This window comes from Haliotis cracherodii, unplaced genomic scaffold, assembly GCF_022045235.1.
Source record: "Haliotis cracherodii isolate W230 unplaced genomic scaffold, xgHalCrac1.p SCAF_3, whole genome shotgun sequence".
Classification (NCBI taxonomy): domain Eukaryota; kingdom Metazoa; phylum Mollusca; class Gastropoda; order Lepetellida; family Haliotidae; genus Haliotis; species Haliotis cracherodii.
Genome location: NW_027266286.1, coordinates 16,144,052 through 16,204,999, shown reverse-complemented (window position 1 = coordinate 16,204,999; position 60,948 = coordinate 16,144,052). Strand labels below are relative to the sequence as shown.

General features: G+C 40.9%; 5 protein-coding genes across 5 annotated transcripts; 1 reads left to right on the top strand and 4 right to left on the bottom strand.

The window, feature by feature from the left end:
* Window positions 1–2,078: 2,078 nt before the first annotated feature.
* On the bottom strand, window positions 2,079–4,449 carry LOC139474878 (uncharacterized). The gene is made up of 2 exons (XM_071258069.1): window positions 4,378–4,449; window positions 2,079–3,064 (listed from the first exon to the last, which is right to left on the bottom strand). Exon 2 carries the CDS (start codon window positions 3,006–3,008, stop codon window positions 2,079–2,081), a length of 930 nt encoding a protein of 309 aa, XP_071114170.1. The 5' UTR covers window positions 3,009–3,064; window positions 4,378–4,449.
* Window positions 4,337–7,514, top strand: LOC139474877 (uncharacterized). The gene is made up of 2 exons (XM_071258068.1): window positions 4,337–4,389; window positions 6,041–7,514. Exons 1-2 carry the CDS (start codon window positions 4,361–4,363, stop codon window positions 7,005–7,007), a joined length of 996 nt encoding a protein of 331 aa, XP_071114169.1. The 5' UTR covers window positions 4,337–4,360; the 3' UTR covers window positions 7,008–7,514.
* Window positions 7,515–8,174: 660 nt separating this feature from the next.
* On the bottom strand, window positions 8,175–11,381 carry LOC139473723 (uncharacterized). Its single transcript, XM_071256442.1, has 2 exons — window positions 9,946–11,381; window positions 8,175–9,334 (listed from the first exon to the last, which is right to left on the bottom strand). Exons 1-2 carry the CDS (start codon window positions 11,379–11,381, stop codon window positions 8,191–8,193), a joined length of 2,580 nt encoding a protein of 859 aa, XP_071112543.1. The 3' UTR covers window positions 8,175–8,190.
* A 6,447-nt stretch (window positions 11,382–17,828) lies between these two features.
* LOC139476108 (low density lipoprotein receptor adapter protein 1-like) lies at window positions 17,829–39,552 on the bottom strand. The gene is made up of 9 exons (XM_071259366.1): window positions 39,269–39,552; window positions 37,580–37,743; window positions 32,511–32,623; window positions 30,820–30,934; window positions 27,895–28,002; window positions 26,034–26,130; window positions 25,484–25,539; window positions 24,744–24,790; window positions 17,829–23,890 (listed from the first exon to the last, which is right to left on the bottom strand). The coding sequence occupies exons 1-9, from the start codon at window positions 39,330–39,332 to the stop codon at window positions 23,737–23,739; spliced, it is 918 nt and encodes a 305-aa protein (XP_071115467.1). The 5' UTR covers window positions 39,333–39,552; the 3' UTR covers window positions 17,829–23,736.
* Window positions 39,553–43,497: 3,945 nt separating this feature from the next.
* Window positions 43,498–46,867, bottom strand: LOC139473864 (dynein light chain 2, cytoplasmic-like). Its single transcript, XM_071256646.1, has 2 exons — window positions 46,757–46,867; window positions 43,498–44,819 (listed from the first exon to the last, which is right to left on the bottom strand). The coding sequence occupies exon 2, from the start codon at window positions 44,816–44,818 to the stop codon at window positions 44,549–44,551; it is 270 nt and encodes an 89-aa protein (XP_071112747.1). The 5' UTR covers window position 44,819; window positions 46,757–46,867; the 3' UTR covers window positions 43,498–44,548.
* Window positions 46,868–60,948: the final 14,081 nt, after the last annotated feature.

Sequence of the window (60,948 nt, the reverse complement as noted above, 5' to 3'; positions counted from 1 at the left end):
GATCGATGTTCATGATTTCAATCACTGGTCCAGACTCGATAATTTACAGACCGCTGTCATATAGCTGAGTGCGACCTTAAACAACAGAGAATCTTTATCTCAAACAGGGACATGGATGGCCCAGTCATCTTAGGCGCCGCAATTAGCTGTGTAGAGTTCCTTAGACATGCCAGATACCTATGATTGTTGGTTCGAATGTTTCTCAGCGTCCTGCTCGTGGGTTTTACCGATGTGGTATATGTATTAGACGTGCATCACTTTGGGTTTTCACCCTCCACTTAGCTGACACGACGTGATATAACCGTAATACTGTTCAAGCGGCGTTAAAACCAACTCCCTCACTTAACTGACATATACATTGTTGTAAATTAGTCGACCTGAATATTTCTGAGTACAGCGTTAAACAACAAACAAACAAACCCACATGGGTATAATGTGTGAAGCCCATTTCTGCTGTCGGGCGCCGTGATATTGCTGGAATATTGCTAAAAACGACGTAAAACCGAACTCACTCAGAAGGTATGGCGAATGATATGGGGAAACAAAGTGGAGTTACGGAAAGGAGCTAGGATTAATAACCAGTTTTATAATGATATATGCAAATATACTGCGACATGCACAAAGTTCTGTAGCTCACCTGTATTTTTTCTGGAGTAATTTCAAAATAATAATACTAATTAAAAACAATATTACCACGAAATGCCAAACCTGTTAACAGAAGTTTCAACACAACAAAACAATATGCATGTTCCAGAGAGACCCATACTGGTATAATAAGCAAAAACTCTGAGGTCATGATGATGCATTAAAAAATAAGAAATAAAAAATCTTAATTAAGTAACAGTTAAAAATGTCATGTTCTGTATGGTTTACATGGCAACGATGTTTAGAATCGGATCAGAATTCTGGTATCCATATTTGTAGAGACACCAGGGTTTTACCAGGGGAAAATATTGCGCCCTGTACGCATAACAATTATGACAGGATGCAAATAATATCCATTGGACACACAGGGATATGGATGCTGGGATGATTAAACTGAAACTATAAGTTTGATGTGTATGATATTTCTGTATCAATGTTCGGACATTCCATGTCAGATTTCTTTACTCAGTCATTAAATTCCGTTTCCCAGGACTGGCAATTACACAGGCTTCATAAACCCCTGCGACACCATTGCTAGGATGATCGATCATAGTCACTGTCTTCATGCAGTAAACGGTCATCACGTAAGAGTATTGCTTCATATGGATGTCCGTTCCCGTGTTTTTCCAGGTGAACAATTAACTTGCCTTTGCGTGTGTTTGTTACGGCTGCTACCGGTAGGGCAGGATGATTCTATCACCTTTTCACGAACACCTGTCATCATTACTATTTGATAGTGATTCATGAACACAATCATGATCACGATATAGTCGGAATCGTACATCTGCTTTTAGCAGAGAATTCGTATGAATATGGAGAGGGTTTTGTCGCTTTTATCCATTATAGATACGTAAAGGCTAAAAGACGTTTACAGGTAGATTGTTAGGTGATGTTGGACTTCCGTTGAGACTTTATTGATTGCTGACTGATTGTTGTTTAACGCCACACTCAGCAACATTCAAGCTGTATGACGGCGGCCTGGGCATAATCGAGTCTGAAGTAGACAATCCAGTGATCGATATTGTGATCACCCCGTCGGAGTACGGTGACACAAAATGATTTGTTTGTTTGTTGTGTAACGCCGCACTCAGCAATATTCCAGCTATATGACGGCGGTCTGTAAATTATCGAGTCTGGACCAGACAATCCGGTGATTGACATCATGAGCATCGATCCACGCAATTGGGATATGATGACATGTATCAACCAAGTCAGCGAGCCTGACCACCCGATCCCGTTAGTCGCCTTTTACGACAAGCATAGTCGCCTTTTCCGGCAAGCATTGGTTTCTGAAGACCTATTCTACCCCGGATCTTCACCAGGCCCGAGTATTGCTGGTGCGTATTGACAATTCATGACGCAAAGCTACGAGGGCACTGCCGATCCTCTGTCACGATGGGCGAGTAAGCAAATCAACTACGACGAATTATGAATCAAACTTTATCATCAATATTAATTACAGACAGTGTATGTGGATCTCTAAGTAACAAAAAGTCTGCGACACGTTTTGGAAGCTCCAGGCTCGAGGTGGCTAGCTCAATGTTCACCAGGACAGACCGCCTCACGACCAATCGAGCACAGTGTTTCAGAGACGGAACACGCCGCTTGTAGTCCATATACCATTTCCTGTACTCTTCATAATACTCTGGAACCGATTTCTTCTCCCTTCCTTCCATTTCAGCCACAAAACCCTCACTTGGGTCAAAGCCCCCGACTACAAGCGCACGAAACACCTTCCCATACGTGTAGGAATCTCCAGGGTGAATTGGGTACTTGTCAATCACATATGCCAACGCTGATATAGACTCAGGTCGAGAGCAACAAGCCTGGATCATCGCAACGATCACAACGTAAGCAAAGCGTTCGCTTGGGTCAGGTCGACTTTCGTACCTGTAGCCCAACTTTCCACAAAGCAAGGAGTGAAATATCAAACAGTTCCATAGAAACACAGTCGGATCCTCCTTTAAGTCCGAAACAAAGTGTTGACATGGCAGAAAGCTTGTGAAATCTAGATCCGCTTTTAGAAGTATCTGCAGAAGGTCGACAGCCACGTGAACGATGAGCTCCGACAATATCTCGTCTCTGACGAAGCGTTCTACGGGGCGGCCTGATCCAAGCAGAACTTTACAAATGTTGACAACACTGGTGCGTTGTTCCCGTGACAAAAGCCACCTCAGATAGAGAATTATTTCATTTCTGACCGTAATTTTGGAAACTAGTTCCTTGATTCTAAGCAAATCTTCTTGATTTTCACCCAAGCAGTATTGTCTGGTGATGGTCATAGCTTGTGTCCTTGAGTCACTCGGTACGATCACGTGATCTGAAAGAGTGTCACTCGGGTTTTTCTCTGAGAATTTGCTCATGGCGAGAACAAGGCTTTTATTTTTCGGTGGCTGACTTATGACATTTTTCAGACCGTCTGAAACAATTTAAAACATTATTACATTAAGATGACGACCTTCATACCACTGTATCATAGGAACTCGATGATAGCGTGTGTGACATACTTTATTCGCAAAGAGAAAACAATAACACCCCTCTATATACATATGACCGCCTCCGTGGTCCTGTGGTAGAGCGTCCGCCCGGAGAGCGGAAGGTCCAGGGTTCGATCCCGGGCCGCGTCATACAAAAAGACGTTAAAAGATTGTACTTGTTGTTACCCTGTCTGGCGCTCGGCATTAAAGGGCTAAAACAAGGACTGGTCGGCTCGGAGTCAGTATACTGTGTCTGAGTGGGGTATTCGTGTTAAACTGCGGCATGGTATCTCAGTGAGCTAGCACTATAAATCGGCATCAGTCCGGACTAGTACAAGCAGCCACACACACACATACACGTGCATGCACGTCGCTATATAAGTGCAATAATCTTGGACGCGACGTTAAACCCAATTTCACCTCACATCTATATACATATAAACTCTATGTATATAGAGAGGTGTGATTTGTTTTTCACTATACGAATATATTATGTTATACACGCTATCATCAAGTTCCTGTGTGACAACCATATGCAGGCTGCAAGATCGTATCATTTAAATATAAATCTGATAAATGAAGTATATCATAGTTACCTTGACTGACTGTGAAGAAATAAAAATTTTTACTATGTCTATATATAAACATTTTCATTAATAACTGATGGTCCGTGGATGGTGAACAGGTTTATTTCAGAGGATCACGACCACGAATGGCAAAAAAACAGAGATGCTGTTAGGAGCTTGCACTAACACTCTAAACAGGGCTTTCCGTTAAGCGCGGCCTAGAACAACCGAAATGATATCTTTCTGTGAATAATGTTCTTCAGCTGCAATAAAACGTCGTGTTCTGTGAAGAATAGTAGTTCTAGAAAAAGGATAACGACAAGGACATAAACACTCAGCGTCATCTTACATCATATGCGAACACAAACATTCACAATAACCCTCCCACTTCAACTTACCGTACTATGGGTAAACGAGGTGGTTGTATGAAAAAGTGTACCTGGAATAATAACGAAAATTCAAACATGCGAGATGTTTCCGTTCGAAAATTATGTCTGCTTACAGAATATAGATATTGTTTCGGGGATGTTGGTCATATATATATATATATATACACAATTTACTTTCAATCTATAGAAATAGGGGATTTCTGAGTTACCTCCCCTTGACCAAAGAGTCCTTGGCAATATTCAGGTTACAGAAGGAAGTAAATACCCTACGTGTTCCTTGACAATGGCTCGTATACCTACAGGCCAATACAGGTAGGCTTAGTCACAGAGCTGACGCCAACATCATCACAAACCTACTACGCAGACATTTGTGTCATTTTGATCGAATCACAGTCATCCGTGTTCTATATTAATCTATTCCTCGACTGTCACCGTCACATGAATGAGTCGCGATGTCTATTTATGTATACTGACTGATATGCAAGATATGGTCTGGTATATCAACGGCTTTGTATGCGGACAGTGTACATGTATGCGTATTCTGTTAACGCTGACAATTTGAGGTTATTCACGTATACCAAGAGAGTTTTGTTGAACTCACTCACCATTACTGCAGTGTTAAGTCCCTTGAAGGCCAACACGTACGCTGTCTAAGGCTGTATATAGCCAATACTATAGCTATATAGCTATATTGTTAGCTACAGGAACTATATATTTATAGTGTTGTAGCTATGGCAACTCTATAAACCTCGCAGAGGATGCACTTACTGAGGTAAATATGAATTCGATATTATCTACAGGATTACTCAGATGCACTGAATTGTGTGAATAATTGACACCAATAACGTTTCGCCGATGACATATTTATTTATTTATTTTGTATAGTTTGTTTATAGTATTGATTGTTTTCATCAATGTGTACACCAAGAGGATGTCTTTCAAATGTAAGCAAAATTCTTCAATCTTAAATGAAAACTAAATTCCACTCTTTTCTGGAAAAGCGATGGCTGTTTAGAAAAATCAAATTGCTAGAGACGACCTTTGACACTAGGGCCCACTTGCACAAAACGATCTTAGCGCTAAGACTATTGTAAGCCTATGTTAAAGTATGGGAGTTATGATCATCTTAGCGCTAAGTTCGCTTTGTGCAAGTGGGCCCAGAAGGGTGAGGTGAGTAAATGAATGTTATTTGATGCCACTGTGTGCAATTTTCCACCTGTTTCACGGATGTCTTCAATTATTAATGGACCATTCTAGACCTGGACCCAGCAAACCAGTGAGTGAAAGCATAAGATCGAGTACAGTAAACTACGGTTATAACGAACCCAAAGGGACCACAAATTTTAATTCGTTATAACCGTAGTTCGTTATAAGCAAATCTACGGGATATATACAGCAAATGGACAGGACCAAAAAATAGTTCGTTATATCCGCCAGTTCGTTATAAGCGTGTTCGTTATAAACGTAGTTTATGTATTAATATGTATTTTGTCTTCGTTGTGCCCCTTGCTGGAACACTGCTGTATTGGAATCATTTAATTTAAAAAAGGAAGTGAAAACACAATACCGTGCACGTTCATTGCCCAAACATTTCCCAAAAATCTAAAAATGACGGTTTCATGTTACTTTTAAGGATAAAACAGTATTGGCATCTGTACATATTTTTATGAATAGTGTACATTTCGTACATTAAACCTTGTTTGCTAAACATCATGTTGTCTTAGGGGTCGGTGAGGTAGCCTAGTGGTTAAAGTGTTCTCTCGTCACGCCGAAGATGCGGCTTCAATTCCCCACATGAGTAAATTGTCACTCACTCACTCCTGACCGCCCACCCACCCAACCACCAAATCACTCACTCACTCACGCCCGCCCAACTACCCACCCACCCAACAACCAACTCACTCACTCACTCACTCACTCACTCACTCACTCACTCACTCACTCACTCATGTTCTTCCTATAGTTTCAGCCATAACCCCAAAGGGTTCGTCCTTGGGTTCGAGAGCCCTAACCTCTCTGACGATGCTCTCGAGGCTTTCAGGAGATACATATGCGCCCCAAAACAACACTCGTCGATGTGTTTCGAAGAACTTAGAACAGTGTTACTGGCGAACGACAACTTCGCCACACGACGTCTTCTCCTCCGAAGCGGATTCAGGTGTCTCCATAGCAACAAACCTGAGACTTTGGCCGACCTTATAAGCCTAATCTCAGATACAGAAATTGGTGGTATAAAGAAGGATGTTGTGAACACTCTTCTTGAATATGATGCAAGGGAGTGCTACTCTCTGCTGCTGTCAAAGGACATAGAAATATTGGACCTGTGGCCAGACCTCGCCTTGGAGTCGAACCCGTACGTAAAAGCAGTTGGCATAAACACAGACACGGTATTCATAGACCTACTGCCAGATTTCCTAGTATGGCAAATTGTTTCCCCTTGCCATCGCCAGGGACTTCGTTCGACCAGACGTATTTCAAGAAGAGTGATCAAACACACCGCCGTGTTCCTCAATGACTTTGATATGAACTTTGATTCTAGAAACAAGACAAAGTCCTTGATGGCGCTTGAGACCTTACGCGCTTGCAACTCAGTTGTAGGATTACATCGCTGTCTTGCTAGAATTCTGGAACGTCCGATAATTATTTGGGACGAATGGCAGCAGTTTCTCCTGAAGGTGTTAGTACTGATGGGACACCGACCAAGTGAAAGCCTGCTCAACAAATTAAAAGAATCCGATGACTTGAGGCCATTTGTGTTTTGGTATGAGTCCCATATGAGGAGAGTGCCATCATTGCAAGACTGTGCCAGGGTGCGCGTGCGGAAGTCGGTTACCAAGAGCAACCTTCGATATGCAGTGTCCACTCTGTGTGTTCCACGAATGTTAAAAGACTACATTCTGTACAGAGACTCAAACGAATTTTTCAAGTGACCAATATTTTCAGTTGTTTCATTGGACCCGCGAAGATCCGGGGTAGAATAGGTCTTCAGCAACCCATGCTTGCAGTAAGAGACTATGCTTGTCATATAAGAGGCGAATGACGGGATCGCGTGGTCAGGCTCGCTGACTTGGTTGATGCATGTCATCGTATCAAAGATAAAAAAAAAACATCGACGTATTGAGCTTAATGATGTTTCTGCTGGAGATAGCACTAACTTAGTGCCCAGTTGGTGTGTCAAGTCGTTTCTTGTTCATTACAAGTTGTTCTGGCAAATAGGGACACAATAATGTACATCGGTCAATTACTGGAGTCACACATCAATTGCGTTTCAAAAACTATTTTCCTTTCAATAAATAATGAAATTAACGATTTAGAATAAAACATACGTTTATTAACTATTGTGCACACATATTCATTACCAATGAATTCAGATCAAAATCTGGGAAATACATGTATATGTAAAGACGGATACATGTTGAAGAAATATTCATGTAGAAAAAAAGGGTTAAAAATAAAGGATAGTTTCTTACAAACACATTGAATATGACTTTGTATAATTGTATATTGAACGTGAAAAGATGTCTAATGTACAGTGAAATTCTGGTATATTTCCTGGTTCTGATACTCAAAAGATGATGTAATAATATCAGGTTGTAAGCTAGTATTTACGTTTCTACATATTAATATTAATTACGTGGGACACTCCACGAGGTCTCTACAAAGACTCCGTCGTCAGCATTATTAATGCCAGATCAGGGCGGCCTGTAAAGTATGTTCGTTCCCGGAACAAGCACACCAGTGGTTGGCTGTGAGTCCCGACATCGGCGTACACACACACAACAGAGACACCTGACCGAATCCTAGCGCATAAACAGATAAGCAGGATCGATGGCAGCATCTGTTTCGTCATTCAATATATCTCAACTTTCTAACCAGGTTCAAACTAACGATTGACTAGCACTTGTAACAGATGGTTCGTCCTTATTGATGGAATGAAGTCGATGAATTGAGTAACATTGAATTCAAAGAGAGTTAATGAGTGAGTTGGGTTCAAAGCTGTAAAATCACAGGATCTACGCGGAAACCCAATAGTGCTTACACCCCAAGGATCCTTGCACAGGTAAGGGACGCAACTCCGCTCACCTGTTTCCCCGGAAAGGCATCAGAATAGATTCAACACTTAGAGTAACAGCAGGGACCGATAACCCATGGATGCAATGCCATGGTTATTAAGAGGATTAGTAAGATAAGGACATTTGCTCCTGAAACATTAACCCCAAGCCATGTATAATTTGAATTCCACCAGTCACCACTTGTCGAGTACACTGACAGAGAAGCGTAGGAGGAGGATGGCGATGACCCGTATCCGCTGGAGATGTGTGGGTCTGAGTATGATGCTATCGTGTCTGCCACTTGTTCTGTGTGAACTGATTTCAGCCAAGCGCTTGCCTCTGCAGCTGAGATCCGGCGATCCGGGTTTTCCTTCTTACATCTCTGACATAGGGGTACTATGGCCGAAATCCCAGACACGTCTACAATACGTCCCAGTAGTCTGCCTAAACCATACACATCATTAGCCCTTGATGTCTGGCCACCTCCACGAACTTCGGGAGCCAAGTGGACAAACTGTTCCATGTTCTGGTCCGTGAATACAATACCATACTTATAGGACCCATGGCCGAAGTCACAGTACTTCAGAACTGGGGCTGGTTTTGTCAGATCCACTAACACGTTGTCCGGTTTGACATCGTTGATCAGAATGTCCATCTCATGGATCTTGGTGAGGCCTTCAGCCAGCTGCCGTGCAATGCTCAACCAGTGTAGTAACGGTAGAGTCACTTTCCCCACAACATCACCGAGGGTGGTTCCCGATCCGATGAGTTCCAGGACAACACTGTGACCACCAATTCCATCTTTAACTAAGCCATAACATACAGGAACATAGCCAGTTGGCTCCAAGTACATGGTCAGTTTGGCTTCACGAAACACATCGTCTTTTGAGACCATGTCGATGTAGTGTTCCTTCAGCACAACGTGTCTGCTTTGTCCGTCCACGTGCAGTGTTGCTACTGTAATCTCTGCAAATGTTCCCCGACCTAAGATGTTGCTTGAAAGTGCGCCACTTTTGCTCTTGTATTTAACACATGGCGGTGGTAAGACAGGAGGCTGGACATGCCAGTAGTGCTTAGCAACACGGAAGTCTGGACCAAACACCTTCTTGAACACAAACTCAGAAGTAAAAGGTTCCTTTTTGTTGAAACTGTGTCTTGATGTGTTGGTATGACAGGAACTAGCTGAGTTAGGAAGGGACGTTCTGCTGGAAGTAGAAACAATATAGGGATATTAGTACAAAAGGAGGCATATAGTGAGTGAGAGAGAGTTAAGTTTACATCGCACCGGTAATATTGCAGCCATATAGCGATGAGATCATATTTCTAATAAATACATTGAGAATATATAACATCACAGTGTTGTATATATTGGCAGATTGTGCTTCTTCAAGCGATTATGTATGTTCCAAGTGTAAACGAGAGAAAAGGGAGAAAACGTTTGTCATTAAATCGTCTTAATTAATTGAAACAAATATACCATGAATATGAAATGATATGTGAATCTGGTGGTGGTCCGTTGCAATGTCAAATAAGGCGATTTTCTCGAAAATTATTTACTGTCCCGAAAATTCTTTAAAAAAATAATCATACCTCAGACTGTTGACAAATGAAAGACAAGAAAATGTCTGCCACCAAAATTACATTGTTGCAAGGCGTTTTTATACCAAAAAAGATTTAGGCTTATAGTTTTAAATAAGAAATATTTGGTTTTTCACCTGTAGCTGAAAACAATATGTAGTCTCCATATAGTACACGCACACTTAATAACAAATGGTCGGTCCTTAAGTGACAAATGCATGAACAAAAACAGACGTACCTGCTATTGTTGTGTTTCAAAGAATTAATAAGAGATCTATCCAATATATTTCCACTGGACTTCTTTCCATGAATCAATAAGACACATATTCTTTGAACCAAATGATCCTTCAGAGTTTGTGGAACGTCTGACACCTGTTTATTGGAGATAGCATCAAGTAGCTGTTGCAGATCAGACTGGAAGCTATGTGGGATATTTTCAGAGCTATCTGTGACGTCCAGGCCAGACCGGAAGCTGTGGTTGGCTTGTACAGAACTATCTGTGACGTCCAGACCAGACTGGAAGCTTGGGATGGTCTGTGCAGAACTTTCGGTGACGTCTAGACCAGACCGAAAGCTGTGGATGGTCTGTACAGAACTATCTGTGACGTCCAGACCAGACCGGAAACTGTGGTTGGCTTGTACAGAACTATCTGTGACGTCCAGACCAGACTGGAAGCTTGGGATGGTCTGTGCAGAACTTTCGGTGACGTCTAGACCAAACCGAAAGCTGTGGATGGTCTGTACAGAACTATCTGTGACGTCCAGACCAGACCGGAAGCTGTGGTTGGTCTGTACAGAACTATCTGTGACGTCTAGACCAGATCGGAAGCTGTGGATGGTCTGTACAGAACTATCTGTGACGTCTAGACCAGACCGGAAGCTGTGGTTGGTCTGCACAGAACTATCAGTGACGTTTAGACCAGACCGGAAGCTTTCGATGGTCTGTACAGCAGCACCAGAAATCTCTAGATCAGAATGAGAACCTGTATTTTTAACTTCCAAACTCTCCGTCTGAATGGAAGGGGATGTCTTACGTTTCATTAAAGACACAGCTTTGTTTTGGGCAGTTCCCTCAGTCGACTGTCCCTCCATACCCAGGGTTCCCAACTGATGCTGCTTCATCAGTAAGTAGATTTCTGTCAGCCTCTCCGCTCTAGACAAAATAGAAAACTCTGGAGTACGTGCATTGCATAAAAATGTCTTGGAATAATGTCTATCCCGTCGTGTGTTGCGGGATCTGTAGAAAAGACCATGGATGTCACAGCTGTTCCTTGACGTCACTCCCAGCAGCCGAGAACTCAATAGGTACCCCTTGTACGTTTTGGGAGGAATGGAAGTCATGGATCGGGAAGACTGTACCTGCCCGTCACAGTTACTTGAATCACTGCCATTACTGTTATTGTTCATGTTGAGGCTAGCACCGTCTCCTATCATCTGTTCGTGGAAATCGTAAACACAAAACACATCAAAATATAGACGGATTCTTGATACGTTGTTGCCATTATTTGTCCTCAAATTGACCTTGGATGATTGGTTCCCGGTGAAGGGTATATACTGGGTCTGACATTTACTATATCCGTTCAGTATGGCTTGTTGGTGAGTGGAACAAGAACTCCAATAGTCATCAGCAATATCCATGTCCCCAAGTTGCTCCATCTGAGGGTCGCTCAACATGTGGATTCGGGCCGAGATTCCCTGCTTCTAACCAGTATAAACCGTTCTGTGTTATTTATATCAGCCACCTCCGGCAGCTCTATGGAAAGATATTTGGAATCAGGTCCGACATGGTTATCAAAGACATCAGCAATCGTGTATGGAATAAACTGTGTCTACAACAAAACAAATTTTATCAGATAAAATATGCTTTGTTTTTACAGCTGTTTGGTAAATATAAGTTTGCAAAAGGAGACGTTAAAATATATTTATATTATATGTTTTTAGTTCAATGTACAAAGTTATATATTGATTAGTATAGCGCTGATTTCTTAAATATGATATATGCATTTTGAACATATGAACAAAGGTTACCCATTTACTTCTATCGATACAGTATCCTCGAAGATCCAGTGTATGATATCGATAAATACCCTGGACCCACTCGTTTTGGGTTCGATTCGTATTTTCGTATTGTTCCGATGTTGGATTGAAAAGGGTGCTAAATTGAAAATTCTTACCTTGTCAACCGTAATAACACTTAGGTTGGGAGAATTACACTTCCATATCATCTTCAGGCTTGATCTTGAGGACTTTCAGTATAGTTTCAGCTTGATCTCGAATCTACGCCAAGCACAGCCAGCGGGGAATCATCGTTATACACACGCACAAGGAGGAACGACCCTCCATTCAAGTTTCATCCTTGGTGCAGATATGGAATAAGGCGACGTTTGATATGGAGAAATGTACCATTCCCTTCTCAGATGAGGCGGATATTTGATTAGCTCTTGGCTATCGAAACGTGTGTGACGTAATAGATGTATCCAAGGGCAACCAAGATACAACAAATTTATCAAGGGATGAGAAAATATCATTTGGGGGATGACTCCTTAATATTATACATATGGGAAAAAAAATAACAATAAATTAACCGCCAACATCAATGTTCTGACATTTCACAGTCTGTTTGCAACATATTTTATTGTGACGTCACAAGAACTGGTATTCAGAACAAATGACGTCATGATTCTTGGATGTTTATTACAGTATGACGTCACAGTCCGCTAATGGAGCGTGACTCATTCTCCTACCCAGGTGGCCAATCTGTCTAAGCTCACACAAATCTCCCCGACTTCCGCGTTCTTTCCGGTCATCAGTGCGCCAGAGTGTGACAGACCAAGTTGGAGACGGATTCGCGTACCCTTCGTTTGGTACCGCTGCTCTCCCTTTTTTTCTTTCGCTGGTCTTTTGTTTGATGCCGCACTCAGTAACATATAATGTGTATAACGAAGTGATTTCTCCGTTCCCTTGTAGTTCGTTATATCCATGTTCTACTGTTTATAGCGGCGGTCTCAAAATAATCGGGTTTGGACCAGACAATTCAGTGATTGACTTCATGAGCATCGATCTACGATATTGTTGCTTGTTTAACGCCGCACCTAGTACTATTCAACCTATATAACGGCGGTCCCTAAATAATCGAGTCTGGACCAGACTATCCAGTGATTGACATCATCAGAATCTGGGAACGAAATTACTTTCAATTAAAACCCAATTACTTTCAATAAGCTTGCGTACAGAAACGCATGCATAAAATGAAAAACTCAGATGTTAAAAAAAACCCACAAAAAACAGCTCGCCTAAATCCCCAGTGAAGTTTTTTCAGCATGCGTACAAAGGAGCTTATTTCCGAAACACAATTACGAGCTAATTTACTTTCCGAGTCAAGCCTTTATATTAAGAACAGTTATATACATCTAAAACATTATATAATTTTTCTAAATGCCCATAGGCACGCCAGAAACCTATGATGAATCCCGGTTCGCCCCAATTATGTTTCTAGGTTTGTCAGCACCATACCCGTGCTCGGGGGTTTCACCAAAGTGGTAAATGATACCTGCATTGCTTCGGGCTATCCTCCCACAGTAAGCTGACACGCCGTGATATAACTTAAATACTGTTAAAATCGGCGTTAAACATCACTTGCGATTCACTGGTGCCAAATTACGGCCATGGGTAAATGCGAATGTGAATGCTTCGTTCTTCATGCCATCCTGTAAGGCACTGGCCATGATTGTGACTGTTGAATTGTGCTTGAAATGCACCTAAATAGAACTAGGCGTAAAACGAGCACCAGGACACCGACCGTGGCCTCCCTATTAACCTTTTTACACCCGCCACTTCCTGTTTGAAGCAAGACTTGAGGCTGGCCATGTATAGAGCACATCGGATATGCCGCCATGTCAACACGAGCGGTTTATAGATGAGTGAGTGAGTATGGCTTTACGCTGCTTTTAGCAATATTCCAGCAATTACACGGCGGGGCACACCAGAAATGGGCTTCACACATCGTATCCATGCCGGGAATCGAACCCGGGTCTTCGGCGTGACGAGCGAAAGCTTTAACCACCAGGCTACCCGACTGCCCCTTATAGATGAGTGAGTTTAGTTAAAGGCAACATTGAAAAGTTGCCCAATGTCATCTTGTAGCCGATGTTTACTGCATTGACTATTAAACCCTAGTAGAGCCGCGTCATCAAATTATGGCTTGTGAACGGGACATCAAATTTTCAGCTAGAGGACAAAGCATTGATCTCTCCGCAACAGCAAATACTTGTGGATAATAAATATATGAAACGTGTTGCCATGGAAACTTGAAAGTCATTTGTTCAGAAAATACCAAACTATCCAATTGGTCCTGTTCACCACAAGACCTATTTATGTGCCAAGTTTGGTAAAGAAATATTGTACGTTTTTCAAACTGTGGAAAGGAGCACTACTGCTTATTCAGTCAGAGTCAAAGTTGTTGCCATTTAAACTCGAAAGATTTTTTTGTTTATAAATCCCAAACTATCAAAAGGCACCATTTGGCCACTCAACCAATCTATGTGCCAATTAGATATTGTATAGTTTTCAAGATTTCTCTTTTTCTCCTCCATGTCTGCAACACTGGTTACAGACGTGAAGATTTGAGTTATCTCCCCTGGGGCCCATTCCCCAAAGCAATTTTAGTGCTATGATTGTCATAAGCCTGTGTTAAAGTATGGGAGTTACGATCATCTTAGCGCTTTGTGGAACGGGGCACTGTTAAGGTAGTTGAATCCTTGACGTTAAGACTCCAAACCCGCTCCATGCTCCAGTACTCCCCAGGGTACACTTTTACCACTGACTAGCAATTCATGGTATGGGAGACTACAATCTAAAACCCACTCGATGGATCTTCTGCACTAGCTGCCCCATCAAGATCTAAACTAACCTGATAAACAACAGACACTCTGAGTAAACTCATGCATTTATTGTTATGAAAGCCACACACCATCATGCATGCAAATGGCGCATAGTGCATGACTTGCAGTAAAACAACACTTTTTGCAGTGACTTGACAGGATCCATGTTCTCATACAAATCAAAACTGAATTTTAAATTCACATCGTATCAAGCATGGAGGCAATAGTCGCTTAGATGAGCTAATTCTGGCAGATTTAGCACCAGGAATTGTTCCTATTTGAAGAAAATCTATTGCCTGAATGGATTAATCAGAAAAATGTGGTAACATAAGTGCAACTCTTCCGTTGATGTCCTCAAGACACAAATACTTTGGTTATCTGATAATCTGACTATGATCACTCAATTGATTAAAAACTCTCAAGCAATGTTTCAGGTAAATTCTTTATCTGTAAATTATTAAATGTACAAAGAGAGAGAGAGAGTATGCCACTTTTAGCAATATTCCAGCAATATCACAGCGGATATTGGCTTCACACTTTGTACCCATGAGGGGAATTGACCCCGGGCCTTTGGCGTGACGAGCAAATGCTTTAACCACTAGGCTACCCCGCCGCCTTCAATGTACAAAGAGGAAGTCCCTATGATAAAAGTAAAGTAAGACGAGGCTGATACACTGAAAGCCCAGGTTTGTGTGACTTCCAACAGTCGCATGGCCAACTACTGGTCAATGTTGACTACACACTACAGCATTCAGCTATGTTGAGATCTGATCAGTGTGGATGACAGGTAACCAAATACATCTCATTAATCCAGAAACCTGACCCTATGAATGATAGCAGTTGAAGCTAGAACTATTACTGTATTCGACGTAATAAGCGCCCCGCTCTAATAAGCACACACGGCGATATTTGCTAATATACTGGCTAGTGAACAATCCCAATTAGCACCCCTTCTGATTGATAAATGTACACAAGGCTATTTATTCGTGCATAATACGTTTGTTATATGCACCCTTAATTATGATCAATTAAATTCTGGAAAAATATATCTGTCGTTTATAAACATTTCAGCATAAACAACAAAATTTACGCTCTTTGAACTCTGTTGTTTTTCATTAAAATAATATTCTAATAAGAGCCCCCTATTTCTAATTTTGAGAGCACCCTGGGCGCTTATTATGTCAAATACGGTATACTTCAGAGTGTGTGAAAATCTTAATATTACCCATAAAGTTTGACAGATTGAGCATAATAACTTTCCAATTTTTGCCGTGAACTTATTCTCAAATTTGACGTTAAGTCCCATCAAAATGTTGCTGCCACAGAACCTGATTTTCAGTATGATACTTATGATGCCATCCATTTTTTTCATCAAAATATCCAAGTAGTAAATATAATAATCCCACTTGAAACTCAGAATTACAGATTTATGGTCTCTAGAGAATGAATGCTCCATGACCCTTGCCACAATATCGACTTAACCCGCTCATCCACTGAAAAGATAACCTGCAATTCCTTGTAACTTAGCATCACACCAAAGAGGGCTATATGTACAGCGTATTTAACTTTGAAGTCCTTTCTTGAAACTTCTTAATTCAGTCTGTTCGCTTAGATCAAACCAGAATGAGGTTCCACATTATTATTATCATTATCATTATTATTCCTATCTGGTACAATCTGGTAGAGGCAAGCCAGACATACTGGTATATGTATTGGCAGAGTACCACAGAAGCAATCAGAAGCAAGCCCTGGATCTGTACTGCATCAACTCTTCCTCATAGGAAATTGACCATAGCACCACAATACTCTCAATATACGTACAACATGAAACGTGCCTGGCACTCACAATGACGGTTTATGTAGGTGATGATATAGTCTCACACCTTTCATAAACAGCAGTAAAACAAATAGCTATTGTATATACAGTCGAGTCTCGTTGATCCACACATTCCTGATTTGGGGAAAATAAATAAAAATGTTTTAAAGGCAACGTGTACCAAATCACATCCTTGTAATCATATTCACAATGACATTGTTAATAGTATTGTTTGCACAGTGATATTAACTAGTTTGAGGATAAGCAAACCTTGTGATTTTAAGTAATGTTTAAAAAAATGACATGCATCACGGTTTATTGGTACAAAATAAAAATTGATGTTACATGTTTATGAAAAGAAAAAAAAAACTCCTTTTCTCCATGTTCTCAATTCTTAGCCCATAACAAATAAAATTTACAAATCATATTTTTAATGGATATACCTTTGAATTTTCTTTACCAAGTGATTGAGTATGGTTCTACACCGCTTTTACCAATATTCCAGCAATATCACGGCAGGGGACACCAGAAATGGGCTTCACACATTGTACCCATTTTGGGAATCGAACCCGGGTCTTTGGCATGATGATCAAATGCTTTAACCACTAGGCTACCCGACCGACCCTTTCTTTCCCAAGAAACTCCTGTAAACATTATCTGACCTCTTAAACATAATCACACGTTTTGATTGTCAGATGAAATATACCAGTTTAACATAAGTTTTTTGTTATATAACATCAACTTGGTAGACCTGATTTTGAGATAAATTAGCAATATCTTGTAAATTACCCTGGTAATCATTGTCAGTATAAATAAGTTCTCACTGTATCACATTTGTAGTGACCTATTGCAAAAATAAAACTAGAATAAAGAGTTAGAATTAAAAGGACCGACCGTTTGTATGTAATATATTTGAAAAATGATTAACTTCTTTAAAAAAACACTGGAAATAGTGATTTTACCTGAGGTTTTGCACACAATATCTAAAAAAAAATGTTCACTGCATGTTCTGAAGAATGAAACGTTTGTCAGAAAAACAATATGTTTGGGTCCTCAATAAACTATTGTCTTGAAGCTGTCTCTTACAAAATCTCAGGACCCTCCTAGAATAGTATAAATGACTGATCTCTAACAATACAGGCTTTGTGTACAAGCAATCACCTGGGTCAGCGTGACAACCCTCTTCCCGAGGCAAGAGAGCCACTTGCCTTTTTATGAAAGTCTTGCTTCCACCCTTGTCACATCAAGCCGCCTTTCCTATGCTAAATATGATTGGACTATCCCACATATCAATAGTACAATCAGAGAACGTTTCACAAAATCAACATCCACGACAGGTAATTTACCGCTGCCTGTCTTTGTTGAGAAGAATATGTACGTATATGTCTTTCATATCATTTAGATCCCCCCCCCCCCAAAAAAAAAGATTCAAAGATTGCCTATGTTTTTGTGTCATGGATTGGATAAAAAAAACCACAAATGTTTTCATTATCTGATTGATAACGTTGTCACCTATGGTAGTCATCATCTTTGTGAAGCCATACGGGATAAGACCAGCAATCTGATTGGATATCGCGTTTTCATTACAAGGGGCACAAGTCGTGATGAACGTGAGGTGGCGCTAGGGTTGAGCCAAGAAATGTGGCCTTGTTGTGGCAAGGGTAGAAACTAGGGTATGATTATAGGCTTGTGGACACGCTTGCCTTTGGAAGATGTTTGACAACAAGCTTCATGATTTTATCAAAAGCTACTGTAAATGAGTGCAGAAAACATCTGATTTCCATTCCAAAACATATGAAAGCACCAATGAAATTCCTTGTACTATATCCAAAGTGACACAAATAACCAATCAGTAATTATTTAACAGAACTAGAAAGAAAACCTTCCTGGATTCCGAAAACAAAATAATTTCTCATTTCAATGTGAGTGAGTGAGTGAGTGAGTGAGTTTGGTTAACAGTATATATTCCAGTTATATCGCGGCATGTCAGCTTAATGTGAGAGGAAAGCCTGAAGTGATGCAGGTCTCAGACGTTTACCACTTCTGTGAAACCCACGAGCACGGGTATGGTGCTGACACACCTAGAAACACAACAGGGGCGAACCGGGATTCGAACCCACAATCAGGTTTCTGGCATGTCCAAGGGACGCAACTGTGCACAGCAAATCGTGGCGCCTTAGACGACTGGGCCACCCGTGCCCCCTCATAACAATGTAAGAGACATAACTATGAAATAAACATACCAATGACTACAGTTGTTTCAGGTTTTAGATTTCTGGGTGTTATTGAGTAGTATGCCCAAAAGTTTCATTTGGATGACATTGGTTCAAATGTTAAATTTTTTCATCAACTAATACTCGGTAGATTTGAAACTACACAAAGTTCATCTACAACTTCACATCCGAATGTTCTCAAGAACTCTCTGCATCCCTGTCCTCTGAGAACTCAGTTGACACAGTTGAAGTTACTCAGGAATGTTAGGATGTTGTGACAAAATGGATCATATATTTCCATGACAACTGATCTCAGACAGAGAAAAAACAAATTAACAAATTCAAAGATCTTCTGATAAATATTCATCAAATCTAATACATAATTGACGTGTTGTCCATTTTGTCCAGTAGAACGACCAGAATTTCAAATTTGGAAATATGAATATTTATGATACCATTTGAGCATACAAAGATTTCCGGGTTTCCATTCGGGCTTAACAATGCGTTTAAAAAAATCAGATTTCAGCACACACTCCACCATATGTTTTGCAATATTCAGTAGCCAGATGGAAGGGAAACACTACAAAATTCCACTAACATTGTCCAGCGAGCCATCAGTTTTTCCAAACCGGAAAAAGACGTAATTAAAAAACAGCCTTAATTACTGGGAGATTGTTACTTGTGATACTGTGTACAGAAAGTATGCAGAATATCTCGGAAAATATTAAAGCCATTTAACATAATTTTATATATGGCAAAAACAATATAAGTCACACAACCTATATAATATACTGAATCTGAGTCGTGTTGACAATGTGAGTGAGTGAGTGAGTGAGTTTGGTTTAACGCCGCTTTTAACAGTATTCCAGTTATATCACGGCATGTCAGCTTAATGTGGGAGGAAAGCCCGAAGTGATGCAGGTCTCAGACGTTTACCACTTTGGTGAAACCCACGAGCACGGGTATGGTGCTGACAAACCTAGAAACATAATCGGGGCGAACCGGGATTCGACCCCACAATCATAGGTTTCTGGCGTGCCTAAGGGACGCAACTCTGCACAGCGAATCGCGGCGCCTTAGACGACTGGGTCACCCGTGCTACCCGTTGACAATGTGAAACATGAATCGTCCGTCATACATAAATATAAATAAGAGAATGCTCATTTAATACAGGAGGGGCTTGGTTCAGTGGTTGTTGATACAATAATGTCCTCAAAACAATGACCCTCCCCTAATGCTTGTCATATTTTTGGATGACCCTCCCCATGTCCTTGAACATATTTTTCATGACCCTCCCTGAAAAGGCTATTGCAAAAGCACTTTATATTTTAACATAAAATGTCCATTTCCTCATGAATATGTGTGGTATGTTTCATGACCCAGCCCTTGAGACTGTCCTATATTTTGGTGACCCTCGCCTGATTCTCTCTGACACCCAAGCCTCTATATCACATGACTGGTCGATATTATTTCAATTAATTAATGCCAAATTCTGTTTGATAAGTGAACTGAAAATCAATGTCCAAGTGCAGACAGATGAAAATGCCCAACAGTGCATGGGTCAGTGATGCTGCTGCGTATTATGACGCATAACAAACAATAGTGGCGGTGATGTGTTCATGGAACAGATAGAGATAACAAATGTGATGAGGATGGTGTTTCATGTTCTGCAGACATTTACAGCTGTGTCGACATTTACAGCTGTGTCAGACAGTTACAGCTTATCAGACATTTACAGCTGTGTCAGACAGTTACAGCTGATCAGACATTTAAAGCTGTGTCCATCATTTACAGCTGTATCAGACATTTACAGCTGTATCAGACATTTACAGCTGTATCAGACATTTACAGCTGTGTCAGGCATTTACAGTTGTATCAGATATTTACAGCAATATCAGACATTTACAGCTGTGTCAGACATTTACAGCTGTGTCAGACATTTACAGCTGTATCAGACAGTTACAGCTGTGTCAGACATTTACAGCTGTATCAGACATTTACAGCTGTATCAGACAGTTACAGCTGTGTCAGACATTTACAGCTGTATCAGACATTTACAGCTGTATCAGACATTTACAGCTGTATCAGACATAACCAATATTAATCTTTTAAATATATCACGGAATTTAATTCAACTTTAAATAATAAAAAATCCATACACAAAAAAAATATTCCCTAGTTCATCCTTTGTATATAGATGCCATGGTGCTCAGAAACAACAGGTGTATAAAATATCCAGATACATGCTGATTAGAATGTTTCCCTCACTGACAGCAAGGAAATTAAAAGCCTCAATGCTGACAGGCAGATTAGAAAGTTCACCTGATGCGACTTCCTTGGCAGAGTGTTGTCAGATCTTCGTGCAGCAAGGTATCATATGAGAGTAAAAAACCTGACATAAACGAGACTGAATGGTAACAATTCTACAAACCAAAAAAAGAATAGAGACATTACTGTTCCTAGTGGACTCTGACAAGGACAGCATGATCAGTTCTCGAGGAAGAACAGTGTAAAAGTATAAAGTCAAACGGCAATCCAATAAATTGCCTGCAAATTCTAATTAAATAACAAAGCTGCTCTGCTCTATAACTACATGCAGAATCACTATGTAGACAGTGATGAAATAAATAACATAATCAAGACTACACTGTATATTGTCAGTTAACAAAATATGCACTAAAACATGCAACAGGTCAGAAAGTCAAAACTCAAAATATACACTCGAGTAATATATGATTGTACAGACACAGGCGTCTTTACTAAAAAATGCAAAGGTGTGAATTGTGGAAACTGTAATCTTCTACTTAAAATTGTCCCCATAATAAACTAGTGACACAAGAAAGACTTAACCTTAAATGAGTGCCTGTGAGAATCTATGGAAATAGTGAGGTTCTTCTCCTGAGCATAAGCCCTTTCTTCAGTCCTTCCCGGTAGAAGGGGTGTGGGTGGCAGGCAGCAAAGTGATTACAGTTCTGGCTCAATGAGACATAGGCAGAATATGTGAAGCCTATTTTTAGTGTCCTCTGCCATATTTGAAGCTGTGTAAAATTGACTCACTCACTCGCCACACAGTTACATTAGTTGAGGCCCGTGAAGACGCCGGGGTAGAATAGGTCTTCAGCAACCCATGCTTGCCGTAAGAGGCAACTATGCTAGTCGTAAAAGGCGACTAACGGGATTGGGTGGTCAGGCTCGCTGACTTGGTTGATACATGTCATCGATCCCAATTGCGTGGATCGATGCTCATGGTATTAATCACTGGATTGTCTGGTCCAGACTCGATTAATTCCAGACCGCCGTCATATAGCTGGAATACTGCTGAGTGCGGCGTTAAACAACAAACCAATCAACCAACCAACCAACATTAGTTGATGTGTAGTTTCCTTTTGTTTGAAAGTGAGTGAGCGAGTTGAATTTTGAACAATAGTTCATGGCGTGTCAGCTATATGTGGGGGGAAATCTCAAAGTAACCTAGTGCATGACTGTTCACCACTTTGCTGGAACCATCCAACACAGGTATAGTGCTGACCAAGAATCTTAATCTTGGTGATATGGGATTTGAACCGCAAACACTACACCGTAACCATAGTGATGACCTAATGATAGCAGCAGTAGGCCGTCAGATAACAGTCACAATTATTAGACACCATTTCAGCAGGATGTCCTTGCAGATCGGACATCAATCTGTGGCAAGGTATGGGTGACCATGACAGAAACACGATATCTTGCCAAAGGGACATCTACACATAGTATTTTTGTATTAGGCATAAAATATGTTTCTCATCAGGAGCTTATTTTCAACATGGCTTTTTTCTTCCCAGAAGGCAGTTGTTCTAAAAACCAGTTAGCAGCCATTGCAACATGTTTCAGACAAGGAAAGATAACTCATACATTAAAATCCGGACAATTCAAACATTGACAGAACTAATACTGAAACTGGAGTTTTTACCAGACAAATCCAAAACATATTTACCACCATGAAAAAGGAATTTTAACATGGTATGTTTAAAATAACCAGCACAATGAGAAATATCTAAAATTCTTCACGATTTTCTGAGATAATTTGCTGATACAGAGAAGCAAGTGTACCATGATACTTCAAGGTACAAGAGTACCTTCCAACACGCACATCAACCTCACCAAAACCTGAAGAAAATTCTATTTCCTCTTACCTTTTCCCCAGGAGAATAATTTGTTATTTTTTCATAGAAAAATATATTGAAAACAAAATGATAGTCCTACAACATTTGATCTTGGATCCAATGATCTTTGAGTGAGTGAGTGAGTTGGGTTTAACACCACTTTTAACAGTATTCCAGTTATATCACGGTGTGTCAGCTTTATGTGGGAGGAAAGCCCGAAGTGATGTAGGTCTCAGACGTTTACCACTTCGGTGAAACCCATGAGCACGGGTATGGTGCTGACGAACCTAGAAACATAATCGGGGCGAACCAGGATTTGAATCCACAATCATAGGTTTCTGGCATGCCCCGGGGAAGCAACAATGATCTTTGAATAACACTCAGCACGTAGAGTTTGGGGTCAATCAGCAGTTTCTCTTTAAACCAGTCAACTAACATAGCCACATGTAGAGATTCTGTCTGAAAGTTTGTGATCACACAGCCTGGAACTGCACTGTCATTCCTATATAATAAATGCTCAGAAAATCTGAACTAAAGGGCAGTCCAGGTTATTATATACCCCTTCGAGAATCTTTAGCATCTTGAATGAATATAATTGTCAAGCAAACAAACATCATAAATTAAATATTAGTATGTATATAAACACTCACTAGTGACCCCATTGTAAAATGCCTATTGCCATATAACATGCCCTACTATCATACAGAGGCAGGATGTCAGTCCTTCATCTTGACAATTGTTGCCATGGCAATGTAAGTACGAACACTATTGACAGGGACTTCCTGGATATCCGTTGCCATCTTCAGCTGACTGGTTACAATGCAAGAAAACAGAGTTCAAATTTCTGACTGCTACTTGCCAAATTGAAAATATGTACAGGAAAGACCAACAGGAAAAGTCAATTAAATGTGATTTAGTATAAATTTGCCACAATTTATAAAACTGCAAAATTCAAACTAGCTACAATGCCCTTCCTTGTCATAAATTCAGCAAGTCTTCAATAGATTTTTGTCGTGAGAATTCTTCGAAGCACCTCTGTCCATCCATATACTGGTGAACACTCTCATCTACATCCTCCTTGCGGAGGTCGGTACTGAAGGAATGCAGGCGCCGACCTCGGTTCTGTGCAAGCCTGGAACATCAAGGGAAGCAGGTTGTAATCAACAGTATTTCATCCATGTTACCATGGTTACAGCCAACATAAATATGTCTAAGGCAGGAAAACCAGCAACTGTTGACTCTTTCTGATCTCACCTTCACATTACATCTTACCCTGGATTGGTCGTGCGTGTTTGAGTTTAGTTTTACGCCACTTTTAGCAATAATTCCAGCAATATCATGGTGGGAGACACCACAAATGGGCTTCACATAATGTACCCATGTCAGGTCTTCAGCATGACAATCAAATGCTTTAACAACTAGGCTATTGGACCGCCGCTGAATTGGTCACAGATTGTCTTGCATCTGATGAACAAGTCCTTCAGACATCATGGACTGAACACGTCCTACAGACATCATGGACTGAACACGTCCTACAGACATCATGGACTGAACAATGTCCTACAGACATCATGGACTGAACAAGTCCTACAGACATCATGGACTGAACACGTCCTACAGACATCATGGACTGAACAATGTCCTACAGACATCATGGACTGAACACGTCTGACAGACATCATGGACTGAACACATCCCACAGACATCATGGACTGAACACGTCCTACAGACATCATGGACTGAACACGTCCTACAGACATCATGGACTGAACACGTCCTACAGACATCATGAACTGAACACGTCCTACAGACATCATGGACTGAACACGTCCTACAGACATCATGGACTGAACACGTCCTACAGACATCATGGACTGAACACGTCCTAGAGACATCACGGACTGAACACGTCCTACAGACATCACGGACTGAACACGTCCTACAGACATCATGGACTGAACAAGTCCTACAAAAAACTGACTCACCTTGAAAAATCATCCTCTAGGTCTTCTTCTCTGTCACCAAATTCTTGCTGGAAAGAGAAAACAAATATATTTCAAAAAGGGACTATTTCTAACAAAAACAAATGTGCTACCCAACTGGGTGTTGTTGTACAAAACAATCTTAGCGCTAAGGTGATTGTAACTCCCATTCCTTAACATAGCCTTAAGGAGTCGTAACGCTAAGATTGTTTTGTACAACGGCACCCTGGATCCACTACTTTAAAGGAGAGCTAGGGTAGCCCAGTGGTTAAAGCGTACGCTTGTCATACCAAAGACAAAGGTTCAATTCCCAAAATAGATGCAATGTGTGAAGTTCATTTGTGGTGTCAAACTGCCAAAAATGGTATAAAACCATCCTCACTCATAAGCCTCGTGTGTGTGTGTGTGTGTGTGTGTGTGTGTGTGTGTGTGTGTGTGTGTGTGTGTTTTTGCTTCTATAGCCAAGTGTGTGAATGGGGTTTTCAGCAATATTCTATACAGCTGTACATAACACAGCATGAGCCTGAAAATCAGTGGTTGCGTCAGTGCAAGCAATATTCCAGCAATTCATGGCAGGGGCACCAGAAATGGGCTTCACACATTGTACCCATGTTGGGAGTCAAACCCGGGGTTTTGGTGTGACAAGGCCAACACTTTAACCACTGGGCTACCACCCCCCCCCACACACACCTACCCACACCCACGCCCACACCCACACACCCACACACAGCTGGTGTACTTACCCATCCTCTCTTGTTTGTATTGCCTGGTGCCTGAACTTGCGGTGGAGCAGGGATTGCTGAAAAACAGAGTACAGCTAAAGTTACAGGACACAACTGTGCTGTAAGGCTTATCGATCCACAAGTTTCCAGCTACAAAATCAACAAACTGAACTCTTTCCTTCCTTTTTCAAATGCTATTTTGAAATCAAAAGATAATGCTAGGTACTGAGCAACACTCAAGTGCAAATTACAAGGAACAAATTTAATGAGAAGTTTCTTCCAAGTAACGTTGTGTGGAGAAGGAAACTGACCATGAATACCAGAGAATGCAGGGTTAGAAATCAATCTGTATTTTCTATACATTTCCTGTAGCCCACAAAAAAAACCCATCTGCTTCAGATATGTAGACATCATAGAGCAGCCATCCACCTAATAGGAAAAGTGGTAGTTCACAGTGAAATGTCACCAATCTTTTTTGAAATTTTGGAATCTCGGACATGCAAACTTGTTATTTAATGTTAATTCCAACCCCAGCAAATCTAACAACAGATTCCCTGGCCTTGAGTCTGACCTAAGAAAGGGTCGTAGTTCGCAGCTGTTGACCCCGTGTGACCTGGAAGTGGTTTTATGACATCGTGACTCCTTGTAAAATGATCGTTGTTGGTTACCTGAAACAAGTTTAGCATGTTTAACTACGAAGTTTCAGTGACAAGAACCTAGATTTGCTTCTTTAGACGATATAGTACGAATTCTTACACAACCTTCACAAAGACCAAGATTATGAATACAACTAAATCTCACAGCGTAGCAAATCAAAGTGCCGTATACATGTATCACAACCTATCTACAGAGCTACAGATAAGCTAATTTACTCTCTGAGTCAAGCCTATATACTTAGAACAGTTATATGCATCTAAAAACATTATTTCATCTTTTTCACATCTTAAAATGTTCACTAATTTGGGGAAAAACCCAAAAGAGTGATGAATAGTTGAGTGAAAAAATATAGGTTACCCAATAAAAATGTAATAACCCAATTAAAATAGAAACCCTAGAGTAAAAACTCAATTGCTCAAAAAGTTATCTGGAGCTCTGTATCCATAACATGTATGACTTATTCACTCCTAGAATGAGGGGGTTATGGAGGGGGGTTATGGAGGGGGGTTATGGAGGGGGGGTTATAGAGGGGGTAAGGGAGGGGGGTTATGGAGGGGGGTTATAGTGGGAATTATGGAGGGGGGTTATGGAGGGGTTATGGAGGGGGTTATAGAGGGGTTATAGAGGGGGGGTTATGGAAGGGGGTTATGGAGGGGGGTTATAGAGGGGATTATGGAGGGGGGTTATGGAGGGGGGTTATGGAGGGGTTATGGAGGGGGGTTATGGAGGGGGGTTATAGAGGGGATTATGGAGGGGGGTTATGGAGGGGGGTTATGGAGGGGGGTTATAGAGGGGATTATGGAGGGGGGCCACAACAAGGCATAGTTGGAAAATACAAAGGAAGACCTGCACAATTTAATTGTAAATGTAGGAATTATGTATACTCTGGTGATGTGCTTCAGTCCGGGTTATATACATTTGCATCGATTTTGCTTTAACAGTGGGGGTGTCACCATATAGGCGGTGGTGCTCAATAGACAACGATATAGGCTGATATAATTTTCTCAGACATGAACAAGCATGTTTTCAAACAAAATTCCATCATATTTATCAATATTCATAACAATCATATATCCTGTTCATTTTAGAAACAAGTTGGACCAACAGCAGCCTTCTAAACTTGACCATGGATACAGGTGACTATGGTGACATTCTTATAAATCGTTAAAGTTGATATTCAGAATGGCAAACAAAAATCACTGGACCCTTGAAACCAGGATAAACAGTATAAGCACGCCACTGAACGCCAGTAAATCCGTTTGAAGGTAAGATAGGTGAATGGAGCATTAGGATGTCAGAAAAGCTAACGAGTAAATATTGCTTAATGCGACATCAGCAATATTGCAGCTAATTACAGCAAGACTTGAGAGACAGGAGAAGCTACATGTTGGAATGCTATCTTCAAAAAGATGCAGCATTATCAATGATTATGGGGCACTCGTGTACAGGTCGAGTTTGGCCCCTAGGGTCGTACAGTTCCCAATCGTGGTACAGTTGAAGCCATCCTTAGAATGTCAGAAAACCTGACATACTTGTTAAAAACCAGAAAATGACTGCCATTTAAATATATTACTGTGAAATTTCTATAAAAAAAGATCCGAACCGGATTTTGATTTCTGTGCGCGATTTTGATTGGACTATGCATAGACTCGTTAGTCCAGACAAAACGTAACTCCATAATACCAGCCTAGTTCGGCAAGCATGGAAACTGGACTGGAAACTGGAAAGATGCACGCGGAGTGATCCATGAGTATCTCTAACAGTGCTAAACATACCTTATGGTGGTTGGCTATGTCCTTCTGGGTCTTCAAGTTCTGCTTGTTGTCCCACTTCTCCTGGGCCAGACCGAAGGCTTGAGACACAGTCAGAGTGACTGCCTGCGCCTACACACAAAGGGAGTTAGGTCTGAATTAACAGGCATGGTCATTCGGTTACTGTATTAAATGAATTAAGTGCCCTGCTCCAATAAGTGCCCCCAAACTTTTACACCGATCTGTGAGTAATCTTTATAAGCGCCCCCTACTAAGACAGAAGAAGTACATCAGTCTTGTGCTAACTGCATATTATACAAAGAAAGGCACAGTGTAGGTGTATAGAATTGCCTGGTAACTATATGAGTGAGTAAGTATGGTTTTACGCCGCTTTTAGCAATATTCCTGCAATATCACGACGGGGGCTTCACACATTGTACCCATGTTGGGAATCGAACCTGGGTCTTCAGCTTGACGAGCTAACGCTTTAACCACAAGGCTAGGCAACTGCCCCGGTAACTATATCAAAACAATTTCATTGACGTTTGAACAAAAAATTTTCATTACCACTCGATCCCTGACAACAAATATAACTTGTTGTTAATGGTTTTAATAAGCCTGATTGTCAATTTTCTAAGTACCCGGGGCGGTTATTATAGTGAATATGGCATATCAGCTAGGAAAACTCAGTGTGAAGCAGGCTGTAAATGATTATCCCTTTTAATTAACTCATTGGTATGGCATGGATCATTATCAGGGCAAATCTGGGATTTGAACCAATGACAAGCGAATCCTGGAACAGCTAGGGAAGACAACTCTGTCCAGAGAGATATACATGATAACATGAGACCACTGACCATATGTGTTACCTGAAATGTCAAGAGATTACACATCCAAAACCTACAGATCCTTGAAACTATAATGGCAAATAATTCTCATCATTAAACACGTAACAGGGACGTTCACCATCCATGAGAGCAAAAGCACAGATGGCTGATACCTTTTATAATTACCATAATAATGTTCGTGTTTGTATGGATTAGCAGTCCTCCTTCGAACTAACTGAGAAGACAAAAAAATAACTATTGATCTCTTAACATGTTCATATGGGAAATAATCTATATCTGAAGATCAAATCTGAGCCAGGAAAGGAAAAATCTATAATTACTTAAACCCGAATCACTGCAAGGAGGAAGTAGAAAGATATCGTATTTTCTAGAGTATAGTGTGCAACCAAGTATTTGAATATTACGTGCAGAAAGAAAATTACACCGTTCCCCTTCAGCAAGTTCCGGTGAACGAACGGGTGATAAAAAACTTGGTCAGTACAAATTTGAAATTTGAGATAAAAAATTACCTGACATGTTTATTTACCTTTCAAATTGTATTTTTTGTTCTGCTAGGCATTGTTTTACATCCAGGGATTATGATTACCTTGAGTATTTTCTCATAAACTAAGCCGGAAACAGCAATTAGCTGTTTTCTTGGAATCTACTGGTGATTCGGTTAAAACCTACCCATTGATATAACTTTAAAGGATTTTGATGCAAGTATAAGGGAAAATTGTATCTAAAGTTGTTTTTTATCAGGAATGATATATTCCAATATCTTGTTATTTGAGTTGCAGCTTGTACTAAATATATTTAAAATAATAATAACCACTGTAATTACATGATTAATTTGCGTACTTTAGTTATTGGGAATCAAAATAGTTAATTATTGTATTGTTAATGCACACACAAATTAAACCGTGCAGGATTTGTTCACATTCTTCTGGGCCAGAATAATCCTGTAAAATCAGATTCAGTTTCAACCTCCAGTTATGCAATCCAATAATTATTGATTACTGTAACCAATCACCCGGCGCCATAGTGCCTGCACGGCATACAGATCATGACAGGGAAGTATGTTTCAGAACATTGCGTCAACACACTGGTGAATGAACAGCAGGACGTTGAGAGAGACGCCCAGGAGGTCGGACTGGGGTCAGGATTTACCGGACTGTTTCAGATTTAGACCACACTCTTACATCATCTAAATGCAATTCTCAAGGTTTGTTTGACAGGCTGGCGAGGCCCTACACAAAATGGTAAACAATACAACAAAGGAACATGGATAGCCCCCTAAAAGATATTTTACAATAACCATGGCAACCATGACAATGGTCAGGCAAAAAAAAACCAACCCAAACCCCTAAGATGACCTCAACACTGATTGTGTTAAGTATTGAGTGAGTGAGTGAGTAAGTGAGTGAGTATTGTTTGATGCCGCTTTTAGCTATGTTCCAGCAATATCACAGCGGGGGACACCAGAAATGGCCTTCACACATTCTACCCATTTGGGAAATCGAACCTGGGTCTTTGACGTGACGCTTTAACCACTAGGCTACCCCACCGCCCCATGTTAAGTAGGTAACCATGGTAATGTGTACCAGACCAATTTAATTCCTTGTTTTATCATACTGATAGATTATTATCACAAAAATACCTAAGAGGGGAAAAAAGGCTCTCCGTATAACATGTTCATGATGATATGATCATATCAAAGACTAAATTTATGACTGCATTGCTTCTATTAAAATGATGGGCGCTCGGGTAGCCTAGTAGTAAAAGCGTTCGCTCGTCACGCCGAAGACCCGGTTCGATTCGCGACATGGGTACAATGTGTGAAGCCCATTTCTGGTGTCCCTCGCTGTGATATTGCTGGAATATTGCTAAAAGCGGCGTAAAATCAAACTCACTCACTCACCCTGTTAAAATGATTACAGTATTTTCTTGTACATTTCTTAAAACCTCAGTAGTAGTACTGGGGTGGTCGGAAGACAACAAATTGACCGTCTTCAGGAAATGTCAGGGTTCCTTGGTATCAAACATGATCTCTGGGGGTCTAACACTTATTCCTTGCACTTTTAGTTAGCAAGTTGCACTTTTGTGCAGGATGTCACCTTACCAGTTTCCTTTTGGCGCAGAAATATGCATGACATTCCATTGTTTCATTGATGGAGTTCCTGGCGATGAAGGCAAACACCTTCTCATGGTTTTTGTCAGCTGTGCAAAAGGAGATCCTACAACAGACCGAAGCAGGTGAGACACACTGGCCATCCACAAACTACAGCTGTTGACATGATCCCACAACAATAACACTTCTCTCCAATGCTGTGCAAATAGGACTATTGATCATGATGAGAAAAAGAAGATCATACACACTTTACCTTGAACATGTATTTGCCACACAGACAGAATGTTAAATGAATCATTGTGTGTGGGGGTTGTTGTTTTACGCCGCACTCAGCAATACTTAGGATGAAGGCCTGTAAATAATTGAGTCTGGGCCAGGTAATGCAGAGGATGATATTATGAGTAAGAATACACGCCAGCAGGGTTATCATGGTTATAGGTTTGTTTGTTTGTTGTTTAATGCCTTACTCAGCAATATTCCAGCTGAAGGTGGTCTGTGAATGATCGAGTCTGGAACAGACAATCCAGTGATTGATATCATGCGCATCGATCCACCAAATTGGGATACAATGACATGCATCAACCAAGTCACCGAGTCTGACCACCCGACCCCTTACGACAAGCAGAGTCCCCTTTACAGCAAGCATGGGTTGCTTAAGACCTATTCTACCCATTATACATGAGACAGCAGGAACACTGGTGACAACAGTGAAATGCAACATTCATTCACTCATTTATTCAGACTCGCAAAGTCAGATAATGTTCCATGTCATGTGATCACAATGCCTGCTGTACAACAAGCCATCCTACAGTGGGCATGATGGGTGAAAGCGGTTTTGAAAATGAATAATTCTTTAACTTTCGTAAGTAAGTGAATTGGGAATAACGTCGCCTTAAGGTGTTTACCACTTCGGTGAAACCCACGATCATGGGTATGGTGTTGAGAAACATAGAAATATAATCAGGAAGGACCAGGATTTGAACCCACGATCATAGGTTTCTGGCATGACCACAGCGAATTGCCAGGCCTTAGACGACTGGGTCACCAGTGCCTGCCAAATCATATAAAATATTTTTACAGAAAAAGTGCCATGACCTTCATAATGTTGATAATTTTCTCAAAAGTTCCTTCAAGTTTGATAAGGAACAATAATTCACAATAAATATTTAAAAAAACATTTAGGTTGATGTAAGTTGAGAATAAACGCCAGTCCAACTCATCATGTTATTCCAGTTTTCGAGACTTGTGTGTCACAACGACCTATATAAAAACAGAGCTATCTTCAAATGTTATTCCCGATTACAACAAACATGTTTCACATGAAACTCGCCCACAATGCAGCTGCATCCTCCTCTATAGGTTCCTACAATGTCAATTCGTAAACAGCCACATTCATGGAATAACACATGCCATACAAAAAGCCTAGCAGTGTTTGTTTACCATTCCTAGCCCATGTTGAGAACTCTTTCACCATGTGGCTCCATTCTGCTACCACCAGTTCCAGGAAGTGCCACGCCCACTGACCTAGTTACTCACCCACATTGACCCATTTTATGATAAACAATTCCCATACTTGTTTGAGTGTGGAGGAATATCAACACAGCCATGTCGAGAGACTCAGGACTAGAAATATTCAAGGTGTGGCAGCCACGTAACCATGTCAACTGACTTGACCAACCCACCTATATATGGACATATCAATGGACACTTCCTTGGTCAGCAAGTCGGTCATCCGGAGCCCTGTAGGGGAGACAGTCAGAGACACTTTCTTTAGCTTCTTGCCAATACTCTTGGCCTGAAAGACAAACATTAAAAATAATGTGATACTACATTATTTGTTTGGGTGTTGATGAAGGCTGAAGAGACACAACTAAATAAAACACAACTTTTAATGATTTTATTTAATTTGTGCTTGCATTTGGTCCTGGTCAGTCTGAAAAACTAAATACAATTAAATAAGTAAATAATCATCATTATCATGTTTATACTTAATCAAACTATAAACTATAATCAAATAAATTTTATAGCCATTTGGCATGAAGGGAGTTTTTTAACATAATGTTTATCAGCAATTTCGCAGAAAAGAAGATAATATTTGCGTTAACCACAGATCAGTGTCAGAACTATAATTGAAATGTTAAAAGGGTAGTTCTCATTCCAGTAGAAATGAATACCGTATTCGACATAATAAGCGCCCTGCTCTAATAAGCGCCCATGGCGAGATTTGCTAATATATTGGCTTGAGAACAATCCCAAATAGCACCCCTTCTGATTGATCAATGTACCAAGACTATTTATTCGCATATAATACGCACTCTTGTGTTATGTGCACTCTTATTTATGGGCAATTAAATTCTGGAAAAATATATCTGTTGTATATAAACATTTCAGGCTGTCAGCATAAACCACGACATTTATCGTTCAACTCTGTTTTTATCACCAAAATAATATTCTAATAAGAGCCTAATATTTCTAATTCTGAGAGCGCCCTGGGCGCTTATTACGTTGATAACGGTATTGCCAAAGTAAAATTGAATTTGAATATACCATGTACACTGCAGTACACAATACATGCATATGTACATGATCATGATGATGTATGTGAAACTTGGTGATGGGTCAGCACAACTAGACATTGTTTGTTTGTTGTTTAACGCCGCACGCAGCAATGTTCCAGCTATATGACGGCGGTCTGTAAATAATCAAGTCTGGACCAGACAAACCAGTGATTGATATGAGCATCGATCCATGCAACTGGGATACGATGACATGCATCAACAAAGCCAGAGAATTTTACTGATATTTGACGCACACTTGGGGTCCAATATCAGGGAAGTAATAGTGACTTTTTCCTTGTTGTTTTCCACTTTTATCAAACATTAGATGGCAACATATACTGTTGCAGAGTGTGATTGTTCACAAGGGAAAATGAAAATGCTATGTCTAACCCTTAAGACATGTTAGACAATAGACATGTTAAACTTGCTCAGTGATGATGTTACAGATCTATGTCTCCTTTTGTTCAGAAGAGCCAAGGGCGGTCGGGTAGCCTAGTGGTTAAAGCGTTAGCTTGTCACGCCGAAGACCCGGGTTCGATTCCCGACATGGGTACAATGTGTGAAGCCAATTTCTGGTGTCCCCCACCGTGATATTGCTGGAATATTGCTAAAAGCAGCGTAAAACCACTCACTCAGTCAGAAGATTCGGTCTTCTGTCAACAAGTCAACCAGGAAGATATGACGTAAGCTGTTAGTAGTATGTGTACATGGTTTGGGCTTCTTTGAACAATGCTGAACGTGTAAATATTGCAAGATTAAATTTTTGTGTCACATGGAAACTTGAAACAAAGGCACGTGATAGGGCTGGAACTGGTAACTTGGGTCGGGTAGTTCCTGAGTAGGACCCAGGTACCCAAAGGGCTACCTGGACCCGTGGTTAGTCACGTGATATATTGTTTAATGTTTGTTAGTTTGATTGTTGTTTAATGCCAGCTATATGACGGTTATAATTCCAGCTATATGACGACCATCTGTAAATAGAGTCTGGACCAGACAATCATGTGATGGACATCATGAGCATCGATCCACGCAATTGGGATACAATGACATGGCATCAACCAAGTCAGAGAGTCTGACCACCGATCCCGTTAGTCGCCTCTTACGCCAAGCCTACTTGCCTCATAACACAAGCATCGGATGCTGAAGACCTATTCTAACCTGGATCTTCACAGGTATTAATATGTGGCTAACAGTATGCCGCTTTGTGGTGCTGAATAGTATTTTGCTGATAACTGGTCCATCAAAGAACGGCATTACAATATTGAATGCAATGTTAAACAAAACCTAATTCTGCACAAAATGATAAGAATTTGCCTGCAAAGATTAGAATCTTGATGTAGGATGGATTCGACATACAACCTTGCCCTAATCATGCTATGTTCGAACTCTGCTGAATTGCCATGTCTATTGTAAAGACTACAGCACTTCAGAGAGTAATCAGCCCTAAAGCAGGAGTTTTGTCACACTTAAAGGTCAATGTTGGTACGATCAGTACTGGTGACCAACAGTCTGGCTATCCGCTATTGACATTAAGCATAACCATGAACATGAAACACAGCCATACACCATGATTTAACAACATGACTACCAGAGTACCACGCATTAAAAACATACACCAGGGCCCAGTATCCCTAAGGTGAGGTGAAGTGAAATACAGCAATAAAAACTGTTTCAGTACACTACCGGTTCTTATAGCATTGTTGTTTAGTGATAACACATAGCATAACCCATAAGAAGGGCAAATTTCTACTCGTCCTTATGATACCTCAACTATTGGGCTGTTTGGCAAGGACTACAGGACTAGTGACAATTTCTAACGCTGGTTTAATGTCACATTCAAGATTATTGCACTTACATAGCAACATGCATGCGTGTGGCTGCTTGTACTAGTCTGGACTAATGCCCATTTTATAGTGCTAGCCCACTGAGATACCATGCCACAGTTTAACATGTACACCCGACTCAGACACAGTATACTGAGCTGACAAGTTCTTGTTTTACCCCCTTTATGCTGAGCTCCAGGCAGGGTAACAACAAGTACCACCTTTTAACATCTTTTTGTATGACGCAGCTGGGGATGGAACCCCCGACCTTCCGCTCTACCACTAGACCACGGAGGCTGTCTAGTATCACAAAGCAGTGAGTGAGTGAGTTGGGGTTAACGCCGCTTTTAACAGTATTCAAGTTATATCACGGCGTGTCAGCTCAATGTGGGAGGAAAGCCCAAAGTGAGGCAGGTTTTAAACGTTTACCAGTTCGGTGAAACCCACGAGCACGGGTATGGTGCTGACAAACCTAGAAACATAATTGGGGCGAACTGGGATTCGCACAACTAGCACAATGATCAGTATGGAGCTAAACTGAACAAATAAAGTTACTGATCATGAGTATTTTGGGGGATATTTTTTTAGCGGTGACTGAGCACACAACTTCATACAAAATTCCCCCCCAAATATTCATGATCCTGAATTTTTGGTACAGTATAGTTCCATTCCATGCAAGGACTTGATTTGGTTGTTTGTTGTTTAATGCTGCACTCAGCAATATTCAACAGGAGTTAAACAAATACCACTGACCGACGCCCGTGCCAAGTAAGATTTAGAAGTCGGGCAAGTAATACCGCATTCGACGTAATAAGCACCCAGGGCGTTCTCAGAATTAGAATATTATTTTGGTGAAAAAAAGTTGAGTTTAAAGATAAGTTTCGTGGTTTATGCTGACAGCCTGAAATGTTTATGTACGACAGATATATTTTTCCTGAATTTAATTGCCCATAATTAAGTGTGCATATAACGAGTGCATATTATACGCGAATAAATAAGTCTTGTGTACATTAATCAATCGGAAGGGGTGCTATTTGGGATTGTTCACTAGCCAATATATTAGCAAATATCGCCGTGGGCGTTTATTAGAGCGGGGCGCCTATTACGTCGAATACGGCATATGTTTTCTAGCATGCCCTTGGACAAGTATAGCACACAAAGTGAACTGGGTCATGTGTCACGAGAATGTAATATAATGTGATTATGTTACAATATTTGATTGGCTAATATTTTGCTGGTGTCCCAGATTAGCAATCTAATTTGCATACAACTACACCTGTCAACCAGTGGGATTAATACACGTCGATGTTAGGCAGGTCAACAGCGAGAACCAGGTTTGTTTCATTGATAAATCATAGTAACACTTCCATATATGGCACATGCTTCTTGGAAATGGAATGACGGACAGGATGACTTCATTTCTAGGAATTTGTTACGCGATGTAGATTTAGTGCTGATTTTTGAAGCTTCGTTTAGTCTATCAAATGTTTTACTTGAATATGTAAAACTACAGCCTTTAGCTTCCAAGTGATATTAAGCACAAGTCAAATCAGTAAGCTGGTGAAGGATAGAGTAGCCTCCCTTTGTCTCATTAGCACCAAGAGGGGTATCTATAATAACAATTTACATTGCCTATATTTATCGCACACAATCAGATCATGTCACAACGGTCTATTATAAGTTTCTTTGGCTGTAGGGCGGAGAGGGATTCTGACAATTCAGATTAATCTATATCGGCCATGTATGATGGGTGTAATTGAAAACAAACATGCATCGCAAGGTGGAAAGACCAATTTCCTTGGGTTGCCTATGATGAAACAGCCGAAGTCATGAAGTGCACTATGAGTACCCATACAAACGAGCTTGCAATCGAAAGAGGACTTTTTATAGATGGATGTTCAAATTTCAGAATTGAGTATTTGATCGAAGACCTACCCTTATAGACATGATAGAACGGATTCACAATTAATACTCAAGGATCAAGACATATCTTGTCTTTAGTCAAAGAGGCTGAACCTGAACCAGTATCTCTCATTCTCAGTTATGAAGCAGTAATGTTTTACTGAATTTATTAGCTTGATTTTGTGCAAGCACATTTGGAAATAGGGCAAGTAAAAATGTTGATAATACTTGCCCTTGGTCAAGAAACATTTTTCGCCAATTTTAAACCCTTAATTCAAGTCTGGACTCGACAATCCAGTGATTGACATCATGAGCAAAGGTCCATGCAATTGGGATACGATGACGTCACATGCATCAATAAAGTCAGCAAGCCTGAACACCCGATCCTGTTAGTTGCCTCTTACGACAAGCACGGGTTGCTGAAGACCAATTATAACCTGGAGCAAGGATCTGAAGGAATCTACTGACCATAGCAACAATAGTCTGGACAGCACGTGAACTGATGCTATCTCCGTAGCTCTCATCATCAGGCAGTTCCTCCACCAGTATGGAGCCCAAGTACTTCATGTAGAACGTCACACCCTGATCCACAACCTCATTGCTGTCCGAATCGCCCCATCCCTCGCCAAGCTCTGCAGCAGAAACAACCACAACATCATACACCACAATATTCATGTTTACACTGTCTTGTTCTCCATTCGACATTGTGGGTCATGGGATAGACTAGTGGTCAAAATGTGGGCTTGATTGCCAAATACCTGGGTTCGATCCCACATACAGTAAACTATGGTTATAACGAACTCAAAGCGACCACTAAATTTAGTTCGTTAAAACCGTAGTCCGTTATAAGCACATATACAGCATATGGAAGGGACAAAAAAAGAAGAAGTTTTCATCTACTAGTCCTTATAATGATAACATGTAGCAAAACCCTTAAAAAAGACAAATTTCTACTACTGGTAGTCCTTATCATACCTTATCTATTGGGCAGTTTGGAAAGGACTACATGACTAGTGCCAATTTCTGACAGGATTTTCATTTGCATATGTCCCCTTCTCGTGCTGTCATCGAAGCCCTACAGACAGCTTGTGATACGGTCACTTTGTGTTGAGATATATTGTCATGCACCTCATCGTCGCAGATGTATCAGTATATCTACATGTAAAGCACACCGAAAGGCTTGCATCAGTCCTGTCCGTTTGTATTTCATAGTAAGTGTGTTTGCTCACAAACAAGAGAGAAGTCGGGGTGTGGTCATTGGAGCAGAAAATTCTCTCTCAGAATAAGGTGAGTAAAGTGTCGGGATGTAGGCTATTGTTTACAAAAAAAGCTTCTGACTGGTTGACGTCCTGTCACTTTAAAACCCATCCGACAGTCAGCATATCATACTGTGTACACAGGTTTTGTTTGTTTGGTGTTTGTTTGGTGTTTAATGCTGCACACAGCAATTTTCCAGCTATATCATGCTATATGACAGCGGTCTGTAAAAAAATCGAATCTGGATCAGAGAATAAAGACTGTCATATATTGTGGTCACCCCCCCCGACTCCCCCATAAAAGATGACCGGTTCCTGAGAAATATGTAATTCATAATTTACATACAAAACTAAAGAGACCTATACAAATGTTAGATTTAGGATAACACTTTCTTGTAGACCCATAGACCAGGTAGACCCAACACAATCAAACCTAATGGACTAGTTGTGTAAGTTTAATGTTTGCTGAAAAATGTGGAGCATGACATGGTATTTTATTTTTAACTTTCTGTCAATGACTTGCCTTAGTGGGAGTGGTCACAGTGGGAAGCAGGTCAAATGTGTGGAATTGTAAATTCAGACGGAACATTAGCAAGTGATTAGTTTTAAAGTACATGAAAGTAAATTTTGAATATGAGTGAGATTGAAACGATAAAATCATTGTTTTCATGTATGGTAACACAATTGTTTTGATGCCTGTTATCCACTGTTGGTAGTCTAGCCTACTCGAGTGTGATCACAGATGGAATACCCGACGTGTGACATTTGCACATGGCATAAACAATGAGTTTATACCCGTATTCCTGTCAGAGGTGCTTCTATGAAAACATACAAAACATGTGTCATATATAGTTACGATTAAAGAAGAGATATTTGTCGTGCCAATTCATAGTTTACTTACTTTTATGTCTTGATTTGCCTGAGACTGTAGGGCTCTTTCGTACGACTCTCAAAATTGCGTCCATATTGAAACAAGCACTGCGTGCTAAAGAATACCTTCAATGTCTTGCCGTCAGTATCACTTCCACGTTCACATACACAATACTACCACTGCAGAAGTGGTATTCAAAGCGATCTACGTGCCCCGGAAGTTAAGTGAACACCGCAGACCTCAATAAACGGCTTCATCGCTATAATGTATCATCGAATTTTTGAGATAATCTCACACGGGCATGCCCATCACGCGATGAATGAGTTAGGGGAGGTAACTCTGCGTAAGTGTTTATTGACAACCACAAATGCCATCACAATGAATCACAGTAGATCTCATTATATAAAGTGTGTTCTTGGGTTTAGTACCCGCGTTGGAAAGAGGCTAAAATACGAGCGCTAAACTAATATTCAATCAGTCGTTTTTTAATGCTGTGTAGTGTGAAATATACATTTAAATGCACAATGTCCTCGTATATACATATATGCCTTATGGGCCAAGTCACTGACGCATTACTCAGAATGAGACAGAACCCACTGCAAGTGTTAAAAGACATAATAGTTGCAACATAAAAGTATACCGGTAAAAAAACATAATAGTTTACTAATTATATTTTTGCCACTTGTAAACATGTGTAAAACACACAGACGATGTATTTTTAGGTTCGAACACATGAAACCTATAGTCTGTCAAACAGACCCTGATACAAATATATCAAATACAGCTCATGCAAGTCTATAATGTTTGGCAAGTCTAGATTACTACAGTACCTGAAAATGAAGAGTCTCTGGGCTTCCTTGTATTATATATTTATTTTTTCCGTAAGATATGTTCATTTCGGAGACTAGATGTTAATCTACCTTAAGCCCCATGCACTGAGAGTTGAACACGGCTTCTGAATTTGTTTTTACCATTTATAGGTATGACCAGAAATAGGGTTCATTTTGACTAAACGGCTGGAACGTTGTAAAAACAAATTCACCAACAAAAACATTCAGTACAAGGGCGAAATGGATGCACGAGTGAGTATGGTTTTACGCCGCAATTAGCATTATTTCAGCAACATCACGGATAGGGACACCAGAAATGGGCTTCACACATTGTACCCATGAACGCATTAACCACAAGGCTACCCCATGCATGAGCATCGTGCTTGTCACACTGGTATGGACCGGATGACAGACACACGGATGAGGGGGTACGGGTGGCCCAGTCGTCTGAGGCGCTGCGATTCGCTTTGCAGAGTTGCGTCCCTTGGGCACGCCAGAAACCTATGATTGTGGGTTCGAATCCCAGTTCGCCCCAATTATGTTTCTAGGTTTGTCAGCACCATACCCGTGCTCGTGGGTTTCACCGAAGTGGTAAACGCCTGAGACCTGCATCACTTCTGGCTTTCCTCCCACATTAAGCTGACACGCCGTGATATAACTGTATTAGTGTTAAAAGCGGCGTTAAACCCAACTCACTCACTCACACACGGAGAATACGGACCAAGCGCCACTATATGCATACACTTTGGTGTTTGTCGATAATTCGGCATTCCAAAACATCGGTTTGTATACAAGTTTGTATATCATCCACTCCGAGGCTTGCTAATCTGACCGGCACTGCGTCATTGAAGTCAGTTTGGATCACATTTGAATGTATATACCTGTGTATATAGAATGTAGATATGTAGGTGTAATTAAAAAAATTAAGGTGAGTGAGTATGGTTTTACGGCACTTTTAGCAAGAGTCCAGCCACTTTAACCACTAGGCTACCCCACCGCCCCCAAGAATTTGGTATTAGTGATAATATTATTATTGTGAACGGTTAAGTATGCGTGGTTACATTTGCGAATGTTGAGTGAACGATGAACTATAAAGTGACTCTTTTGGTCATCTTCCCGAGGCAGAGGTAAATGGACACTGGACTTTAACGGTCAGTTAACTCCCTTGCCTCGGGAATATGCAAGCTCCCTCCAGCGCGTGACACCTTCGTTACACGCTCGGTAACATGGTATTGAGATTGATTGAGAGAGCTCCGCGAACGTGATATCGCTGTGAGGAGCTTGGAGAAGATGACTTTGGTCTGAACTTGAGAATGTGTTCGTAGGTGTCACAAACGTATATCAGGTGTTGAAATAATGATAATGTCCATGGTCAAAGGGAAATAACTCTTTGGGTGGGTGCGCTACCACTCAAAGGTCAACTGACCAATCAGAATTGCCCGTTTACTTTGGGCTGTATGCTGTTCGAAAATAAATGAAGACCTGACATATCTCTCGCTGTTTTCATTTTGCATATTGTTGTATTAAATACACAACCCGGAAGTGATGGGTTTTGATTAAGCCTAATGGCACAGTGTAAAAGTGACTATATTTGCATGTATTATTTCCATTATAAAAATAGGCTTTTCTTGCAAAAACTTGTAAATTCAATAGAAATAGTAATTTTTGTATAATATGTATGAAGGTTGTTTATGCAAGTAGTATTCTAGATACTCCATTCCTGTTACAGGTGTGTATTATAATTATTGTAGACATCTTGAATGTTGAGACGTATCAGCAGTAGCTTTCATGCAGTATTGTGTTGTTGTTAAACAGTTACATTGAAGTTCACAAGTTGCTTTAAGTAAATATACCCGGTAGGTCATTATATTTCCAGGTGAAGTGTCACTAGGTAAACTATTTCTGATATGTGTTCAGATGCATTCCGTTGCGCATTGTGATTGAGACTTTGGGCTGTATGCCGTTGGAAAATAAATGAAGACCCGACATTCTCTCTCTGTCTCTCTCTGTGTGTTTTAGGTTATATTGTTGTGTGGCTAACACATACATTGTAAATGGTGAATTATTGTTTGGTTTATTTAAGGGTATCTTGCTATTCCTTCACCTGCTTCATAAAAATTGTAGTTAAATCAGTACGAGCAGACTTGCGTGTTACTAAAACTCTACATTTGGAAACTGTCTGAGACAGTGTCTCACTTTATTGAGAAAAGGTCAGTATCGACACTTGTTCTCCCGTGATTAAGACTATTGATTCAAAATGAATTCTAGAACTTGCCGTTCCCAGTGAAATCGTGTTCTTTTCATACTGATGTCTTTAGCAACAATCGCCAGGGTGTCCGGACTAATATGGTTTGTTTGAGACCGCACTCAGCAATATACCAGCTATATGGCGGCGGTCTGTTAAAAATCGATTCTGGACCAGACAATCCAGTGATTGACATCATGAGCATCGATCCACGCAAATGGGATTCGATGACATGCATCAACCAAGTCAGCGAGCATAACCACCCGATCACGTACAAATTATTTACAGATTTGTCTAGAGGTTGACCAGTGGTCACTTACAGTAGGTGAGGTCAGGTGGGGTGGGGTGGGGTGGGGTGGGGTTCGGTTGGGTTGGGCGAGGTGAGGTTGGGTGAGGTGAGGTAGATGAGGTGAGGTGGGGTGAGGTGAAATGAGGTTAAGCGTCGCGTTCAAGATTATTGCATTTATATCGCGACGTGTGTGTGTGTACTTGTACTGGTCCGGACTGATGCCGAGTTTATAGTGCTAGTCCTTGCTTTAGCCCCTTAATGCCGAACGCCAGACAGGGTAACAACAAGTACCATCATTTAACGTCCTTTGATATGACGCGGCCGGGGATCGAACCCCCGACCTTCTGCTCTCAGGGAGGACGCTCTACCACTACAGACCACAAGAATAAGGAGGCAGTCCAAAGACAGAAGGCCATTTTGCTTGAATTGAACTTAGCTAGGTTGACATGGGAATGTAAGTAGGTATTGGTGAAACATGTGGGTATCGACCCAAGGGTGGGCTTTGTTTTACGCGCAGTTCCCATGCATGTAGTAGACATGCGCAGACATGTGATCGAGCTACCATACAACACTGGCCTGATTGATTCAATGCACACCCCGGCATCGTTTAACGTGACTTCCTCTCTCTCTCTCTCTCTCTCTCTCTCTCACACACACACACAAACATAAAGACAAGCCCCCCCCCCCCCCCCCCCCCCCAACACACACACACACACACACACACACTAACATGCACACAGAGACACATATATGCACACACACACACACACGTACACAGACATAAAGACAGCCCCCTTCTCCTCCTCCTCCTCCTCCTCCTCCGACACACACACACACACACACACACATGTGAAGACTGGTGTGCGCAGTGAAGGCTGGGTGAACAACACAGGTATCGTTTACAGGCATCAAGTGTTTAGTAGTTCATATAAAAAATATACAAACATCCACATTACATTAAACAACCATGGAATAAAACAATCATGAATCTGGAGAATGTAAAATGTAACACGATAGATCACTGTTCCTGTTATCATAGACAAAATTTTCATTGCATGGAATACAATACAACAATGATAATATACCGAATTCAAAGGGGAATTCAATTGTCAGACGTCCATGTTCCATCGTACCGCCCAATTGCAATAAATGATCCAAATATATTGAACAGCTGGGGTTTTCCTATGGTTACATCCCCTTAGAGGTGTCCTCCCTTGGCAGTCGTCTACAGTGTCGTAGCTACGGTAACAACTTCGACTACGTGCACTTTTAATAAAAAAAGCTCAAATACTTGACACACTGTTTTTCGTGATGTAAAAGCCAAGGCTCTCATTAAATTCACATCAATTTAACACTGCCCTTATTAGAGACATGCACTTATCAGATGTTCTGTTTATTTTATAATACGTAATGCTACTCGCAGTAGCTGACCCGGCCCTTAACCTCTGTCATTTCAAAACCTTACCCTGGTCCTTATGTTAATACTTTTGTTTGTTGTTTAATGCTGCACTCAACAATACTCCAGCTATAAGACGGCGATCTGTAAATAATCAAAAGTGGACCCGACAATCCAGTGATTGATATCATGAGCATCGACCTACCAAGTCAGTGAGCCTGATCACCCGACCCCGTTACTCGCCTCTTACGACAAGCATAGTCGACTTGTACGGCAAGCATTGGCAAGCATTCTACCCCGGAATTCCATGGGTCTTATGTTAATAATAGAGGACTGCTTCTAATAGAGGAAATGCGGTATTTGAAATTTTGCCCTATGGCTCGTGATGACAACAGCACCCAGTTCTTGTCAGATCGACAGCCTACACAGGCGATGAATGTTTCTGTGGTCAACCAAGAGGACAGTTCAACTTGATTGGAAGCTCCGAAACCGCCATTTGGGCACATGCATGTCTCCACTCACAACTATGTATGTTACTATGGGTTAGACGTTATCCAGACTTCCAGAGCAGAACAGCCACCTGGCCTAAGTAGAAGTAGATGAAGTGCTTGGTTTCGTGGGTGACGTAGCTGCCAAAGTTGCGGCCGACGACGCAGTGCCAGGTTGGGTTGTACTTCTTGTCGAACTCCTTCTTGATGAAGGCGGCGATGTCCTTCTCGATGTTGTACTTCTCCATGGCCATCGTGGCACAGTCTACGGCGTCCTGCTGTAGTTCCTCGCCCATGTCGGCGTTCTTGATCATTGCCTTTTGTTCACACATGCTGCAACGGCAATAACAAGGGAAAATAAGATTTGTCTGTTTGTCTGTTATTTAACGCCGCACATTCAACACTTCCTCCTTCTTAAAATGCACGAATGCCGCAGCCAGTAATATTCCAGCTATATGAGTGCGGTCTGTAAATAATCGAGTCTGGACCAGACAATCCAGTGATTGACATCATGAGCATCGATCCACGCAATTGGGATTCGATGACATGCATCAACCAAGTCAGCGAGCCTAACCACCCGATCCCGTTAGTCGCCTTTTACGACAAGCATTGTCGCCTTTTACGGCAAGCATGGGTTGCTGAAGACCTATTCTATCCCGGATCTTCACGGGTCGGAAAAATAAGAAGTGTTGCGATAAGAGTAGCACTTAAACCTTGTCGAAGGAAACTCCAATAACTTGATAAATCACGAAGACATGAAACCTTTCTGGATTACAACTTCTTTTTTGTGCGTGAGGAAGTTTCAGGGCATCTTTTATTCTTTTCGTGAAAGGGCAACAGGTCTACCTGAGTTATAAATGATGTCAGCTTTTTTTTGTTTTTATTAAAAAAAATCATTATAAAATGTTTTCACATCAATGAAAATTGGACGTTGGTCATGTCAAACTATTGTTTGTCCAAATATGTGTCAAAAGACTGATGGTAGAGGTGTTTAGGAAGCATTTTTAAAAAACCCAAACAATTTAACACAAGGAAGTTTTGTTTATTGATTTGGTTTTTCTTGAAACTAGCAAGTGTCAAAAAGAAAAAAATGGTATTTGTAGACCATTTGAACATGTCAATTCCGTAATGTCACAATTTGACATGTGCAGTGAGTCCCACAAACTAATTAACATTTTGTTTATATAAATGATGTAAGTGGATGATTGAAAATGAAAATTAAGTTGATAAGGTAAATTGATAATGTAAGTTGATAATGTGAGCTGACAATGCAAATTGAAAATGTAAATTTATAATATAAACTGACAATGTTAGTTGAAAATGTGAATGGATGATATAAGTTGATAATGTAAATTGATGATGTAAGTTGATAATGTAAATTGATGAGGCATGTTGATAATGTGAGTGGATGATGTAATTTCTTTTGCTGTAGAATATGTTTAATCTTATTTCTTCTTAAATTTTCATTCTTTCGAAAAAATCACTTCTAACTAAGCCCTAAAACAAGGACGCATCCTGAGCACCCGTTCCACGTCTACTTGTGTGCACGTATACTGCATGTGTCGAACGTTAAGACGGTCACTCCCTCCCGGTAAAGAAACATGCATGTCACATCGTTACGTGGGCGTTGTTCAAATCCATGCTCGCACCTGTAGTCAGGCGGCAACTATTAGTTGTGGCACGGTAACCGTGTTCGTTAGGCCATGAGTTAAATGAATGTAAATGTTGTGTAATGTTCCAGACAATGACGCTCCTTTCATGCCCTTATTCACACGCTTCACTTAAAGGCAGGCACAGCTGATCTGAAAAGGCAGGTTTGAAAGAAGACTCTCTCCACCATGACAAAAAACAGTCGTAAGTCTTCTTACGTGCGTGTTAAACTGGCGTAACCTAGAAATACTGAATTGGGGTTTCATAAAGCTAGTGTTATATGTTGAAACACATCGACTGCATCATCGAGAGGTACCGCCTTTTACGACACGTGGCATGTTCTTTTTTTGATAAAGAGTGATATGAACAACAAACCCAGCGTCACCATGTCATACCACCTTACCTTAATGTTTAATTGTTCAAGATACTTCACCAAGGGTGGGGTTTAAGGTGAGATTGCCGACATCAACGATATCAGCAAATCCTCCTTCATGCCATGCAATGACAGGTTATCATAGTAATATGAAAGAATCGGATGTTTTAACGTCTTTTGAGTATACACCTTTATGTCTATATCGGGACAAAAATATGTAAATATTCACATGAATATATATACTTACATTGCAAATTCCAAAATTTCCCTGATGACACCAAGATGATATTAAACTGATCTCAATCGATACTGAAAACATGTTACGCAGCTAACCCTTATCAACAAATGTGTTGTTGAGAGAAGCTGCACTCTGATTGGCTGATCCTGACAGTTACTTTAGGCGATTTTAACATCCCGTCATGCTTTAGGCATAACCTGCAATATGCCTGCATGTTGTTGCAACATGTTGAAACACAACCATTCACATCACATGTAGGTCATGAGATGAACATTGGGTAGAATGTTACAAGAGTACATTCTCACAAAGACAGTTTCAAAATACAAAAGGACAGGCGTTTTTTAATTCAACTGACGCTAACTAAAACCAACCGGCCGACCAAGAGGATAAAAGCAGAAGAATAAAGAGTTTCTAACCGCTGTAGCGTAACTATGCGACATTGTTAGTATATGGCAGGGCGATATGTTCCAACCGTTAAAAGGGGTTAGAAGAAGACCGGCCGGTCTTATCATCGCGATCTTTTTAAACTGCTTTACACTGGGTAGACCATCGGCTGACGGGCGGACCTCTTCTCATGGGGTAGAAAAATCCTGGGACATCCTCTAGCCCCGGTCTTGTGCTAACATACGGCGCTTCAAGCTCCTTTCCAGCGCGTGACACCTTCGTTACACTCTCGGTAACATCGCTGCCACGTGTGGGCGCGGCCATTTCAAGAATCTTGAAATTTGTCCCCTAACCCCATATGTAGTAACGTTTATACCTTTGTTTATATCTTTGGGAATGCCATCATATTTCATTTTGAAAAGGTTTACGACTGACCATGTTTTCCAGATGAATTTACTTTGTTCTTTTAATAATCAGATTGGTTCGAGATTGCAGACTAACGGAAAATCAACCAACTTCTCCCTTACATTCTTACTATATCAATTAAAGATGATACTTTTAATTAAATACAAATTTAAATTGACAAACAAAGAAAGTAATTCATCAGCGGTAAGTGTATTCGGCGTCACGACAGTCATCACTTGTTTGTAAACAAAACGGTCACTCGGTTGCGAGTTCAACTCCAAGCATGGTTGTGGCCACCTATCACAGTGGGGAGTTTTGACTGGTGGCAGCGATAGTATAGAGAGCTCCGCGAATGGACTGTCGCTGTGAGGAGCTTGACGGCGCTTTCGTATTAGGGGAGGGTATTGGAGGTTTAAAGTGTAATCACACTATATTGCAACGCACAAGGACCTATTGCTATGCGTTTCACGATATATTGCATAATTCTAAATTTTTAATTCGGAAGCAATCTGATACATTAAGGTATAAACTGAAGTTCATAAATGGCCAAGTTGCTGGTACAACATAATGTTTTACTCATTCAAAAAACACACAGCCATCTTGGGGCCCAGGACGCTCGCTCCTGGGAAGCGAAGGCATTTGGCAAATACAAATATAACATTAAACAAATGATAAAAATCTTAATTTGAAATCACCAGATATATCGAACTTGAAAAAAAATGATATCGTGATACGTATCGTGGAAAGAATGAACCTCAATTTACCGATATACCGGTAGTACCTCACACCCTCACTTCGTATCATTCCAAACCGATCGTGTCATTCCGATGCCTTCTTCGGAGTTACTGAAACACGCGAGAGGCGAGATAATAACATCTACTTTAGTAACCACATCGCATGTAAATAAAAGTGCTATCATTCTTGCTGTATTCATTGTATAGGAAGGCTCAGACATCGTCCCAATTATTCAATGAGTGGATAAATGAGTTGTGTGTTTGACTTCACTTTAAAACAAATATTAGGGGACTATCGCGGATATTTGTACAGCTGTACAGTATTGTACAGTATTACAATAGGTCAAAACACTATCGCGATACTGTTACGGTTTTGAGACTCTTTAAATAGAAATAACCACACAAGTTACAAACAAAAACGCAATCCCCGTAAAGTTTGTATCGTTATGATAAGAGTGAGTGAGTTGGGTTTAATACCGCTTTTAACAGTATTCCAGTTATGACGCGGCGTGTCAGCTTAATTTGGGAGGAAAGCCCGAGAGCTCCAGATAACTTTTTGAGCAGTTGAGTTTTTACTCTAGGGTTTCTATTTTCATTGGGTTATTACATTTCTCATTGGGTAACCAATATTTTTTCACTCATCTATTCATCACTCTATTGGGTTTTTCCCAAAATAAGTGAACATTTTAAGAGTGAGTGAGTGAATGAGTGAGTTATGTGTAACGCCGATTTTAACGGTATTCCAGTTATATCACGGTGTGTCGGCTACATGTGGGAGGAAAGCCCGAAGTGATGCAGGTCTCAGACGTTTACCACGTCGATGAAACGCACGAGCACGGGTATGGTGCTGACAAACCTAGAAACCTAATAGGGGCGAACCGGGATTCGAACCAACAATCATAGGTTTCTGGCGTGTCCACGGGACGCAACTCTGCACAGCGAATCGCGGCGCCTTAGACGACTGGGCCCCCCGTGCCCCCCGTAATGATAAGAACCCGGCACATTTTTATGGCACCTGACACAGTAAATCAGCAGACCTCAACAAATGGTCACATGCTGCGTGATTTACTGTGTTTAGTTCCACTGCAAATGTAATTACGATGCAAACTTTATGGGGATTGTGTTTGGAACCCGAAAGTTCTTATCAATACGTTATAAACCTCTGATGACCTCACACAACAGTAACAGATGATTCTTCAAAATTTTGGCAAACTTCCAACGCAGGAAATATCACAATCTAATAAAGATTAGATCCAACGTGTCGCTGCCGCTAAACAAAGATCTGAGGACATCCCATTACGGGTCGTGTTAAAACGACCTTTCCCGAACTTTCCCGATCACTGAAATGATTAACACGAAGTCGACATCAGCCCTTTAGAAAGCAGCTTTCACGAGCTTTACGACACTCGTTTCAACCCGGCGACTTCCATTTCAGACTTCGCTTGAAAAATATGTTGACACAGTTCTCGATTAAAATTTGCAAACTGAACAAACGAACATGTCTTATATATGGTTTGTATGGCAGTGCTTCCCACGTACCTGGCAACGCCTCTTCCGTTCAAATGTTTATCCCATGGAAGCGAGAGATAGACGATGATTTTGACGAAATCAGTCGTACGGCCCGCAACTGTCGTTCGGAATACCCCGTGTTAACGTTTTCGAGGTTGCATGACTAGAAAACACATTCCGACTGTCACTTTCGTGATCTGGTAAGCGACGCTTTAATTGGTCGGCTGAAAGGTTGTTCTGACGTGACCCGTAATGGGATGTCCTCAGCGATAATGAGACCTAAGATCTGATTTTAATGAGATTGGGAAATATCAACAATGCCCGGGGCCTGATGAATACATTTCAATTGTTACATCTAGGTTTATATAATTAACATTTCATAAACTTGATGTGAACGCAATTGGGTATGATGATTGGTTAAATGTCACAATTTTTCTTAACATAAAAATTCCATGACGTGAATCGAACCTGCATGCTACCTCACATATCGTGTTAAGTTTTGTAACCAACTGTTTACCGGGGCAGATGATAAGAAGTTGTTAACTTTATCATGTCAGGACTCCAGTTAGTCCATGCTGCACATGTTTTTTCTGTTGCACGCTTTGAGCGAATTTCTTTTATACCGCGATACACTATATTTTTTCACTATGAGGTATGTCGATGTTTTCTTATTTGTTTCTGGTATATCTTGTATTTAGACGGTTCATAAGTTGGATGAAGCACGCCTTCGGGATTTTCCCTCTCTCCCGGTGTTTTTCAACCAAAACCTCGTAGGCGTGTTTTATCCTTGACATGCAAAATTTACGCCTATTTAAAGTGTGTACATATTCCATAGTTTGGTAGCTCGCAGCTGGTTTTCTTTGGTGGGCCAAAACTTCGCAGGGCGGTAACGGTACTTTAAACCGTAACAGTATCGCGACAGTGTTTTGAACCATTTCAATACTGTACTGCTGGTTTTCGTTGGTGGGCCTGATATTGATTTCTCGATGCTATACCATAGATGATAGAGAATAACAAGCCACAAATTCAGCAGCTGGTTTGGAAAGTTGTCAGTGAGTTATACAGATCATTACAATGTTGTTTTTGAATTTATGTTACGTCTGTCTTTTCTGGCGACAGTGTAGCCCTGCATCAAATTAAATGATTGTTATTTGCAATCGAACTTGTTTTCGATGCAATGGTATTGGGCAGTTGCGCTCATGATGCACTGATAATTCGAGCTATCGTTTACCCCTAATTTCACGACAGGGCGTCTCAGCTTAATCGTCGTGACTGGCAAATGAACCAGGCCGTATGGGTTTACGTCTTGTGTGATGTCCACAGCATGTGCATACCGCTGATAAACCTAGGATCATCACCAGGGCGAGTCTGGGATTCGAAACCGCAATCAGCGCATCATGACATTCAAGGGACGCAACTCTGCACAGAAAATTGCGGCGACAGACTGGTTCCCTGGGTATGCTGCGCTGGCGCTCAGTGTAGCGACCGAGAACATTGTGCCACCTGAAACCGAAATAGCAACATCAACGCTCGCCTTTGTCGGCTACATTTATTTTTTTGGTTCAGCTTTTAGTGTCTGATTAGATTAGAAACAGCTGGGTTCTGCTATACACTTGCTTCACATTCACCGGTATCATTTGTTAAAGTAGGACGAGACATGCCATTCTCTCGTCAGAGTATGTCAAGCTCTCGTAAAATCACGAGTTTGTAAAACCTGTTAGAAGGCATTTGGGTTATTCTCAGAAAATGTCTGCCACCAGCGGGGATTAAATAATTTTATTTAAAAAAAAATAGATTTAGTTAAATATCAAACTTTTGTTTTCAACTTTGCAACAACAAAACATGCATTTGATTAATTATAACACAATATATTAAATAATGATAAAAAAAACCATGTTCCTCCCAATTTTAGGCAGAAACTTCTATTCATGGAACAATTGCAATGTATTATGTTGTAAATCCTTACAAATTATATATAAGACAAGCATTCACTATTGCAATGCAAAAATTATATTTTCAAATATGTAAGAAACTTTACATTGTGAGGGGTAAATTGTCCCTCTTGTTACCAAGATCAAAATTAAGGCAATGACCACTCCAGTTGCATCCCACAACTTCATCTTTGGACAAGAATCCCATTTCTACTTCCTGTCCTACCATTGGTGACCTCAAGTGCGGAACTCATTTCAAGTTCAAGAAAACAAGTCTTGAAGGTGAGTCACATATCACACGTTCCCTTGATGTTCGTCCCCCCTGACACCATCCATCTTCCCGAGGCAAGTGAGTTAACTGACTATAAAAGTCCAGTTCCACCTTTGCCGAACTAGGCTGGTATTATTGAGTTACATTTTGGCTGGACTAACGAGTCTATGCATAGTCCAATCAAAATCGCGCACCGAAATCGAAATCCGGTTCGTAAACTGTCATGCAGATTTCGGTCGATTGCAGGGTTTGCAAAGCATGTGCACCGCCAACTCGTTGTCAGCAGATATTTTCCAAATCTTTTCATGTTTTTAATCAAGGTGCTCACGTGAGTTGATGCAAAACCTAGATCTTGTTTATCGATCAGATCGTCCTGAATGGGCGCCACCATTTTTTGAAGCAAACGCAAGTGATACGAGAGGTGGAATCCCATTGGTCCATAGGAGAGGCTTAGAGGGGACATAACTGGTAATAGCCACTGGTGGCGCTACGATCGAGCCCAGTAATTCCAGCCTAGTTCGGCAAGGGTGGAAACTAGACTTTTAAAGTCAGTTAACTCTCTTGCCTCGGGAAGATGGACACCATCCATTTTGACATTTTTATCTAATTGTTGGCATGCTTGGTTACTTGTATAGTGATAGTGATAAGTTTCACAGTTAATATGCCACGTCCACCCATTTCACAGGGAGTGGTACTTGGTTTAAGATGTAAAATGACTTCCCTACCCGTGAAGATCCGGGATAGAATAGGTATTCAGCAACCCATGCTTGCTGTAAAAGGTGACTACGCTTGTCGTAAGAGGCGACTAACGGGATCGGGTGGTCAGACTCGCTGACTTGGTTGATGCATGTCATCGTATCCCAATTGCGTGGCTCGATGCTCATGATAACAATCACTGGATCGTCTGGTCCAGACTCGATTATTTATACAGACCGCCGTTATATAGCTGGAATATTGCTGAGTGTGGCGTTTACCAACAAACAAACGAATAAACCAAGACGACCATTTTGAACTAACTGTCGGGTAAAAGAAAGTGTACACACCTGTTTGATGGTGACTAAACATGAAACAAACAAGAAATGGTTATTTTCAACACAAACAAGTTTTGTCATTTTGCCATGTAGAAAATGTTACACTTTCTGAGAACAAACCAGCTAGATTTCCACAATGTAGTTATCCTTGTACCATAATAAGTCATTTAGGTGATGATAATAATGCATGCCACGTATTGCACGAAAGGGAACACTTTGTACAGCTGACACGGAAATTCACCTACAACGGACCCATGACAGGCAGCGATCGAGAATACCAAAACAAGATTGAATCACTCCAACTTTTATTTCATTAATTGGTTTTGAGTGAGTGAGTGAGTATGGTTTTACGCCGCTTTTAGCAATATTCCAGCAATATCACGGCGGGGGACACCAGAAATGGGCTTCACACATTGTACCCATGTCGGGAATTGAACCCTGGTCTTCGGCGTGACGATGAACGCTTTAACCACTAGGCTACCCGACCGCCCCTTTAATTGGTTTTGAAGTATGTAAAGATGGTGTGTATTAAATAAAGGTTATTGCCTCACCTATTGTTTGGTTAACGTGAATTAGTTTAGTTATACGTGGCTTTGACAAGTATTTCAGTTAGGGCGTGTCAGCTAGACGTGGGAGGGAGGCGACTCGGGCTGTTGGTGTTTACTACTTTGGTGCTGACAAACCAAGGATCATCACCCGGGCGGATTTCGGATTCGCGTCGGGTTGAGAATATACCCCCCTCCTGTTGCGGGATAATAGACCCTCCCTGTGGCTTCGCAAACCATCACTGTTACGAGACAATATACCATCCCTGCATGGAACAATAGACTCTCCCTGTTACGGAACAATAGACTCTCCCTGTTACGGAAAATTAGACTCTCCCTGTTACGGAACAATAGACTCTCCCTGTTACGGAACAATAGACTCTCCCTGTTACGGCACAAAAGACTCTCCCTGTTACGGAACAATAGACTCTCCCTGTTACGGAACAATAGACTCTCCCTGTTACGGCACAATAGACCCCCTGTGACGGAACAATAGACGCTCTCTGTGACGGAACAATAGAGTCCCTGTTACGGAACAATAGACTCTCCCTGTGACGGAACAATAGACACTCCCTGTTATGGTACAATAGACTCCCTGTTACGGAACAATAGAGTCCCTGTTACGGAACAATAGACTCCCTGTGACGGAACAATAGACTCCCTGTTACGGAACAATAGACTCCCTGTTACGGAACAATAGACTCCCTGTTACGGAACAATAGACTCTCCCTGTTACGGAAAATAGACTCACTGTTACGGAACAATAGACTCCCTGTTACGAAACAATAGACTCTCTCTGTTACGGAACAATAGACTCTCTCTGTTACGGAACAATAGACTCTCTCTGTTACGGAAGGGCGGTCGGGTAGCCTTGTGGTTAAAGCGTTCGCTCGTCACGCCGAAGACCCGGGTTCGATTCCCGACATGGGTACAATGTGTGAAGCCCATTTCTGGTGTCCCCCACCGTGATATTGCTGGAATATTGCTAAAAGCGGTGTAAAACCATACTCACTCACTCACTCACTCACTCACTCTGTTACGGAACAATAGACTCCCTGTTACGGAACAATACTCTCCCTGTTACGGAACAATAGACTCTCTCTGTTACGGAACAATAGACTCTCTTTGTTACGGAACAATAGACTCTCTTTGTTACGGAACAATAGACTCTGTTACGGAACAATACACTCTCTCTGTTACGGAACAATAGACTCCCTGTTACGGAACAATAGACTCTCTCTGTTACGGAACAATAGACTCTCTTTGTTACGGAACAATAGACTCTCTGTTACGAGTCTTAAAAGCTGCGTTCCGTAGTGCAGATTTTCTGCAACTTAAAATCACGTACCTGAGTATTTACTCAGATGTCGGCATGGAAACCTGAGATGTGGGTGACTGTACATGTAGTTTGTTTTATGAAACATAACCAAAATTTATACCCACGATTGTATGTTGTTTAACGCCACTCTCAGCAATATTCCAGCTATATGACGGCGGTCTGTAAATAATCAAGTCTGGACCAGACAATCCAGTTATTGACATCATGAACATCGATCCACGCAATCGGGATACGGTGACATGCATCAACCAAGTCAGCGAGTCTGACCACCCAATCCCGTTAGTCGCCTCTTACGACAAGCGTAGTCACCTTTTACGGCAAGCATGGGTTGCTGAAGACCTATTCTACCCCGGATCTTCACGGGTAGGGAAGTCATTTTACATCTTAAACCAAGTACCACTCCCTGTGGAATGGGTGGGCGTGGCATATTCACCGCCCCTCTTAGTTTAACCGACCTGAGTTCATATATTGCACAAAGAGTAGGCCGGGTTTGAATAGATGATGTTGACGATAGTCCCTTCAGTACCACGAGGCGCCATGCGTCTTTCAAACACAGAGGGGCTGAGTGCATGGGAATTTCAATACCTGGACATCTCAACGTTTATACAGTCAAGTCTAAATATTTGCTCTTTATCAATAGATTTTGGAAGTTGGCAAGGAACGTTTATACACCATTAGTTTATACCTCAGATTTCCTGCATCTATGTCTCATCTGATATATTGACACTAGATGAGGCGTATATTCTGTTGCAGTTCAACGTGGAGAATTGAACACTTCAGAGACTTTAAATCAGGTTAGCGATAACTGATTGAGAACTTTTCAACAAAACAGCTATTATCATATAGATTTATCAATATCTAAAGATATCAATAACAGCATTAAGGGTATTGAGGACATTGCTTTATAGAATCTATGATACTTATTTGTATGTAGAAAAACACTATTTTTACATCATGTAAATATTAAAAGAAACGCCCAGTTAAATCTGGTATAAAATGCGCACGCATGATCATGATTTTGTACGTATTTTAGACTGGAGGCCCTTTACTGAATAAAACTGCCTGTCTGTCAAACCAAATGTCAGGTAGCTTGATGCTGTTTAATGGCGTAGTCGAGTCAAACGTTTCCTTTATAACCACTGTACGACATTTATGATAAATTAATTAGACATTTCCCATGACGTATTTAAAAACACAAAAATTCCAAAGCAGTATTTGCAAGTGAAAATTAGTGTTTTTAAATGCAGCAAACTACGGTTATAACGAACTCAACGGGACTATCAATTGTAGTTCGTTATAACCGTAGTTCGTTATGAGCATATATACAGCATAACTACAGCAAATAGTTGGGACCAAAAAAGTAAGTTCGTTATATCCGTCAGTTCGTTATAAGCGTGTTCGTTATAACCGTAGTTTACTGTATTAACATGGGTGATCATCCGCAGTTCTGTGAAACACGAGTCCAGTTTAAATCTTCAAAGTAAAAGAAGTCCTTCGTTATGTTTCACGAGAACATAATCACATGTACCTGTCAGTTATTTTTGTGTTTGAGTATACCAAGAACATACAAAGGTAAATTAGTTCAGCGAAATTCCAACGCGCCATCAATCAACAAAGTGCAACTTGTAAGAGAGAGAGAGTTTGGCCTTTGATAACATGAAAAACCGCTTGGAGATCACACATTACACTCCGATCCTGATTTTGTTAATGTCTACATAGTTTCGAGGAGTGTTCGCGACTTGGCTTCTCATTCACGGAAGTCCATGGACACGCACACGTGCACATCGGCCCCTGTCAGTAACATTCTCAGTAAGATATGAATTGTGTTTATGAATGATATCGTGACACCAATATTTGCTGGAAACACGTGATGTGTGAAATCCACCTCAACGTCTTATCATTATGAAATATAGCAAAGTATTTATTTTTATAGTGATAAAATATATATTGTTCCGAAAATACTTTGATAAGTTTTGCATACATTATTGTATGATGATACGTTTCCGGCCAAAGGTACAAACATGGCAGTGTACATAGATAAAATATTGTCGTTAATGTGTCCAAAAGGTAATAAACGTACTTTACGTGGGTATATAAACCTATGAACCTGCTTTGTCTTGAATATTTGGCTAGTATGCCAAATTACCGCGGTTTCTAAAAGCCAGGTATGCCCTGTCCCATTAAAAGTCGAATATTAACACTACGCTTGTTTCGAACTTCGGATAGCTCGACACATGTTCATGGTCCCGTGGGAGTTTCACTGTAGTGTAGGTAGTTGATAGAGGCGGATGGATGAGCGAGTCCATGTTATTTAAGACCGCAGTCAGCAATATTCAATATAATTGGGGTTTGAATGGCGACTTTAAACAAATTTGCTGGAATTGTTGGGGTTTGAATGGCGACCTGAAACAAACTTGCTGGGATTGTCAATTTGTCACTTTATCGACCCCTTTGAATGAAACCAATGTGTTCTTTCATAGCGGTTTGTTGACGTCGTTAGATCGAAAGAGTACGTGACAGTGACTATTGCTTCACGTTATCATTTGCGGCGACAGTTTGAAAGTAGCTCTAGCAAACTAACATTTCAGACTCAAATAATCGAGTCTGGACCAGACAATCCAGCGATTGACATCATGAACATCCATCTAAGCAATTGGGATACGATGACGTACATCAACCAAGTCAGCGAGCCTGACCACCCGATCCCTAGTCGCCTCTTACGAGGTCTCTCACTGAAGACCTATTCTAACCCGGATCTACACGGATCGAGGTGCTGTGAGTTTCGGCGTTCGGCATTACATACGCAATACCGGCTTGAAATCAAGCACGAATGTAAATAACAACATAAAAAGGCTGCATTCAATCAGCCACTGCTACTTCAACGTCGAGACCAAGCTGTCGAGCCACACAAGCACACACATTTCTGAACGTGGGAGTGCTGGTATGACCTTTTCACAGTAAACCCAATCAGCTGTAATAACCGTAAATGTCATTCTAAAGCATCACAGTGCTTGTTCGCTAAAACCGACGGCAAATTCCCGGCGTGTTTCAATACGCCGCTGAGAGCTCAAACATGTTCTTTTTAGTTCATATGTCTATACTTAACCCCTACTTACTGACTGACGTTGACGTGAATACGATCAATGGTTATGACAACGATCAGCTGTTAAATGCATGGGCACGGCGGCTTAGTGAACGTCTTTAGTAAATCGATGTATTAACGCTATGAAAATACATTGTGTAGTGTGTTATGGACCGTTGAACTCCGTGAGAGAGGTAGCGGCCCCAAGTTGTGATTGTAAGCTCATATTTATGCCTATCATTATGCTACTATAAGTTTATAATCGGTTATGTAAGGACATGTGTGTTTATATGTCAAACAATTAAATTCTATTTGAATACGACATGTATTATGCGATGTAGCAAGCATCAACATATATAATCTTGGGATCAAATGACACGGGGTTGAAGGGAGTGCATAAAAGTGAGTGAGTGAGTTTTGTTTAACGCCGCTTTTAACAGTATTCCAGTCATATCACGGCGTGAGTGCATAACAGAGAGGTATTAGTCGAATCGTTATTGACAACTATTAGAGGGAAGTTTCATGTGTGTGTGTTGGTACTACTACTACTACTACTACTACTACTACTACTACTACTACTACTACTACTACTTCCAACCGCCTCCATTGTCTAGTGGTAGAGCGTCCGCCCGGAGAGCAGAAGGTCCGGGGTTGGATCCCCGGCCGCGTCATACCAAAAGACGTTAAAAGATGGTAATTGTTGTTACCTTGTCTGGCGCTCGGCATTAAGGGGCTAAAAAAGGACTGGTCGGCTCGGAGTCAGTATACTGTGTCTGAGTGGGGTATTCATGTTAAACTGCGTCATGGTATCTCAGTGGGCTAGCACTATAAATAGTAGTACAAGCAGCCACACACACACGTATACACGTGCATGCACGTCGCTATATAAGTGCATAATCTTGGACGCGACGTTAAACCCAATTTCACCTCACCACTACTACTTCCAAAACATTTTATGTGATGCCCAGCTTTGACACAAACACAAACACAAATACAGTATCTGAAGCGACGTGATGGAATGGTTAGAACTTTTTATTACTGTCTTCCTATGCTTGTGGTTATGACACAGAGGTCCATCCATAGTAAGACCCAGAATATAAAGAGGGCGTCATGGAATATGATAAATTTAAAATTCTTTTGAATAGGTCCGTGTACATCCTCAGACCTATTCAGCTAGCAAACCTTTTTGATAAATAAAAACATTGAATTTTCACACTTATATGATTGACACGATTCAGGAAAAACATTTGCGAACTTTGCTTTTGAAATGTCACGCTTGCATCCAAAGTACCAAGTTGTCCGACTCCACATTGTTCTCGGTGCCTTAGGTTTGGTACCTCCAAATCTGTTGACTGACATTGGGAGAGTCCCCGGGTTTGCTGCCAGGAATACAGCCCTTCTGTCAATCTGGGTAATGCAGAAGGCTGTAGTGTTGGGGTGTCTTCACATTCTCCGAAACGTTCTGGGTGGGTTTGACTAGGCAGCTCTTCCTAGGAGAAGGCATTTGAGCTGATGATGAGTCTAACCAGCCTCACTGTGCCAGGACCACCCAAACCCTCTTTGCTGCATTTTTTTTTTACTCTGTGTACATCATTATCATGATCATGATCATCATCATCATCACAAAATATATTTCGCAGAGCCTAAGAATATTTAAGGGTGAAGTGCGAAAAAACAATTTGTTCAACCTTTTTGGCAAGCACCACCCTACCGTTTTGGAGAACCACCGAATGGTTAGAAAGGAAATGCCACCGTCGCCACTGTACTAACACTAGATTCTGGTGGACCTGTGAAGATGGTGAAGAGAAAGTTTGTTCATCTTCAAAACATTTAATCTGTTGTGCAATTTCTGCAATGAGTCGGTTGGAATATCAGACTGCACAAGAAACATTGAACTTTGAACTTTGAATTATGTGACGTTGAAATACTGTGAATTATGTAACAAATTTGTACCTTTTTTCTGTTACTTTTGAATGTGTTTGTGCGTGTTAAAACTATCCGCCTTGCTGTACTGAAGAGCTTCCTATTACATAAAGTTATCCCGCAAAGCCAACTGAAGATAGCATACGCACGGCACTTAGTATTGAGCCACCAAAACTGAGAGAAAAATCTAAAGAAAACTATGTGGGGAAAAATTTAACTCTAGTATCTACTTTCAACCCTTATCATGAAAAAACATTGTCCATGGCTCAACGGCACCTGTCTATTTTGAATCAAAGTATTAAAATGGAGAAGATATTGAGCAAATACAAAATTATTAACAGCCAAAGACAACCCAAAAATCTAAGAAAGATTTTGACAAGTTCTGAATTTGATTCTGTTGTCATCACTCCACAGGTTTCTAAGTGCGGTGACAAACGTTACCTTACTTTCAGGAATATAATTGAAGGCTGTTCAGTCCAAATTACAAAGGACACTAAATTTACTGTAAAACAAAACATGTCTTGTGATACTAGAAATGTTATTTACTTGATTGTTTGTAGTGGATGCAATGAAAAGTATATCGGAAAGACAGAACTTATATTAAAAAAATAATAAAGCAGCCACACAACCGCACGATTCCACTCAGTGAACATTTAGATACATGTGAAAGCGGCAACTTTTTAGTTTTCCCGCTATATAAGCTAAATTTTGATCATGAAGCTACATTATTTAAAAAAGAGCAACATTTCATTCATAAATACGCGCCAAAAGCGCTCGTTACGGGTTGAAAGCTGTGTGTAAATGTGTGTGTGTGTGTGTGTGTGTGTGTGTGTGTGTGTGTGTGTGTGTGTGTGTGTGTGTGTGTGTGTAAATGTGTGTGTGTCACCGTCACATGAAGATGATCCACAACTCTGTGGGAATATGGATCCGTGCTGCATGCAAATGTCAGATACCATGACACGAGACTAAACCTTGGACGCGGGTCATAAATTCACCATAAAAGTACGCCTCGCTTGCTGACAACGGTGTAAAGAGTGTTACACGTTA

What these genes read in the sequence shown, in the direction of transcription:
- LOC139474878 (XM_071258069.1), bottom strand. Translation starts at nt 3,008, where the DNA reads ATGAGCAAATTCTCAGAGAAAAACCCGAGTGACACTCTTTCAGATCAC.
- LOC139474877 (XM_071258068.1), top strand. Translation starts at nt 4,361, where the DNA reads ATGGCTCGTATACCTACAGGCCAATACAG. An exon ending in ATACCTACAGGCCAATACAG is followed by an intron (nt 4,390 to 6,040) that starts GTAGGCTTAGTC and finishes TTCTTCCTATAG; the next exon opens with TTTCAGCCATAACCCCAAAG.
- LOC139473723 (XM_071256442.1), bottom strand. Translation starts at nt 11,381, where the DNA reads ATGTTGAGCGACCCTCAGATGGAGCAACTTGGGGACATGGATATTGCT. An exon ending in TTGAAACACAACAATAGCAG is followed by an intron (nt 9,335 to 9,945) that starts GTACGTCTGTTT and finishes TTCTACTTCCAG; the next exon opens with CAGAACGTCCCTTCCTAACT.
- LOC139476108 (XM_071259366.1), bottom strand. Translation starts at nt 39,332, where the DNA reads ATGGACGCAATTTTGAGAGTCGTACGAAAGAGCCCTACAGTCTCAGGC. An exon ending in GAACTACGACCCTTTCTTAG is followed by an intron (nt 25,540 to 26,033) that starts GTCAGACTCAAG and finishes TCTGTTTTTCAG; the next exon opens with CAATCCCTGCTCCACCGCAA. An exon ending in CTAGAGGATGATTTTTCAAG is followed by an intron (nt 23,891 to 24,743) that starts GTGAGTCAGTTT and finishes TTGATGTTCCAG; the next exon opens with GCTTGCACAGAACCGAGGTC.
- LOC139473864 (XM_071256646.1), bottom strand. Translation starts at nt 44,818, where the DNA reads ATGTGTGAACAAAAGGCAATGATCAAGAACGCCGACATGGGCGAGGAA.